This window comes from Epargyreus clarus, unplaced genomic scaffold (genome assembly GCF_041222505.1).
Source record: "Epargyreus clarus isolate Ecla_fem2 unplaced genomic scaffold, WU_Ecla_fem_2.2 ptg000009l, whole genome shotgun sequence".
NCBI classification, from domain to species: domain Eukaryota; kingdom Metazoa; phylum Arthropoda; class Insecta; order Lepidoptera; family Hesperiidae; genus Epargyreus; species Epargyreus clarus.
The window spans coordinates 6,133,457-6,205,545 of record NW_027332217.1 but is presented as its reverse complement, the minus strand read 5'-3'; the positions used below and the strand labels follow the sequence as shown (position 1 = coordinate 6,205,545).

Sequence of the window (72,089 nt, the reverse complement as noted above, 5' to 3'; positions counted from 1 at the left end):
AAAAGTTTTCGTTTTGAGGGGTGATTAGTGGCCATTAGGACAATAAATGTCCAATTCAAATTCAATTCAATTCAATTCCAATGGCTAGTCAAAGTTAATTACTTACTAAGTTTTAGTTTCATTTTTCCATCTCCATCAACAGGTAAAATCAGAATTTTTCCAGTTGCAGTATAATCTCCCTCCAACACGCAATCGAAGTGGAATTGTAAATCTATAGTCTTTTTCTTTAAATCCCATCTGGAAAATGAATTTATTTTAATTGTAATATAAAAATACGTGTGGCACTCGGAGACTGCCGCGGTAAAGCTATTGCATAGCATTTTTTATCAACTTATGCAATTACAATTTATATTTATTTTATTTATGCAGTATGCAAAAAGTCATTAACCCGTCAACTGGCGTGTGCGCCCCGGGGCGCACAGATCGCTACTAAAAAGTATCACCGCTGTGCCGGTCGGAGTGGGGGTGTTAGGTTTTTTTCGTTACGAAATTTCTGGATTCGGTCTCCACGCTCAAGGCCCGCGATAGAAGCTATGCAATGGCTTAATAAATGGCAAAGATAATATCGAAAAAAATAAAGAACTGATATAAAAAGACGGAGAGTAGTTCGATTGGCGTGGCAGCCGGCTAACTTTTATAATTATAAAATATGATCTGAAATCGGCTATTTTTTATAATATAGGAGTAGCAGACGAGTAGAGCGTGCAGTCTACATGATGGTAAGTGGCTGCGCCCATTGACATCTGTAATCAACCCCAGACAGTATTAGATATTCCTACCTGAGGTCGGGCACAGATGCGCCGCTACCCCTTAGGACTAAGCTGAAACGCCTCGGAAAAGTATGTCTCCTTTACCACAGCCTTCAAAACGAAACACAACAGCCCCTAACACTGTTGCTATTAGGCAGAAATAGGTGTGGTGGTGGTGCCGCTGGAGTCGAACCACAAAGGGTTCTACCATCTTCAAAACAAGTAAAACCGTTGTTTTATATGGAGTTAGCTACAGATATACATCGGAAGCAATAACCACTTACCATCAGATGGACGGCAGGCACTTTCCTAATTCAATCTCACGAAAACATACTTACTTAACTTTGTCCATGATGGTACTGTCCAGGCCTTTAACACTCGAATTTTTCAACTTAAATATAAGTCCCGAGATATCAAAACTAACGTCGTCTATCGAATCAAGTTTCTTCACGCCAAATTCAGGCATGCCCGCGAAAAACATTGGTACCATTTTCTGGTAAGCTGGCAACATGCACTTGGAGTCGTCCAGGTGACATTTTTCAACTGGTAACACTGAAACAAAATAGTGTACAAACTAAATGATTTTGTAAATTACCCGGAACTGGTACAATATTATTTAAAATATCAAACACAAACTCAATACGAAATAATAAATGTTTATACCAATAGTTGCTTAATATAATTGTATACAAAATATACAAACTTAATATAAACTTAATATACAAATATTTTAACTGAAATTGAAAAGGTATTCATTATTAGCTATTGCTACCCTTGGAGACTCGACATAGATGACTTATTAATAACTCAATAAAGTTGTGATGTTCATATCACCTCATGAGTCATCTTCATATTAATAATATTTATACAATATTCATAAATAGTCTTCATTAGTATTCATTAAAAAAATATCAGCTATGTATTGTACGGATCTAATAAAAGAGTTGATTTATACAATTTGTCAGCGTTTCGCTTGCAATTGGTCTGTAATTCAAAGACTCTTTCAGGTCATATGTACTCGTATATTTCAATCGTTTTATAGCCATATACAACCAAGCCTAATGAAATGAAATTTTTATTTTGTATGGGCCAACGGCGGCACTTACAATGTTTTTTAACTACTACCGGAACGCGACCTCTACTGAGAAGATCCGGTAAGAAACTCAGTGGGCTTGTCTTTTTTTTTTAATAATATTTAATTCTCTTTTTTTTTAATGCCATCATTTTTACATATAATTAATAAAGCATTAGCTCCAGTTTCTATCTTGCTTTACATTTATCTAAAAAGAAGTTAGTTCATCAAGATACGCAACACTTTGATATTTTCTTAAATAACTAATATTTTGTTTTATTATCAGAAATTTGATAATAAGCTTTACTAAGCATCCAAATGGAAACCTTTGTAACATAGATACAAGACGTAAAATAAGCAGTATATTATTTCATTTGTATCATGTATAAGAAAAACTTGAAGCAGTGATAGCCTAGTGGTTAAGAAACTCGGCCTCTCGATCGAGGGGTCCGAGGTTCAAATCCCAGGCACGCAACTCTGATTTTTCAAAGTTATGTGTATATTAGAAATTAATTATCACTTGCTAAACGGTGAAGGAAAACATCGTGAAGAAACCTACATACCTGAGAGATTCTCAAAGGTATGTGAAGTCTACCACTACGCACTTGGCCAGCGCAGTGGACTATGGCCTAATCCTTCTCAATATGAGAGGAGCCCCGTGCCCAGTAGTGGGACAGTAATAGGTTGTTGATGATGATAAGAAAAACTTATTATGACAGCATGTGTGAATTTCTGTAAAAATAAGTAAAAGGAATACCAACTACCTACATATTATTATAGTTTTTGCTACTTTGCAAAGTTGTAAACATATTTGCACATTTAGGTATGTACTTAAAAATAAAAATACTTTATTAAATATAGTTATCTAATGAAGAAGTCACAAAAAATCACCTAAGAACAAGTTTGTAAGGTCAATCAAGGCAAAGCGTCTAAAATCTTATATTGCCGAAACTAATATGCTCCGTCAATTATTTATCAATGACACGCCCAATTTAGATAAACGCGAAGATACTAGATAAACCTAGTCAGTATGAAAGAACTTGTTAGCCGACTCCAAAAAAGAGGTTCTACTTATGTATGCGTATATATATTTTTTTTTATTTTTACTATTTTCGAGTTGCTAGGCGCTTGCGTCATTAGAAGCGTGATATAGGAATATTTTACCGATTTCAAGGATCTTTTTTCTAAAACAAGCCACGTGTTTTAAATTAAAAATATCAATTAAAGTAAATCCGACAGAATGAATAATTTGCATGCTTCGCTAAAAGGAAATTAGAAGTGCCATTTCCATTTTTTTTTTAATTAATTTTAATGTACCCAATGTAACTCCTGCTACCAAGACATATCTGAGTATTAATATCAATCAAGCCGTTTAGACTACATCTCATGTTAAACATACAGACAGACCTTTCCAAGTAAATGACGCGACTGCTACAAAAGTCTTACAAAAAGTATATCAATATTACTTTACTATATAAGACTTTATAGGTATGCAATTCGGTAGTTTATGACTTTTAGAGATGGAGAAAAAAAATTACCAGTGCTAGCACAGTGATTACGTATTGTGATGAATACGCCATAAATTATATTCAAGTGATTGTAAAAAATCGCAAACATACTTGATCTCCAAGATACAACATTATGTTAATTTGAACTTGAACTTGACTTTGAACACTTCATGATGTCTAAGCTATGTAGGTAAAAGAGTTAAAATAGACACCAAAAAAAAATACCACTCAAAATCAATATTTTCACGGTACAGGATAAAATCGAAAATGTGAGAGTAAGTATTTCACAGTGTCATTTTCGACACTTAACAGCAAAAATAACATCGCCACGCCGACTTCAAGATCTGACGTTTGATTGAACTGTTTTTGTGATTTTCTATATTTGTATTTTGTCTACAAATAAGCCATTAGACTGACAAAACAAGATACAATATCGCTGTAAAAATAGAATTTGTGTGAAGGTATTCCTACGAATTTTATAATTCTCTTGTATTCGATGAAAATGGTAACACGCTTTGTACTTCTACTGTGGTATATAGTTCCTGTGGCATCTAGTTTTGCCTCATAACAACAATGTTATAATTAATGATTTCTTCTAGTATGAAAGGCGTAGTAAGAGTAGATACTTTTATAAGTCGTTTCAATTTAATTGTCAGTGGCTGTCCTCAGATAAGGCTAATTTTATCTGTGTTTGATTACAAGTGTCCATAGGCGGCTACGACAATAGAATACGATTACACCCGTATAGAAAGAGTTTTGGGTGGATGGGTTTTGGATTTGCTCTAAACGCAAATACCGTTATAAAACGCAAATAAAAACTACATTCGAAGTTTGCTGAATCGTGTTATAACACAATGTTTCCTCAATTTTAATAGACTATATTTTATCTATATATATAAAAGAAAGTCGTGTTAGTTACTCCACTTATAACTCAAGAACGGCTGAACCGATTTGGCTGAAAATTGGTGGAGAGGTAGCTTAGAACCAGGAGACGGACATAGGATACTTTTTATCCCGTTCGACCGCGTTTCCTTGAAGTCATTTTATAACTCAAGAACGGTTGAACCGATTTAGCTGAAAATTGGTAAAGAGGTAGATTAGACCCAGGAAACGGACATAGGATACTTTTTATCCCGTTCGACCGCGTTTCCGTGAAGTCATTCTATAACTCAAGAACGGCTGAACCAATTTGACTGAAAATTAATCGAGAGGTAGCTTAGAAGCAGGAAAAGGACATAGGATACTTTTTATCCCGTTCGACCGCGTTTTCGTGAAGCATTTTATAACTCAACAACGGCTGAACCAACTTGACTGAAAATTGGTGGAGAGGTAGCTTAGAACCAGGAGACGGACATAGGATACTTTTTATCCTGTTCGACCGCGTTTCCGTGAATAAATAAGAGTTGAAAGTTTGTATTAAAGTCCCCCAGTTTTGATGCAAATCTATATGAAAATTGGTATTTGATAGGATTTCGATAGAAAGTAATTAAATATCTATTTTACGATATTTGCAAAATCAACCCTTAAGTTGGTTAAGTAGGGGTTGGAATTTTATATTAAAATCCGTTAATTTGGAAGCAAAAACTGTAAAAATTTGCATTTGGCTTTAGAAGACACTTCGTTTAGAAATCGGCAGATTTTGAAGCAAAGTCTATGAAAATTGGAATTTAGCTTTTTGATTCAAAATAATAGAACACATTTTTCACCGTTTTTGGAAAATGAACCTTTAGGGTCGTTTAATCGGGTATGGAACTTTAATTTAATATCCGTTAATTTGGAGCACTAAGAAAATTATCATAAGACATAATGAAGCATCTGAGTCACTGTTTGTTTTTTTAGATCAACCCTTAAGACTGTTATAAATCGCCTTTCTATTTACACACCTGTTTCAGCATGTTTAGCTATTCAACAACCCGATTAGAGTACTATAAGTAAATAAACTTTCTTTAAAAAAAACCGTTATTGAAGTTATAGGTACTTCTTTTCGCGTGTTTGTAAAAAAAATAACAAAAAATACAACCGACTTCTATGTCACTACAAAGTAAAAAATAATTCGAACGTAAATATATTGAGCGCCGACTTCAGAAATATGTACTAAAGCAACATTTATTTGAATTATTTTTTACTATGTAGTGACATAGAAGTCGGTTGTATTTTTTGTTAAAATTTTTTTTACCCTTTTTAGTGATGACATAATAACATTTATATTAATACAATATAAAATTGTATAAACGTGATCATGAATTAAGGTACGGTCTGAATTTACATTGATTGGAACCGCCCGCTCGCAGGACGCTGCCGCGCGCTGCCCGCTTAGTTTTATATTGTCTTATGTGTTCCAACCTAACCTAACTAAATAGTCAATGATTTGCAATTTCATTAGAACCTCCTACACCAAATATCTTCAAACACGACTCAATTATTCCCATCGGTTGAGGAGTTACATATTTTGTCTCCGAGCCACATTATCAGACCCTTAAATAGTCAATGATGAACTGACTTTGCAATTTCGTTAGAACTTACACCAAATATCTTCAAACACAACTCAAATATCCCCATCGGTTGAGGAGTTACATATTTTGTCTCCGAGCCACATTATCAGACCCTTAAATAGTCAATGATGAACTGACTTTGTAATTTCATTAGAACCTACAATAAAAAATAACACAATAAAAAAATAATTATTAAAATCGGTTCATTAACGGCGGAGTAATTCGTGTACATACATAAAAAAAAGATACCGGCCGAATTGATAACCACCTCCTTTTTGAAGTCGGTAAAAAAATAACAGAGTGCAGAGAGGTAGAGTGAATTTTATTTAATTGTATTTTTTATTTTCCTGTTCTCCTGTGGCCATTTCCTAATATTTACCAGTAGTTTATGGACATAATACATAAATAACACGAGTGAAACCACGAGGTACAGATAGTCACTCATAATTAGGTGGTACGAAGTTCACCGGGTCATCTAGTTTTTTATAAAGAGCATAATATGACATTTACATTTTTATCTACTACACAGCTCATACAATATGTATTTCTCGTTTCTGCATTAATTTTCGAATGATTTAAATGGCTAAATATAGGATAATATTAGCAAAGTTGTTACCAACCTCAATTTCTTATTTCGGTCGGCCAATATTTTAATCTCAAACAAACACCTACGATGTTTCAAAGTAATGTAACAATGAATTAAATATCACTGCACTGCACCCGCACGCCTGAGACTTCTAAAAAACTAAAAAACACGCTTTTATGATAAAATCAACTAAAAGTAGAAAATAATTTTCAATCTAAGGATCAATTAAGGAACAGTAAACAGTTTAATTGTGGAAAAAGCGTAGGGTGCTCCATTTATCAGGTGAACTATAATAATGTATTAATTTTTAGTATTTGTTGTTATAACGACCACTATTATGCATCGTTTGTAAAAAAATCAAGCGTCTATCTATTACGATTTAAGAGATAAAGTCCAGTGACACACGAACAGACCGCAGAGGGTTTCGTTTTAACCTTTGAGTACGGAATCCTAAAAATCATTCTACAAGAGGGCATTATAGATATATTTCAGAACATTTGAGTTATAGGGAAATAACATTATTATTTTCTAAACTAAAAATTACGCTATAACAGTTATTAAAACTAAAAAGCAATAATTATTTGCAATCTCGTAACTTGCGATGAACTTTCTCTGAGGCGCTTGAACCATCTCACCTCGAAAATCGTTAATCCTGAGGATGTTGATAAGGACAATGGTACAAAATTATTAAAATCGTATAGGCATCGGTTTTTGATAATTCTTCAAAATTTTGAATTAAACTGAACGTTCAAAGTGGATAGAAATCGGGTTCAAAGATTCCGTTACTGTTACGTACATACATACATACATACAACCCAAGCTAATAAAAGCGTGTTAAAAAAAATCCAAAGATGTATGAAGTCCACCAATTTCCACTTGCCCAGCGCGGTGAACTATGGCCTAAACCCAATACCTAAGCCCTTCTCAGTTATTTTTAAAAGAAATCATAATTGCTAATCAATAAATTAATTCCTGACATTAGCAAAGTATTGAAAAGGGTTTTAAATAAGATTAGTACACTTTTCATTATATTTATTGGAATATTATAATGATAATTATTGTTTATTTAATTTTAAGTAAGTAATATCTACTACATAAGACACTATTAAGTAAAATGCTCTATGTAAGTGACAAAAAGCATTCACAAAAATAATCTAAAATATTCAAATAAAGTCATTGCTCACCGACCTGCAAATCATTTTCACTCGAGAAAATGGTTAAAATGTTAACTTTTTTATAAAATTATACACTGATTTATAATTATAATTCACTAAGTCACAATAATTCTCGAATCACTTAAAAGCACCTTGTTTTAATATATTGATGTTATCTATTGCGAAATCGACGATTGTGATGACAGTGTAAATTGGTTTTTAAATCAATTTATCCCAAAGCTGTATAGTATTTTTAAATAGACATTGTTATTCGTATATATAATTAATAGCATTAGTAATAATTTTAAATTCCTCTTTAAAACCTCAAAATTAAATTATTATTAATGTCCGATTTATTTTCATATTTTATTTATTAACATAAATTTTTTAAAACTTACCCGAAGATTTCGCCACCAAAATGAATACCCCCATATACAGTACTCTTAGCAGTAATTTCATTGTAATGTAAATATTGTTGTATGATTGTTGGAAAGACTGATTTAGGACTGTCAGTTAGGATCGGCGTTAGCGTTCATATAGGTACCAAAATGGCTGCCACGCCACTAATAAAAACAAAAAGCGTATCGATGTAATAAATATTATGTAAAAAATATCCTGTGCTGACTAAAATTATGATGCCATTTAATAGGACAATTAATATTGTCCTAACCAGTTGTTGACCATGATCTTCAACGTGATTTGGTTTGACGTCATAATAATATAACGGCACTTTTTATACAAATCTAAAAAAAGACATCATTTTGAAAATAGGTCGATATTGGTTTTGGAAATTTGTGAATCATTTTCGATTACATGCATCATAATAAATCGAATTATTTCATTTTATAATTGATAAATTTATAAATAAAATAAAAAAGAGAAAAAGTAAACTTCTGTTTTGTAGACAAATAAGAGATAATAATAGTTCTTTGTCGTCAACCCATGAGCGGCTTAGTGTTGTGTATGTGTGTGTGTTTTGTGTGATCTTCCTTCATTCTCCTCTCAGAATAAGTGGGATTTAGGCCTTAATCCACTGCCCTCAATGTGAATTGGTAGACTTTACATACATTTGACTTTTTTTAAGAACTCTTAGGCATGTAGGTTTCCTCACGATATTATCCTTCACTGTCATAGCAAATGGTAATGAATTTCTAATAATGACATGGCTGTAAAAATCAAACATGCCTGAACTCGAAGCGGTAACAGTTGCCTCTTTATTTTACTTTAGCTTAAGCATATTGGGCTCTCTCGCGTCCTAGTATTTGAGAACCATGATATGAGAAATATGGAAGTGATTCAGTTTTATCAATACTATGAAATAAAACTGACGGTTGTAGTAAAGATTTACTGTGAGTTCGTTTGCCATTTTTGGATTACTTACAGTGTAAAAACGGGACCCTATTACTAAGGCTCCACTGTCTCCGCTGTGTTTTTGTTTGACACTAACTCTATCTTTTGAATTGTTGTATATAAACACTCGAAATATTAATATAAATACTAAAAATAAAAAAGATAAATAGCAAGCAGAACTCCTCCCCTATATAATGAACTGGTATGTTTCGGTGTTCTTAGCTTTTACCGTTTATAGAAACTGCAACACATTATGTTTGTTACAAAAAAAATATTATGTTACCAAAAGAGAAGAAAATCTTAAGGTTGTATTTAATTTAAGAATATTCCTTATCTGTGCTAAACCATATAAAATGATTAAGATTAAAAATATTTGTTATATATTTGTCTGCCAAATGAATAATTCAAACTTCGCCAGATTATTTCAAAATCCACTTTACATAATGAATGGTATGAAATTAATATTCAAATACCTTTGAGATTTTTTTAACACGCTTTTATTAGCTTGGGTTGTATGTATGTATGTACGATATGTATGTAACTATGTAACGGAATTTTTGAACCCGATTTCTATCCACTTTGAACGTTAAGTTTAATTCAAAATTATGAAGAATTATCAAAAAACGATGACAATACACGATTTTAAATATATTATACCATTGTCCTTATCAAAATCCTCAGGATTAACGATTATCGAGGTGAGATTGTTCGAGTGCCTTAGAGAAAGCTCATCGCAAAGTTACTAGATTGCAACAATTATTGCTTTTTAGTTTCAATAACTGTTATAGCGTGATTATTAGTTTTGAAAATAATAATGTTATTCAAATGTCTCTTTTGTATATAGGTTTTCATTCACCATTAGAGTAAGTGACAATTAGTTTCTAATCTGCATAACTTAAAAATCCTGGGAATGTCTAGGATTCGAACACAATAAATATCAAATTGAAAGTAGGAATTTAAATATTTATCAGACCAGATTGTAGCTAACCAACCAACTTTGCATTTATTCGAAAATGGATTATCGAAGCAAACCAATCAGTAAATTTGATAGGAATATTTAAATTCCCCGGAATATTTCGGTTATTAGCCGTCGCTACGAGTACAAGTTAGTACGAATACAACAATTTAAGAGGTAAATTGAAAGATCAACACTGTAGATTAGTTCGTTAATGGCCCGTGAATTAATTATCATCATTTCCTTCGGTTCGGATTAAATTGATAAAATATATTCAGAATGCTAAATTTTCGACTTGTTTACGGTGGCGTCGTTTGTTGGTGTTATTTATAAAAGTTTAATAAATTTTCGATTGAATATTCTGTAAATATTTCGACCAAGAAGGGAACATTTCTTTTTTATATTCTTATAATTAATTCAAAAAGATTTTTATACTACTTAGTAGTAGTTTAAACAAGTACAAGCGTAATATATGTGGATACTGCTCGTACTAATACGAGTTGATACATCATAACATCGATACTGTAAAAGCTTACTAAGCCACTTCTTTATTTAATTCGCGAGTCTACTAGTATATCACTAGTAGGTACAAACTTAGGAAGTACTGACTAAACCACTCGCTTCGATAATCGATAATTAATCGATACTTCACTTCCATAGTCACACATGTCGCGAATTAGGCGTAAGATAAATGTTATCTCAGCAATAATCAGTAGCAGCTGTCCTCGGCACAGGCGTATTAATCAATGTCCATTACACGCCGAGATGCGGGCCTCTCAATAGTCTGTTGTGGAATGATCACAATATGGTTGGAATCAGTAAGTATAGGTCCATTTCGGCATCTGGGCATACTTCATGTATTAACTGAATGTATGTCGTTGTTTCATAAGCTATGTATCAGTAAAGAAAATTATAAATAAATCAACGGGTTGCACTCCGGGAATGAAACGAAACTGACACTTTTTTCTATGCTGACACAAGATGACATTTTGATTTTTGCTTTACCGTCTTACGAATTTTCGATCAAGCCACGTGTCCTGACGCGAGTTTAATATTTTTTACACATCACAAAATGTACACAACTGCGTTAAAGAAATTTTCACTTCAAATATAATTATACTATTAGTCGCTTCTACTCGTATACTACGGTATGAAGGCACCATACTTGTTTGTGCATTATAACAAGTGCCAGTCATGTTAAGGGCTGCTGTGTCTTAGTTTAAAGGATGCAATAAAGGACGTGCGTAAGCTTTTGTAGCATAAACCTCACGGAAGATATTTTGGGGGTGATTTTTGAAGTTGACAAACGCCCGCCGGTGGCAGTTAAGACTTACTGTCACTTGATTTTCACAACTGATTTATTTCACAACTGAACTAACCTAACCAAACTCAATGGGGTATCATATCCGAAACCATCTCATGAATATTTGGATAACAATAATTTCTGAAATATTCCCATCCGCATAACATTCATATTGGGCCTATTAAGTAAGCCTTTGACATAAATATTGAATCAATCTTCCCATACGCCAAACATCGTTCACAAAGGATTAAGAGTACCATTTCTATATAATCCAATTAGACCTGACATTGGTTACCTCGTAGACTCTTATCAAGGACAGGGGATTGTGATTTGCATAAAACAATTATCAATTATGGCCTTCGGGACATCCTGATTATCATATGCTACATACAATCCTGTAAATTATGAATATTGTTATGTAAATTAGTAGCCGATTCTAATTAACACGTGACTATACATCTTAATAGACGTACTGTCTTAGTAGTAATATGAATTTAGGAACTGTACGCATAAGGTGGTAATATACTGATATGCTTGTTCCTGGTTGAAAATAAATACATGTTTCAATATAAACTAGTCTAAAAATGTACATAATACACAAATTTACAAATAATATAATGAATACCCAAATATGTAAGCCTATTTATTGGTCTTTGTGTTAGAATTTGTTCATCTAAAATCTATCGTCGTCATTTATAATTAGTAATGATTAATGAATATAAGTAAGTATATCATTTACGTGTGTGTGAGGACACATTAATAATTACTTTCAAATAGATTTGGGAGACAAACTCTAAAATATCACAACAGACTCATATAACGATCAGCCGTAGGAAGTCCTAAGTAGACTTATGGTGGAATACCTTTCTTTGTAAATCTCAGACGTCTTCAAAAATTAAAAGTAGATTTTGTTTGAATTATTATGAGAATTAAATATTAAAAATTAGTTATCACTTGATTTTATATTACTTAAAAAACATAGTAATCTTTACGAGTAGAAAATCAATTTTCAAAATCAATTTGAAACACATTTTAAAGTTGTTTGCATTTAATCAAAATTGAGCCGAGTCAATAACTATACCTAGTGTTACATGACATATGTACTCACTTATCGCTACTGAATATTTGTCGAGCCTAAGTCATAAGTGCCTAATGAAACCACATATTCCTATCCATGTGCTTGTTTATTCAGCTTTAATCAGAAGCGGTAACAGTTGCCTCTTTAGTTTACTTAAGCTTAAGCATATTGGGCTCTCTCGCGTCCTAGTATTTGAGAACCATAATATGAGAAGCATGAAAGACATTGAGTTCTATCAACACTACGAAATAAAACTGACGTGTATAACTTAGATTTACTGTTTTTTTATAATATAGCAGACGAGCATGCACACCAGGGAAATCTGTAGTCAACCTCAGATATTATTAGATATTCCTACCTAAGGTCGGCCACAGATGATTTGGGTTACTTGCAATGTAAAAACGGGAAAAACGGTGTGTTTTCGTCTGCCACAAGCTCTATCTTTTGAATTGTCGTATATCAACACTCGAAATATTAATATAAGTACTAAAAATAAAAAAAGATAAATAGCAAGCAGAACTCATCCCCCTATATAAGGAACCGGTATGTTTCGGTGTTTTAGTGTGTGTGTTAGCTTTTACCGTTTATAGAAACTGCAACATATTGTTTGTTACAGAAAATGTTATGTTACCAAAAGAGAAAAAAATGTTAAGGTTGTATTTAATTCAAAAATATTGCTAATCTGTCCTAAACCGGAAAATATGGTTAAGATTAAAAATATTTATTTGTCTGCCCAAATGAATAATTCAAACTTCGCGAGATTATTTCAAAATCCACTTTACATAATGAATGGTATGAAATTAATATTCCTCCCGAAATACGGACAGTTCAATTTTAAACTCTTTCAACTTCGCCCATTATTCATAGCGGCACCATACTTCCAGCTCGGCTTGTCAGTTCCCATACAAAAAGTTGGGATATAGAATCTGATTTGTGGTAGTTTCCGAATATGTATACAATATCGCATTATACCATTCATAAAATGTGTAACTTAGTTACGGAGGCCAAAATATCGTTATGTCTATGTTATAACTCCCTACCGCCCATCTAAAGAATGGTGTTTCAATTTATATGAAGATAAAAGAGTCAATACATACACAGTCATATGTACGCATATCTGTAGTTATGTGTACCTTTACCACTTAGCTTACTTCCATATTTTAGTAGTCTATTTAATTTGTGTTTGTGGTTCGCTTGAACCTGATGTGATTGTAGTAGTATAGAAGAAAACCGGGTGATGAAGCTTATATACTTACCTAATTGATAGCTACATTCTCACCTCTCCAAACATCAATCTCAACCAAACCTCTCAATACGGTATGTGATCTTACTAACTGTATATATATATATATTCATAATATAGGAGTAGCAGATAAGCATGCAGTTCACCTGATGGTAAGTGGCTACTGCCGCCCATAGACATCTGTAATCAACCCCAGATAGCATTAGATATTCCTACTTGAAATCGGCCACATATGCGCCGCTACCCCTGAGGACTAAGCTGGAACGCCTCGGAAAAGTATGGCTCCCTTACCACGCCCTTCAAAACGGAACACAGCAGCGTCTAATACTGTTGTTTTTGGCAGAAATAGGTGTTCTACCACCTTCAAATATATTATTATAAATATACATTTAAAATGGGGCTTATGTCTAGTTATAACTTGATTATGACGATAACCAAATCATTATTTGTTACAGATTTTATTCCGAAAATAAAACATACATTCGAAGCTCAAGATTTTCTTTTTATTCAACATTTTCGGACACGTCTCGCGTTGTTGAGTGTTCTTTCATTAACGAGAGAGTCTCCTTGACTTTTCGTATTTTATGGCTTCTGTCCAAGGAGTCGAAATTGTCGTATCTTCAATTTATTACAATATACACACATTAAGGAACCATTTTATTTATACAGTAACAGATTGTTTAAATTTAATGGTTTTCTCTGTGATTCATACTAATTAAAATATTTTAAATACTGTTTATGTCCTTCTTCACATTAAAGAAAATACTTTTGGAATTTAAAATTAGAATATGTAAATAATAGTGATACCATCACTGTTTCGGCGTTGCGTTTCGGTATTGGTTCACAACGATGGTCGATTTTTCAATCTATTAATATGCATCACGTTCAATTCAGTTTTTTGAGAGATTCCTGTCAGAATTCGGACGTTAACTCACTGTAGGCACACGTAACGAGCTACGAGCTACGATGCTACGGTCGCTTATATTCGTCGTAGCATGTCAGCCCTTCGTAGCCACTAACAATTAGTGCTACGATTCCAGGGCAAAGCGGCTACGAAAATAAAATTACTTTTGCTGCCAAATACAAGAAACATTATTTTAAAAAAATGTTTCAGGTTTAAAGATTGGTAAGAAATACTCGTAGTAAATAAAGTTTTGTAGCTATGTTATTGCCCTAATTATTCAATGAAAAAAAATCGTGTGTTAACATTATATGCTTTTTGGTTTAATTATAAAATTAATAACGCAATATTCTTATTCATATCTGGTGCTAAAATTTCTACTTAGTGATCGGATCCAATCATTCGGGATTGTTTATCGTGTCGCAATAGCACTTAACATTTCCAAGCATGCGTTTCGTCCTTGTCCACGGAATGCGATTATCTCCAAGTAATGAAATATCAATAAACGCCCAACTTTGTGGGGACTAAGCGAAAGCTTAGCGCAAGAACTAGTGAATTTCATTCCACCACGATTCGCTCCGCAGGGAACGACTTTGGTAACTTAACGTCAGTCTTCATCCAGACACCGCGGTAGACGCGCGTGTGCAGGACGCTCTCCTACCCTTACGCACTTAGCACGAAAAATTAAATTATTATTTTTTAATAACCCAGCTACATCTACTACTAAGATGAGGCAAATGTTCAGTGAAAGACGATAAACACTATTTGGATTTTAACAACATTTTTTGTCATGTTTTCAGTGTTGATAAAGTGGTGTCTGATAAATGTTGACTGAGATAACTGATATGTTCGGTAAGTGACACGATACTTGATCTAATTGATTTTTATCTTCAGTGACAGTCACTTCAAGTTTAATGGAAATTGCAGAGTATGCTTGCTATCGGTATCATTTTTGTGTTTAATTAAAATAAACTTATATGTATATCATTTATCATTGAAAAAAAAGGACATAGATTTGGAATAAACAAAGAAGGCATTAAATTTCAACAGAAACATGGAAAACGCAATATAAGTTTATGCCTAAAAAAACGTTTTCGAAAATAGCTACGTAAGAAATTTCGGACCGCTTGCCATGTTTACGCGTAATTACATTTTTGAAAATGTTCTCAACTTCTTGTTGTGCATATTTTTGCTCCTGTCCCTTTTATAATTAAATTAACAACCCTCCGTTTACGTTCGGTACAATTATGTAAATTTCATGTAATTTCCAGTGTCCACGTTAATTTGATTTAAGCTTGTGAAATAGAAAAAAATATGTACTAAATATTTTGAATAAGTAGTGACAAAAGTATCTATCATTTATGTACTCCAGGGATTTTTTAATGATTAGTTGTATTTTTATTTTAACTTAATAATAAATAACTTACAGTTACGTATTTCATAAATATTGTATGATATTATTTCGTATTTTGCCTGTTTCAATGCAGAATAGGGCCTATGATTGGCTTTATTATCCTAAATCTAAAAGTTTTCTATTGATTAACCGAGTCACTTATGATGACGTCTACGAAGTTACGTCCTGAGGTTTTTGTGATTGGGTCAAAATGTTTGAGTCTTATTAATGTTTGGAACAAATAATTCTTAAAAAATAAACTATTCTTATAAAATGATTATGATTATGATCATACAAAAAAGAATTAACAGAAAAGGGAAGGTATAACCTAACAACATCTTGTATGTTAAAATCTGTAAGTTATGCGATAGATGACACATACAAACATATTTACATACATACGCTGAAGAAACATTACCAACACATACATAAAATAACATGGATAATGGATAACATAAAAATTATAATGAATACATTTTCACGAATTCTCCTTTGCTTTTGATAGTTTCAAGAGAGAGGTAGCACCTCGATTCGTTATCTGTACGAATTGTACATTTAATAATAAAAGATAGAAAGTACTCTTCAAATAATAGGCATAATTAGTAACAGATCTAATATTGCTAATATTGAATTATCAGTTACGTTTCATTGACAATTGAGTGTGATATTATTTTCCTTTTAGCCGTATAATTGGTTTAACTTTCCCTGCCTCTTGGCACTTTACTTGAAAGGGTCTCTATAAATGATTTCTGACCCGAAATGATGTAAAGGAACTTTGAAATATTACCTATCTAATACAAAATTACTAGAAGGTTCTTTTAAAAGGTTCAATTTAAATTTCAACGTCTAGTCGCTTACTTTTTTATTTTAACCTAAAAATAGTTAAAATAGTAATAGGTATACAGTATTGTAAGACAGATATTTTGAATTAATTTCAAATCTGAAAAAGTATTATATCTTAAGGTTGTTTCACTAATGAGTTCCAAAGGATTACTGAAATTATAATAAGTTGTAGATATTTTGATAAACATATAGGCTTCATAGATAAATTCAAACATATTTTGAACTTGTAATAATCGTACTGGAAATGATAAGGGATTAAAAGATTTCTCCGTGGTCCAATTAGCGATGGGTCCTGTTTGTTTAAACGTTCTCGTATATCTATAGGATGTGTTGGTCACTGGACCGTGATTTCTGGTAATATATGTTAAAGAAAAAAGATTGACGTTTTCGTCAACGAAAAAATGTGCTCAGCAATGGAATGTTTATATTATTTCATAATATTGATAATTGACATTAGATAGGACTAGATTCCTACCTGAGGTTACCACAAACTTTAAAGCGGAACACAGTAGCACTTAGTACTGATGTTACTAATAACATGTCATGTCTAAGACACATAGGTGTGACTGTAGTCGGAACAAAAATGTTTCTATCACCTTCAAATTGAATAGGTACGAACTGCTGCCTGTCTTAAACTCTAGATGGTCTGGATAACTAGACAATATGGAGGTAATTCGATGTGTGGTAAGGGAGACATGCATTTCCGAGGCATTCCAGCTTAGTCATCTGGGGTAGCGGCGCATCTGTACCATCAGGTGTATTGCATGCTCGTCTGCTACTCCTATATTATAAAAAAGCAACTATTATTTAGAGAGAGGTAAGTTAGGGCGTGTAAATATCCCGAAAAATACAACATGAGAGCTTTTCAGACGTTAATCAAATACACAGAGAATTTATGCGCGAAAGCTTTTGGTACGAGACATCCATTTAAATAAAATTATCCCGATGCGGGAAGGAAAAATTGAAACAATGACGATATTTATCAATTAAAACGTCGATCGGCGGAAATGACTACGGAAAAAGTTACCCTATTTCGGGGTTTGTCGTGGGGATGAGAAAAATAATATAAAAGGAGAGACAATAAAAATACTGGCCACAAATCATGGTAGCGGATGCATAAACATCGCGTAAAGTTTAACAGCAAAAGTAACTAAATAACAGTAACTATGATAGTTATAATGATTTATGTAATGCATACCTAACTTCCTTACAGTTATAAAATTGATAATGTAAGAGCTTAGTAATCTAGCAATTATGTCTTATGTATGCTAGTTATCATGCATATTGCCATGTTATTAGTTATGAATAGTATACTTATTTATTAGATGAAAATAATTTTAGTAAAATTTTGTGCTTGTGTTTTTCTTTCTTTATTTCTTTATATCTTCAGTATATGGAGCAGTCACTATAGCAATTCAAGGAATACCTAGTTGTCATAAATGCCGCTTCGCAGTTAGAAAGAAACGTCCAAAAGTAATATTGAATATTACTACAATTATACCTACATTTATAACACTTTTCATAACTTAAGATTCAAAATACTTACTTATACAATTCGCTTTTTTATATTTTTCTCCATTTTCTCTATCAAAAACTACCTGAATTTTATCCCTATTCCTGTATCAGAAGCTTTAAATGAGCATCATCCAATTGTAAAGTGATCACTGCATTCCATTGACTACCTATGGACGTCTAAACCCGATCTCAATTTGAAATTAAGTGAGTGTGGTTGCAGGTGCATTTCTGCTAGAAATGGCTTGAATTTCAATCGCTCTAACCATACAGTTCAGAACATCAGTGCAAGTTCGGTTTTGAGTGGCGTAACATACGTTGATTGTTTTAAGGTACCTATCGTGTTTAGATATTTTTTACTCGACTGGAATGTAATGTTATTTGAATGCTTGTATGCACGCCTCTTTGCAGCTGACTAAACTGTCCGAGTGATATAAGCTATATAAGTATTTTCAAGCAGTCGGTTTTTTTATAATATTCACTTGTAAACCCAAAGATGAGTTTTATTAATATTTCAAACGTATTATTTTTAGGTATATTTCAACAAAAGAGAGATCTCTGTTAGACAATAATTCATTTTGCAAGTGTAAAAATATATTTTGTACTTAAATTCAACGCTTTGTATTAAATAAACACGATAAATAGCTCGATATTTAATACCTAGATATTTTATTAATGTGTCTATGACAGGCCATCACTGGCGCCAGTATACTAAGCTATTATTATGTGCTTCTTTGTGACACAGATAACACTAATGGCGGGAAAAGCAATAAAGAATCTTATATTTTTACGCTTTTTCCTAGACCAGTGATCACTACTATACCCCTTACCAATAAAAACCAGTACGAGTTCCTATATTATTATCGACTTTTTTCCTTTAATTTTAGTAGCTGCTTCTTATATATTGCTAACTAAGTAATTAACCAAAAAGATCACTGACTGAAATGTAACTGATCTGCTGTTAATTACATGTAGTATACTATAATTATGGCTAAATATTATTTACTACTAGCTGACCCGGCAAACGTTGTGTTCCCATATAAATAAAAAAATGTTAAGGGTGAACAACCCTCATCACTTAGGGGTATGAAAAATAGATAGTAGCCGATTCCCAGACCTACTGAATATACGTATAAAATTTGGTGAAAATCGGTAAAGCCGTTTCGGAGGAGTACGGTAACTAACATTGTGACACGAGAATTGTATATAAGATTTATTATTCTTTAAGTACTCACAAAATGGTAATTTTTTTGACAATGCCCCTTTAAATATATTTTTAAACAAAGTTACTAAGCTTGAAGTGCACCTGATGGTATTGTACTTACTCCATCACTTATTACCATCTCAAGTAATACTAATCACAAACTACAAAATAGAACCTCTAATCACGATAACCACCTCTACATTCGATTATCGGACAAAGAGAGTTTTGTTCCGAAAACTAAACTAATAAAATGTTGTCTTTATGAAAAAAAAACATTCACATATTTTATCTGCAATGATATTCCTCTTTTTTTTACATATGTGACATCATTGGTTTTCTGTCATTGTGCTTTCGAGTCGATTTAGGTCATCTCTGTTTTTGAAATTGACACTGCGATACATTTCGATGTTTTTTGAAATTCACATCTGTCCATACAAAAATATTTTAGAATTATTCGTGCGCAAAGATGAAATTTAGTACGGCTATAGAATTGACGTGTCAAAATTATCGTAGAGCATGTTTCAACCCGTTCGTACATAGTGAGAAATCTAAAAAGGAAAAGAAATATATGTTGCCAAACAAATTGTTGTGCAAATGTGTATGTATGTGTCGAAATAACGAAGATTACTCGTCTTGCAAAACAAAGATAGAGTCGCAACACATTATGTAGAACAATATTTTCTTTGGATTCTCAAGAGCCTTATCTGTTCTATACTTTATCAAACGTACTAGGAATTCTAAGAAACTGGTATGAATATTTTATTTCCTACAAGCGATGCTATGAGATGTTTCAGCAAACAGCAAAATGGAGCTCACATGATTTGATTTTCCTCTCTCGCTGAAATATGCCTCAGGCTAAAGTAAATATTACCTGCGTCTTATTTTATTGCTAGGCTTGTCATTTCGAATCTAAGGAGCGAATGTTTTATCTACTCTTTGTGAAAATCTTTATCTGATTCCTATTCTTCCTCAAGATTTTGTTTGAAATATTTTAACGATTTTCTAAGAACAACCATAAAAATATGTAAATATTTTGCTAACGAACTTGTTGATTTTTATTTACAAAATTTAAGATGTTCGTCAAGTTAGAAAACTTTGGAAGAATCTTTCGAGTTTACGAATATTTAGAAATTGTGTACAAGCCATGATTAAGTGTACGAGTTTTAGGTCAGTTGCTTTCACGAGTGAATTATTAATTTGGCGTAATGTTAATCAGGATTTTTAAGGATATGAACCTTGTGAACCTATGATTTAATTTTTGTGTCATCTTTGTGAATTTTGATGAATATTTCAACTGGAATCATTAAAATGCTTTTGATTTGAATCTGACAGAAAAAGTTCAAACATGTCGTTAAACAAACGCTTTGTAAAAAAGCGTACTATAAACTAAGTGATTAATTGACGGTGTAGTCTGAAGTAGTTCCAGCTCCACATGTACCATTAGGTTTAGTTTAACACTGTAAAAATCATTTTTTTAAAAGATGTGTGATATGGAGTTTCTTAAATCTTAAATTTAAAACCGTATCACTGCTGGGCACGGGTCTCCACTCAGAATGAGAAGGATCAGGCCATAGTCCACCGCGCTAGCCATAATAGGTGAATAGGTAGACTTCACATACCTTGGAAAACTTTATTTAAGATCTCTTTAAGCATTCTAGATAATTAATTTCCAATACGCACATAACTTTAACCAATTAAAGCTTTAGATTGAATGTAAATCTCTGATCTCTCCATTGAAAGACCGCATTAAGAACCTTATCAAAAAGTCTCAAGCGTACTCAACAGATCATGAAAATGTTTATATAGAGGATGTTTAAGTAAGTGAAAAGTGACAAGAAGAGTTAAACGGTACAACAAAGTTTGTGGAATATAACTTGTTCTTGTATTCTCAGTCTGAATTGAGTTATATCCTTGTTGAATTCTTTTTCAAATACTATTTTAGTACAAGATAACATAGAAATTTTATTAGTAATATTTACACTCATCATCAACCTATTTTTTGTCCCACTGCTGGACGTTGGTCATTCACGACTTGTCATATAGAACTTTAATTTATTTTGATTTTATTACAGCTGTCTTTATGGATAGCATTTACTACTTACTATCAGGTGAATATGTGCGTTTGCTACTTAACTTTTAAGGTGGTAGAACCCTTTATGGTTCGACTCCGGCGGCACAACCGCCACACTTATTTCTACCTAATAACAGCAGTTTTAGGCGCTGCTGTGTTCCGGTTTGAAGGGTATGGTAAGGGAGACAGACCTTTCATAGGCGTTCCAGCTTAGTCCTCAGGGGTAGCGGCGCATCTGTGGCCGACCTCAGGTAGGAATATCTAATGCTATCTGGGGTTGATTGCTGATGTCCATGGGCGGCAGTACCCACTTACCATCAAGTGGACTGCATGCCCGGTTGCTAGTCTTGTATTGTAAAAAAAACAACTTAAATAAAACGGTCACTTATTTCAAATAAACTTTATTGCCTAGTTGGCAACGCCTTTTCGATTTGTAGCTACAACTGTATACGACTTTTACTACGCAACATCTAAGCAACATACTTATTTGACGTAAAGATTACTTAAGTATACAATATACTTCGTATTGAAATCACACAAATCGTATTAGAGGACCTTGCGAAAGATTTCGTACGTCAATACAATACTTACCAAAGCAATCTTTGTTGTGAGAAATATGTACAACTTTATCCGACTATATTACCATGCTGAATACATACAGGCAATTGAATTTATGGCCGACGTCTCTGAATAAAAATCAGTTATTCGAATATCAGTCCATGAATCTTTGTCAAATATAAGAAATTTATTTCCGTAAAGAATAAGAATTTCAATAAAATACAATACGATTTGCATTTTATTGAGGAAACTCGGTTCTGGTTGTAAAAAAGTTATACGCTTGTATAATCTACGCGTACCTTGCTTTCAAACGTTATTTTCTGTACCTACTTACCTACATGCCTATTTGGTATCTATATCTATAGTTTCTGTATATTATAGGACTAATAAAGATGGTATTTAAAGGTGGTAGAACCCTGTATGGTTGAAATCCGGCGGCACATTTATTTCTGCCTAATAACAAGAGTGTTAAGCTCTGTTTGAAGGATGTGGTAAGCGAGTCATACTTTTCCGGGGCATTCTAGCTTATACCAGACGGATAGTGGCGCATCTGTGCCATGTTCAGGTTCTAATATTATTATATGCAGTTGATTACAGATGTCCATCGGCGGCAATAGTCACTTACCATTAGGTGGATTGCATGCTCGTCTGCTACTCCTATATTATAAAAAAAATATACGTGTATGTGGTCTACTATAAAAGGTCTACGTGACACGTCGTGGTATTCGTGGTTGAGTTATGACTCCCGCCATAATATGGATATGCTCGTAATAAAATTTGTAAACACTGGGTAACTAAATTAAGTAATTGTATACGTTATTTACATAACAAAGGCATCGAAACATCCTGTTCCGTATTTCTAAGAGTAATGGTCCGTAACAGAGTTATGCCGCGAATTGAAAACTTTCTGACGAAAATTTAGTTAACATTCGTTTAACATTTCCCTAGAGACTTAAACAGGAAAATGCACCGTGTAAAATGTTAATAAGCGGAAGGTGTCTACTCACTTTTTTATTGTCCAAATCTGAGTATTCACCGAGTGAAATTTCCTTTGTTTTTACGTTGTTGAACCTTTTTACCTTTGATCCTACCTTTACGGTGGATTAATTTTCATGGGATTCCTCTCGTAATGAATACAATATGCTCCCATTCTCCACAAGATATACAATTGCATGTAAATTAGAGTTATATTTTCTCTTTTTGATAATGTTGTTTTGTTTTCGTATTTTGTATTGTTGAAGTGAATTTGTAAGGGTATGTTTCATTTCATACGGGCCCTGATAACATTAAAAGTGAGATTAAAATAATGAATAAATCTAGGTTACGTTTAATTTGCTTAGATAAATAAAAAATAAACCAAACAGCAGTATATTAATAATATTCCAGATGTAGTAAAATTGCGGATATTAAAAGTTTACTTCCTGAAATATTACTACACAAAAAAGTTCAAGTAATACCTACTTTACTATACTACCTTGAACGGTAGGTTTATTTTATTATAATAATGAGGCATAAAATTAATAAAATAACGTTTGTTACTGTAATTTCAGTGCGCAACTATAAAAACATATATCTCAATCAAATAGATAATTACAATAAAGTAATAGTCTATTACCCGTAATTCTACACTCACATAAAACATTTCTGCCCTCATAAAAAGAAGACTTAGATTCATGTTTATATGTACATAACATCACTTATTTATATGTATACGACAGACAATATAATGGCGTCTTTCGCACTGTCGCAGCCTCTTTGAATGAGCTTAGACCAGCGATATTCAACCTTGAATCAAAAGCTTTACACTTATATGTCTCACAGTAGGTATATATGCAGTCAACATAGTTTAAAGTTGTTATAAAAACATAAAAGTAGATTAATGACTTCTGCTAGGTGTTGTATTTTTAAGTGTTCATAAATAAAAACAAATTTCAATTTAAGTTAATTATACGGATCTAATTGTCGATTACGTTTTGGATAAATAATTTCGAACTTTCTTTTATTTTGACATTATCTTTATTTGGCAAATTATTTTCTAAGTCCTATAACGCGTTCGGCGAATGTAACGATACTATATTCAGTTTAAGTGTAACATATAAGTTATAACTTTAATAAGAATCCGTAATTTAAATAACTGACCAAAATAGCTAACATAGTTAATTAACCTCATCATAGACTTTTACTGAAATATATTTGATATCAACCCAAGATTTATTTGGTAAATTTGTATCTGTCTTCCCCAACTTGTACCTCCCATCCCTTTCTTCCATTGCCATCCCAATATTAACCAATACAATCTGTAAAAAGCCTTTTAACGGATTATCATTAATATTAGAATCAATAATTTTTCTTGTTACAAAAACATCATATTACCATCATAACATATAAACATCCTCTTGTAAATATGATATTGGGGACTGTGCTCAGTCTGACTGCTGGTCGGCAAAACAATTATTGATGGTTGTTTAATTACGTGAGAATTTGAGCAACCTTATCAATCATAAACAATTTTTGTCTACTACAATTAATAACAAAATATGTAAAAAAGTCTAACATCGTTGGACAAAAAATGGTAATTATTGATTATTTATAAATAAATGTGCGTAAGCGGAAAATGAAATTTTAATGGTTGATTTTGCTTCGTCCAAATCTCACAATAAAGTATTGGTTAAATGATCAAGAATTATTAAACTTCATAAGGCTAATATCGAATGAAGAGGAGCCAAAAAAAAGCAGTCGATGAATGAGGGTCAAGAGAAAAAAGGTTGAGGACGTGTGGCTTAGACCTTCAGAGCTTTTTCCCTACTTCTATTTTTAGCAACTCTTGCTAAGCTCGATTGACCCAAATGCTTTGTGGCTGCAAAGTCAATTACTAAGAGTGTCTTTATAAAGTACTTTTGGAAGTTTTGTTGGCTATTGTGTAAATTGGAAGTCTTTTTGGAGATAACTTGTAATTTTTGTTGTTTTTCTGTCCGTCGTAATCTGCAGATGTCGCTTTAACTTAGCTTTTTGTTCGAGAAATATTTTCCGTTTTGTCATGTTGTAACAATAAGGACTTTGCAAACTTTCTTACATCTTTTGGTATACTTTTATTAATGACATAAATTTTGAGACAACTTTTAGTGTATTAGAACTAAATAAAATGTTCATTAAAAAGTAAATGATACATTTTAATTAAATACTAAAGATCAGAATCAACCGACCTTAAAGGTGCAAATAGGTCTGTGAGTACAAACAACAAAACAAGACAAAGAAATACAGCTACAATCAAGGAGGTACAGTGCAAAGACAGTTTGCAGCGGAAACCCACAAATAAAATAAAAGAACAATCGATTTACTTGTGTCGTTCGTTGTATTCTTCGCAGAACATTAGATAAACAGGATGATCTCTACATTATTTGTTTGTTTACAGCACGCACGGTTAATGTTTTGTGGATAAATGTTTTTTAAACATAACCTTAACAATCTTTTTAGTAACATTTTTCAGCATTTTTTCCAAATATAGCCCAAATTCATAATAAATTGAAGTTGAAGATAAAATAATACTTTGTGGGTCGAATCTGGATGTGCCACCGCCACACCTATTTATGTCTAACAACAGTTAGTTAAGCGCTGCTATGTTCTGATTTGAAGGGTTTGCTAAGAGAGACATGATTATCAGAAGCGTTCTAACTTGGTCCTCATGGATAGCGACGCATTTGTTGGCGGCGCCAGACTTGACTCTAACCCTATCTGAGGTTGATTTCAGATGTTTATGGATAGCATTGCAGTGGCTTACTAAATGGACTGCAAACTCATGGCTACTTCCGCACGAAAGAAACTACTAGAATTTTCCAGACTCCAGACAGTCATTAAGCTATCTGGCAGCCGGGCAGCGCCATAAATGCTTACATGATATAGATAACGATGTGCTACGTCTAGTCAGTTACTTCTAGTATTTCTGATTCTTTTATCAGAAGTACGTAACTAATGTATGTTACTGATATGTTTCTATACTATCACTCATATATTTCACCAGCCTTTCAGCTATTACTTAGCTCCTGAAATATTACGACATAATATGAAATGTTTAATATTAATGAGAGGAATTATGCCATCGCTTCGGGTAAGGGTGGCCTATAGATCATTAGTTCGTCGGTAGTTAATGGACCGCAACATCTTGCTTATACACTCATTTACGATGAAATAATTGTTAGTGGTAAGCTTTTGTGTTCTGACTTGAAGAGCGGGGGCTAACGGCTACTTATTGGTAACCGAGGCGTTCAACATTAAGTCAAATATAAGTTTCAATTTTGTTTCGAATTTAGAGGAAGTTAACATTCTAGATCAGACAGGAGGTTCAGGAGACCAGTTTTATTTTTGTCTAAGAGATTTCAGAAGGTGCAGTTAACTGTAATCAATTTATTAGTACGAGAGGTCTACCTGAGATCGGCCACTGATGCTACTACTTAGAAGAACTAAGTTAGTTTACGACAATTATACTTTTTACATAACTGTTGTAATTAATTACTACAACAATTATATTACTGTTGTAATGAATTGGTAAAAAATGCGTGGTGTTAGTTGCCACAATCGACTCACCACATATTTTGCCTTTCTTCACCTATTGAAGCATTATTGAGTTACTCCTAGCCAAAAATGGGATTTGGGATCAAATAAATTTGTTCGGTTCTAAACTGCTCCCTCTTTCTCTAACTATAATGTGTAGCAACCCTAAAGTAACCATGTTTATTAATGTCAAAGGTACGATTTTAATTATTGCGGAAAGTTCGTACAATTTGACTCAAAGGACCTTACAAATCAATATTACAGATTGAAAATGTTGGACTCAATTTATATTTGACAAAAGTTTGGCAATCAAGATGGCTTTAAGTAAATTATATTTGCTTTGCCTTATACCTTGTTTTTAATAAAGGATCAGAAAATCGTATTTGTGTATTAAGAAAGGTGTATAATGGTGGATGAAAATTATTTATTGTCAGACCGATTTTATACAAAACATTCCTCAATTCAACACTATTTCTAAGTCTTATTATACAAGTTATTTACCCGTAAAATCTATCTAACTTTGAAAGAGGTATTGGACTGACCGAAAAGAACGTTAAGAAAATAGATGATGATGATCTAGTTTTAATGAGAATGAGTTTATTGAACCAAATCTCAATGGTATAATGAAGGAATACTAAAGAGATAATGAGGTCACTGCTATTTAATTACGAGTGATTGTATTTTAAAACATTGAGTTGGAGAACGGTTAAGTAGACGACTATAGTCTACGCAAAACTGCTAGTCCGCTCTGAATATAGAAATGAATCGTGTCGCCATAGCAAAATGTATGCTCGCAACAACTTCAGAGCGGACTAGCACTTTGGTGTGAACTATACTTGTTTTCTTTAATATCAAATAAATCTGCATCTGCATCGGCATACAGCTCCAGTCAATCATCAAATCATCTTAAAATATTTTAAAATTTTTACGACCCCCGTGACAGAGCGGTCACCATACCAGTCTGAAGTGCAGAGTGTCCCGGGTTCGATTCCCGTCAGACAGATATCTAAATAATGAATTTAGGTTTCTGTTTCTGGGTCCGGGTGTCTGTGTATTTGTCTTTCTGTATCCATAGCACCCATGGTACAGGGAATCCTAGTCGGATTGGATAAGAGTCGAGCCTGACATGGGGCTGCGAGTGTAGAAAGCGTTTTTTAAATTTTATTTTCTTTAATGTTTTGTTTTTTGTCAGCAACTAAATACCACATCTTCGCAAAATGTTTTGTTATTGCAAAGAAACGACGAAAGACAGACCACCACCTTACTAATGGATTATGAGAAGCTGGACCTACTTTAGACAACTTTTAAAATTACAACAATAACGTTACTAGTTGCTCTAACAAAATTTTTGCTTCTACGTTCGGAATTTTATCCTATCGATGCACTCACCAAGTTTACGTTCAGTTGGAGCACGTATTTTCGTTTCACACTGCAATGATATTTCTGTGCATAGGCTTTACGTGACCTGTTTGACAGAGTATGTCGAACAGTTAGATTATGAAGGTATATTTTGTTAAATTTGTAATACTATTTTATTCAACATAAATAAAAATCATTTATAGAACTAACGTTCAATGTAATAATTGTGAAATGTGTTTGGTGTTAGCACCTCTTTTTATGAACTGTTTGTAGTTTGACTCTGAAGGCACTACCGCGATTACTTTTTCTCGTTTGTGTACCTACTCGTTTGTAGATTAGAGATACGTACTTACCATCGGGGCAGTGCATCGGCACTGCTACTTAGATGACTTCAACTTAAGGCCGACCTAGGTAGGAATCTAATCTTATCTGCGGTTAATGATAGATTTTCATGAGCAACAAATAGCACATATAATGTAGAGTGAATGCACGTGGTGCTACTTTTATGGGTGTTACTTTTCCACCGTAGTAAAGCGGTACAGCGAGCTACTGTGCAAAATTTATCACTAATCAATTTCAGACTGATATTATTCTAATCGTTGTTAGTTTCATATGTGACGTGTCCCTTATTCTACAACAACACTGGCGTGTCAACAGCTTGTCGTTTCATGTCAACAGCGTTTAACCATGAAGTGAAGTGTATGTATTTTGTTACGCTATTTCAGTACTGTTCCAAACTTTATTACATTTCCACAAGAATTTTTCTTTCTCTAACCGAGTTATTGGAGAATTTGGGAGAAATATAAAACATTGGGTATTTTTTGAGCTATCGATTCGAATCGTGTACTCAAGTTGCTTTCGCTTTGAGTTTTTAACAACCGTTTCAAAATCAAATATTACACGTAGATACTTGTTCGATGCCCTTTCATCTGAATACCTAAATCATTATTTTAGATTTTTATTCTGGTTCTGTCTGTTTGTTTATCGTATTTAATCGTATATGTGTCTATAGGGCTCCTTCAAACTGGCGTTTCCTCAGAGTAGACGTTCGTTGAAGGGGCCTAAGTGTAGATCAAATCTCTTTATATGAATGAGGTAAAATAAACAAAGTTAAGTAGGCCGACGACCTGTCCCAAGAAATAATCCTTAGCTAAATGTTTATACAAATTTCATTTACTAGTTCATCATAGTATTGAGGTTATGAAAGGGAAATGAAATCCTTCATGTTTATTTACAGCTAACTGGTTAGTTTAATATGAATAGAACATTTAATATTATACGATCTAGCAAAAGGGTAGACAAAATTTAGGCAATAATTTGAACAAAGGCCAGAATTAAATGAAATAGCGTACGTGAGTAAATTGTCAGACATAAATTTTGACACCCAATAAATAAAATTAGACGCTTATTAAAATTCTAAACAAGCGTTTGGCATCATATTGAAGGAGATTAAAGAGAAATTGGTGATGTAACTTGACTTAATTAAATACAAAATATGTTATTAAATTTTCCACTCTCATAAATTTTGGGAAATTTTAATCAGAGGAACCTTACAAATTTCATGAACTACTTATATGTTTATAAAGTTAATAGTTCGTTCTCAGATTCTCAATCAGGGTTTGAAGGTTTGAATCCCAGGCATGAACCTCTTTTTATACTTTAATTGTGTAATAAACTTATCTGTCTCAAAAAAAGGGAATGCAAAGAATGAAAGGGTCTATTTCATTAAGTAATCAATTTTCCTCTTAAGTTTGTAGGTAAATATGATGATTTTAGACATTATTCTTCACTAATATAGTTATTAGTTCCAGGTTTCTAATATAGGTTTCCAGGTTTATAATATTCTTATTAATTAGTATTAATAAGAATATTTTTTACTGGAAACCCTATGCAAACTTTTTCGTCGACATGGTTAGTTCAAGTTTTGCAACTCCAAACAACTGAACGTTGAAAAAAGCTAATGCGCAATAAAAATGTTTATATACGTAACCGTGACGAGAGACTTAAGAGTTCTTAAGCCCGCTACACATTCTCGCGAGAATCTCGTGAGAACGCGAGAAAAGTACGAGAGACGAGAATGTGGAGCCTATACGAATCAGGTTTTCTCGCGTTCCTGCGAGATTCTCGCGAGAATGTTTAAAAAAATCTCAAATACACTAATCCAGCGCATTAGACTACGACTATGTCCTAAACTTCTCACTATGAGACCCGTGCCCAGCAGTGTGAAATGGATTGACGACCCATAACATAACGTTTATGTAACAATCGAATCACAAGTGATTACTATCAGCATACATAACGGGATAGAGCAGTGTAGATCTAATGGGCGTTGGGCGGCCAGGCGTGTTAATGTGCGGTTTAACCTCCTGCCTGATGCATTACCACACATTACCTTTATTTCACTCTCGTTTACAGAATGGGCTGCGAATTGGCGATTCTTGCTTTCACTTGTACTACTCGTAAGTGAAGATTTCTCTTAGGCCTTAAAAAGGCAAGGATTTTTGTATTTATTACAAGAAAATAAGAAACGTAAGGTTAAAAGGTATCCATTCGTTCATCTTTCGTAAATCATTTTAATTACTTTCTTATTAGGTTAGTCGTCGAGGTTAAGCGTTGATGTGTTCGATTGTAGTTTAAGGCGTACAAACGTATTTTACACGGATTTTAACTTAGTCGTCAGGGGTAGTACATCCAAGAACGACTCGAAGTAGAACTCGAATTCTATAGGTACGTTTTTTTTTCGATTTGTGTAGTTACTGTTGGTCCTAGCGACCTACACAGTTTCACCGGGTTTTAGGAGGCGAGCCTAAGGCTCAGCCGGGACAAGAAGACTATGGGCTGGAAGGGAGGGATAGCTTTGGTCACCGTTGCCGGTTCCCTAAGCCGTTCCACCTTTGCTGGAGGGAGAGACGGTTGCGGACCCACCTACTGCCGGAGTCCTGACCATCCACCTCTTGTCATATGGGGATTGCGGCTGACCCAAGGGCACCTCCTGTTAGTATGCCCTTACGTTGCTACGGAATATATGTACATCAATAGGAACGTGCCCGTAATCGATTACGGACAAGATGGGAATATGGGACCTTGATCCTACGTATCCTTTAGGGACCACTGACTTCATTATGTACCTATGTTCATATAATATGAAGATTGAAGGTTGTTGAAACCATAAATTTTAGTAAGTATTTTTTACTTATATTATACGTCGCTTATAATTATGGAGAAGCTCCTACAAAAATATTAAGGCTATATTGCACGACCTCATTATTAAAATTTTGAAGTGTTGCCAAAATATAAATTCTCATTCTCATTTCTTTTGTTTATAAATATCCAGAAATTCGTGGTAGGAAGCCTGGAAACATTTTACAATAATCGTTAAATATATTGACCTCAATGGCATTTTTATCCAAAAAAATGCCTGTTAAAACTAGCAATTTATAAAGAACATTTTATTGTTACGAAATTTGTTGCCGGAAAGTAACAAATCTTTTCAGGTTTGTCAAATTGGAATAAATTTCCCTTTTGAAATTGTGACAATTTAATCTTTGTAAAAGCCCTTAGAATCGTCGAGCTGTAAATAACAAAGGACAAGCCTCAAAAGTTACAAAATACAAGAAAAAGGGTACTAGAAAAAGGACTTTTGTATTACCATAACTTGAGGTTCGTCAAGAAGGTCTGATGAGATTGTTTTCTGGTTTACTTTGAAAACATTTTTGCCACTGTTTACTTAAATGTTTAAAAATAGCATAATGAGGATATAAAAGTTAAAGACCGCACGGTTCAGTGGTCACTATTTTTAACCGACTTCCCAAAGAAATAGAGGTTATCTATTCGTCGCATATATATACGAGTATATGCCAAATCCGAATCTATGAGGATTAGCGAAAAATGCTGTATATATTTTTATGTATTGACCACCGATTTTTTCGCAATGCCGCGACCGATCGACATGATTCAAACACCTTTGTACGCGGCTAGTTTCACAGGGAGTCCCATTTTGAGATCCTCATACTTGACAAGCTGTTTACGTTGTTATCCAACGAAATAATATATTCAGCGCCGACTTCAGAACTATGTAGTAAACAAACATTTATTTGAATTATTTTTTACTTTTTAGTGACATAGAAGTCAGCTTTATTTTTTTGTTAATTTTTTTTTGTTCTGACAAAGGTTTCCGGGTTCGATTCACGGTCAACATTTTTAATTTCATTTATGTTCGGGGTCTGGGTATTAATGTAGTCTTTTTTGTGTGTGTCTATGCTATCCCCGATATGGAATCTTTAAGTGTAGATATGTGTATAAAAAGGGTTCATACAAAAATTTCGAAATTATTACTTTCTATTTGGTACTATTCATACCGTTGTGATATTTGAGTTTGGGAAACTCAATTACATACGTCCCTGACAATATTTGTACGATATTTCTTCAACCCAAGAGACCATTTTCCAACAGTACTTTTTTACCTTTATATTCGCATATATGCTGTAAAGAAAACCTAAGAGTGACCTGTAGATTAAATATTCAAGAGAAACTAGACTATAGGCGGTGCATTTCAGAATTGAAAGGCTGACGTACTTACTTATGTATACTTAAGTCTGGTAAAACTTGTACTACACTAGTTTTGAAGCCTTCAATAACTTTTAAATATGACATTAAACAAACATAAGGAATAATAGAAAAGTTCATTAATGACATATAGTATTTTCGACTGCGGAAAGTAATTTTTACAAGCGTAGGTTAGGTATGTTTCTTCCTCTTTGTGTCGATATTCCTAATGCTGAGGGTCATGACTCCCTCCGAATCACATTATTCCGAACCTATAGGTGTTGCGCCAATTACTACTACGATTTTGGCATATCACGAATCCGCTGATGATGACGATGATGATCCTTTTAAAATGCCTCAGGTTTCAAACCATATTCCATCGTACTGCCCAAGACTAAGTAATAGTATTTTGCTATCAACCCGCTTACAACTTTTTTCTTCCTACATTCGCTTCGAAAATTAAGGACAAGATATTTAACTTGCTCAGCATTTTTCTTGCCTCAATATTAAAACTAAATTGTGGACTTTCTTCATTACTTAATATGATATTAAGAGAATTCCAAAATCTGGGAGAATTCTTAAATTAAATTCAGCGGAACAAAATTATTTACGACATTGTGATGTAAACTCTTCTATTTATTAAGAATTCCACAAATATAGTCCATTGAGGGTCTTTGCGACCCGAAATTCAGGCAGGTACGCCCTTTAAAGTACGGGGTCTATTGAATATCTCAAATATAGGACTGTGAACGACGAAAGACAGGGTTACTACGTGCCCACTCGTTTTTAACCCTTGACAAGTACATTGACACTATACTTAGGGCTAGTTTGTATTGTGCAATTGAATCGTCAAGAATATCGGTATTTTTTAATGCATATCGGATTCAAGTCTTATTTATTTTACTTTCTTATAAGAAGGTGAAAATCTATAAAATTGTAGGTACCTTTTGAACATGCTGCTTTTTATCAGACCTAATTTATATATACTTCGAAATATGTATTACTATAAATATAATCGCTCAGCATCTGTAGCTAATCTAAGGTTACAATTTATTTAAGATTCTTAAATTGTTCTTTGGCTGATAATTTATTAAAAAACTCACTTCGACAAGCATATACTTGGTTCACCTGCAGAGATATATTTAGGTTAGGTTAGGTTACGATTGTTAGGACATGCTAATAAAGTGTCCGCCACGTATGTTAATAGACTGTGTAACTTGGATGGGATGCAAGCAGCGTTGGCAGGATTCCAAAGATGTTGGTACCTCATAAATGTAAAGCAGTATCTATTAGGACATGGGGAGATTAATATTTTACAATATTATCCACTGGTACGCGCCAGCAAGTTTATTATTGTACATTCAAGGAAATATTTCTTGCAACTGCTACCGTCTCTTAAAATAAAACTTTTTCAGTAAGTTTATATAGTACGTGACTTAAAAATCAATAGCACAGCCGTTATGTGCTAATATTTTCTCTTTGAGACATGTGCTTTTCCCATATCTTCCCCATTGAATAGGTCAATTAATTTTATAATGCTTTGTGAAGTAAGTCATATAAATGCGTCCTCCGATCGACGGGTGGACTGAACGCATCGACCCGACGGTAAACTTGTCGTAATTTCTCGAAGGGGCAACTAATCTGATGCGTGTCATTGACGTTATATTGATTGCTGGATGCACTGTCGGTCATGACCACGTACTGGCAAAATAGTAAGTAGTAGTTCGTTACAAAAAATAATCAATTGCAAATGGCCAAACGTTGGCAAACCAATTGCTGTGGTGGATGCGCTATCGAACCACAAACTAATTTGATTTACCTACGTTTGCTACGTCCTTAAAAAAGGATTGCAAACATTACTCTATCAAACATAATTACATAGTCGTTTGATTTCAAAAGACAAACATAAAGAGTTACGCCTAATAAACGTATAAATAAGTAAAATAACCCAACTATTTTCTAATTAGCAAAATTATCTCATCCAATTTTCTCCAAGAGCCAAGTTTTCAACTTATCGCCCTTTTGAAAGCTCAAAATTCTTTAACGAATACCGAAAACATTTTTGATCACAAACGACATTGAGGAATCCGCTTTTCATGTCGTCAACTTTTGATGTCTGTGAAAAGTAAAGGTGAAAAAGTTTAAAAACAGAATCATCTTGATTAAGTATCTATATAAATTCACGAACTGACTCAATTTATTTTTCTGAAAAGTTTGTTCAAAGTGAAAATTGACTTATCGTAGTTACTGATTCTCTGAGTGACTGTATTTCAAGTTAATAAATGTTTGGTATATTTCTGTATTACAAAAGAAAAGAAGATTTTTCTTAATTTTTCATTTAACTACATAAATAATTGTTTGAGATATATTAACCAGCCCTTAAGATAGGCTTAGTATATTCATAGAATTTTTAAAATAAAAATGAAATTGAATAGGACCGATGTTTTGCTACCTTTCGTGGTATATATTCTTTGAATACGTTTTTGGGTTATCTTTATATTTTTGTGACTAAGATAAAGTTAAATATTATATAAATACTAAATTACTAATTCATTAAACATTTTCGAGCCAATCACACATCAGTTATAAGTTATGACTTATATATATAATTATAATTATAAATATTGCTCATTTAATGTTGCAAAACACTAACCTACAAAGGAAAAGTAACCTAACCTTTTTTTTTTCTTTTTTTTTTGTTTACGAGGGGGAAACCTTCAAAAGGTACCCGACGACGTGGGAGCGACGCCGGGTTATGTGGGATTTTTACTGCACTAAAACCCCCCCGATGGTCGTCCTCAACGCTTGTTGGAGAACTCCGGGATCTCCGAGGGAACACAACCGGAGTCCTCCAAGCGCAATGCCCCGATCGGGCTCTACCCTGGGGGAGCACTTTTGGCTCCTCCTACACCATCTGGTGTTTACGACGGTATGCGACCACACCCCGGAAGCCCCCTTTTAGTCGCCTCTTACGACAGGCAGGGGATACCGTAGACCTATTCTATTCCCGAGACTACAGGGACAAAAGTAACCTAACCTAACCTCACCCATTAAACCTAAATTTGTGAAGGACAATCCCGCTATTATGTAAAATTATGTGATGAGCAGCCACCACATTTGATCCACAAGGACATCTATTTTCAGATCTTGATTAATATGAACCATCTTTGTTTGGTATCATTGTTACGGTAATTAGTCATCAAAATCAGTTATGTCAGAGGTTTGCTCTCGACGTTAAGATTGATGAAATTTTCGCTGATTAATTGTATAAAGTTCACTGTAAAAAAGTAATGAATTATGGTAAAAGTACTTGTATAAAAATATATTCATGTGTATACATATATTTAATGTAAAGATATTTATTATACACAAAAGAAAAATACTAAAGGTGTAGATACCTTTAGTATTTTTCTTTCCGTTTCAGTATATATTTCCGTTTACTCTATTTTTTCCTTTTGTTTTGAATAAAAATAATTTTACACATAATTAATACACATACTATGTTTAATTATCTTGAATTCGTATCAAAAAACTTTAAACTACTTAGGTATATCTTATTTCAAAAGAAATAGTTTGGTGCTGTTTGATAATCAACTTTACACTCAAGAAGAGTCGTTCGCTGAAGATGTTAAAATTAAATAATTAGTTAGCAATTAACCCGAGCGTCGGTTGTACAAAAAAATCTGACCCCAAAATCGGAAATGAATAACGGGTGTGACATAAAGAAGTCATCATTAATGTTAATGACGATGACTGCCGTAGCAAAAATGTAACACTTCTTAAATAAAACAACCTGCATTTTCGAATTAAAATCTTTTTAATCATTTCAAAGGCAGAGGTTTTCAATGTTTATGTTGCTTTGTACGAAACTACTACTCAGGTCGAGATGAGAACAGCAAAATAAATACCATCACGGATTTTCATTAACTTTTTAGTGCACCTTAGTAACAGATTGTAAAACTGTAAACCTATTGAGGCATGATTAAAATGTAGTCTTGTCTGCTAGATTAATTGCTAAGCCAGTCTTAACAGTTCAATTAGTCTACCGTTTAATGCTTTATCTCATTTTGTCTATATATAAATGCAAGAATTCTTTAAACAAAAATAGTAATACGTTGCTTTACATGTCATGTATGTTACTAGATAGTAAGTGGTAACTACAACTTATTGACATTTGTAATCAAATCCGAATCATATGGGAACATCCTTACTAATATTATAAATCCGAAAGTAACTCTGTCTGTCTGTCTGTCAATCTGTTTGTCTTTTTTTCACGCCTAAACCACTGAACCGTTTATAATAAAATTTGGTGCAAAGATAATCTAAAATTCGAGAAAGGACATAGGATGATTTTTATCCCGGAAATCCCACGGGAATTAGGGATGGCGATCTAAGATCGATTAATCGGAGAATCTTTTGGACAAAAAGTCGATTATTTTAATCGATATTAGTAAGGATTGAATCTTAAACTGTGCATTTCATCAAGTGATGATCTTTAGCATAGTTGTTGTCCATGAGCCCATGAAGGTTTCAGAGTTGGTACGACTAATTTTCGCCAGATGGCGCCACTGTCATTCCAATGAATGTAGGAATTTTCAGTTTTATGTATGTTAGTATGTCATATTATTTTCTTTTAGACGCGGGCGAAGCCGCGGGCAAAATCTAGTTAAGAATTTTACTAAATTTCAATGACTATATTATAATTTACGTGTCTTGTATTTGTAAACTCTGTCTTATTTCACAGTTGAAACCAGAACATAGAAACCAGTTGGTGAAATTTTACTTATTACCTTCTCGTAGAATACTAACAAAAAAAGTAATTATACCAACCAAACAATAAATTTTCTAGCCTTATAACGGCTATAAGCATGACTTTAGTTTTGACAGCTAATCGTTGTAGTCCTTCGCCCGATTATTTCAATATTAATATTCAGTACTTCAAGGGCCACGACAACGTCTTACATAATTTTGTGTGAGGTATGTGAAATTGTTAATACGTGTCTATTAATTATGCAAAGGTCACGCGCCTAACGATTCCCGTCATAATTGTCTGAGTAAACCCTCGTCAAGGTAGTGTTTTAGGGTGAAGTATCCAGTTTTCACATTACCGTTACACAATACAATTATACATAGATGTTTAGTGCTTAAAAGAAAATAAATAAATTATGTAGAGCATAACAAATATATTTTTAAATGATGTAAGATTTTTCTATATTATAAGTATATATACATAATAATAAACTATTTAACATATTTAATGAAAATCTATAATGGACACTTTAATATTTTTGTAGCATAAAACTCCTTCTGTTTTATAAAGCGCAAGTGAGGCCCCACTTGGAGTACTGATCGCATCTCTGGCCAGGGGCCCAAGAATACCAGCTTAACCCACTTGACTCTGTACAGAAACGCGCGGTGCGAATCGTCGACGACCCAGCGATCTCTGTTCGGTTAGAACCCTTAAGCCTGCGTAGGGACATAGGTTCCCTCTGCGTGTTCTACCGGCTTTACAATGGTGAGTGTTCTGAGGAACTGTTTGATCTGGTGCTTACGTCACCCTTCCTTCATCGCACCACTCGCCAAAGGATGAAGTTCCATCCACATCAACTGGATCCGTGGGGGCCTCCACGGTTCGGTTTGAGCGTTCATTTTTGCCTCGTACGTGCAAAACGTTGAATGAACTTCCTAATGAGATATTCCCTCAGGACTATGACATGGGGTTCTTCAAGAGGTGGGTAAAAAGAGCTTTCCTTCAAAGCCGGCGATGCATTGGTGACTCCTCTGGTGTTGCAAATGTCCATAGGTGACGGTGACTGCTTTCCATCAGGTAGCCCGTCTGCCTTATCGTTAGGTTACAACTTCTAATACTTACTGTATTCGGTTATGTTTACTTTGCTTTGACTCCTTTTGTTCTTACAAATATAATCACTTAATGACTATTACAAGTTAGTAATAACACACACCCCAATTAGGCTTTCCACTGAATTGAATTTCAATTTCTTGAAATTCCAATGGCTTAACAATTAGGCACATTGTTTAACGGGAACACATTAGGCCATGAATTGTCTTCCAGAGCCCTTGTTCTAATTACCCGGTACTATCCGACCAATCTATTTGAATATGTCCCCACTGCTAATATCTCAGTGGGCTTACAGCTAAGGAGAAGTAAGGGGTTTGTGTTGATTTTGGGTAGTAGGTCACTAATAACCAATAAATAGGATTATTATATAATAGAAAGCCATTAAAAAAGTAAGTGTAAGTATATGAGTTATAGCTGATCGCTTCCATCAGAACTGAATGGAGTCTACAATAGATAGTTAGATATAGATAGAGTCTGAATAGATGCTATAGGTTGGAACATATGTAGACTGTCGGTGTTTTCACTAAAGTAAAAGTAAAAACATCAGCGTTCTTTAACTTCACAATTACTGTGTAATGGCCCTATTTTCTTTGGTATTCATGATTGTTAGATGTATAGAAGGTTCAGTGGTATGAAATGTACGATCCCAAATTGGATACGCACACTATAACGCACGTATCAAGTTGCAATCGTAAATAGGGTCTCTCCTCATAATTACGGACACCTGAAGTACCTAACTTCCTATACTCTGCCGTGAATTGGTGACTCTGATGTGAATTGGTGGAACTGTGACCACGTTAAACTCGAAAGCATAAAATTATTTCTAAGCAAATAAAAATATCTGTTTTCTAAATGAGTATTTTGATAGCCGTTTTATTTTCCCTTGTCTGTGCACGTCTTTATTTAACATCGATTTCTCAGTTCCTTCAATGAGTAAGTGGGTAATTTTCCGGGACTGCTCAATATATCTACCACCAATTCATTAACCGGGATAATGGGCTGATCCGATATCCCCTAGCTTCGAACAGATTTCCATGGATTAATGGTACCAAATATACATCTTGGCGTTCATTTAATAAATGGGGTGTTTTATTTTACAAAAATAGGTACATTATGAAAACAAACACAATTAGAGAGGTTGTTTCTTTTTTCAAAATAATTGCGCCTTTTCTTTAAAAGCTGGGAGGGGATATTTTTTTGGAGCGTATGTAAAATTACTTTGCATATTGTTTATCCCAAACCTCTTGACTCTATTGTGGGAGTGAAATAATATTATAATTGAAAATCAAAATAATAAAACATTAATGAGGCAAAATACATAAAGTCATATATTTAATTTTGTATGTTTATTCAAAATAGATTTATTGATGAAAGAAAATTAATGAGAACCACAGTATTTTGATGGCTCAATCAACAAAGAAAGTTGTTGTTTACAAAAAGATCGCATTTCATAAGATATTGAGGGACATAATCATCTTGACTCACCTCTTATTTTTTTAGGTGTAAAATTTTAAAAGTTGAGATTTCTGAGATAAGGGTGTCAAAGAGCGTTTCGTAGCAGAAAAAAGGTGTAATTATTGAGTTTAAGGAAAACGCGCAAAGTTTTTCCGTAAATTTTAAAGTTAGACGGCATTTTAGTTAAGTTTTAGCAGAACTTGGGAACTATTCCCCACTTTATCAGCGTTCGTTTAAGCTTTGGCTCTCATTATCTGTGATTTGTTTTGATCTCGTAAAATAGTAATCTTGTTTTTTATTCAAATGAAACGATGTTCATTTGTTAGTACACTATTAGAACATGTTGGACAATTCTACGAAGAAAATGTACAGCAGTTTACAATGAACGCTTAATGCCGCTAATTTTTTTTGACTCGACTTGGCGTGGCACTGCCGTGTCCCCAGACGTTGCCAAAAAATGCCAAAAATGAAATGCCAAAGATGTCGTATTGTATTTACAGGTACACATTTTAAATTTTCATCGAAACCATAAATGTTAATAACACATTGTTACTCTATAGATAAATCCTCATTCTGTTAAATAGATTTTCGCAAAGTTACACCCGATAATATTAACAACTAATACACGTCAGGTTATCAGCATCGATAAAGGCGATCATTAATCTTTCAACTTTGTTGTTTCTTTGTTCCGTTGTTCAATAGTTTAGAACTTCTGACAGAAGCGTTGGTCACTTAGACTTAGGTCGCTTAGGTTACCAGACTAATGGACACCCAATGTCTTTTGTTTGAGGTAGTTTAAATTCTTATTACATTTGAAAAATCTACTAATAATCCCAATTAGTATCTCAAGCTCCTGTGATGTATCGGTAATGAACGTTGACATATCATAAAATTAAGTGCTGATAACTAACTAGAAAATGCTTGCAGTCGATCTGATGTAAACTATCATTCATCATTGATGCTTTTTACCAAAATTCAGAAGCGCTACGTTACTACGAGTAAGTAACCCCAAGAATGGAGGTACAATGAATATGTAATTTTTTCTTCAAACAAAAATAGAGCGTCTCAATAGTGATATAAGACAGAAATATGAATAAGACAGAAATAACAGCGACGGCGGTATCTTCACACTCAAATAACAAAGAGGTTTTGAATTTTCTAAATATGTTTTTTTTACTTTACCTTTCATACTGGATCATAATAGTGCAAGTAAGTGTGGAAAGGTGTTAGAACCCTTTGTGGTTCGACTCCGGCGACACCAACGCCACACCTATTTCTACCTCCTAAAAGTAGTGTAACGCTGCTATGTTCTGATTTAAAGGGTGTGGTAAGGGAGACATACTTTACCGAGGCGTTCCAGCTTAGACCTCACTGGTAGCGGCGCATCTGTGGAATCCTCAGGTAGGAATATCTAATCCTATCTGGGGTTGATTAAGGATGTCCATGTGCGGCAGTAGTTACTTACCATGAGGTGGACTGCATGCTCGTCTGCTACTCCTATAAAATAAAAAAGGGTATTCTGCCCTGTTGAAACATACCTCCAATAGATATAGAACAACAATGTAATGGACAAAGATCTTTAACGCGATTTCCGTTCGCAATTGGGTCGCAAATGCGATTATCGTGATTTACGACGAGGTGGGAACCTGACTGAATCACGTACACGTTATAGGGCACAGAAAGTAAATGGCACGTATACTGGTACGATGTATCCAAATTTCCTTAAGAAAGGAATCACAGTTCAAAAGATAGTTTAACAATTCACGAAATAAAATAAAAAAAAATATTAACTTAAAGTTTAATAAGGACTAATTACATACCTACGTCATAAATCAAAAAGGGAATTGTAACTATTAATTCCCTTAAATTACAAGTTTTAGATTCTCTTACACTACATACACATATTAAAAAATTCTGAAATGAAAACTGTATATATCGAAAGCAACTATTAATTATATTAACGGAAACATATAAAGATGATTCCTTTATTGTTTTTTGATAGCTGCAACATTACTTTCACTTAATGCTGAAATAATGTGAATTGTTTTAACTCAAGGGCGATTATTATAAACAGGAAATCCGTAGTTACGGACGAAGTTTCGGGCATTTCCTACCCTGGTTTACTTACTATTGTATTTGGGATGGGCTACAGGGTAAAAACTCAGTGCGACCACACATACCGTCGTCCTTCCCGGGGTTGCTTGCTGGACGGTTCGAGCTCCCACTCTTGCCGCCCGCAACCCCGGAAGCCCCCTTTTAGTCGCCTCTTACGACAGGCAGGGGATACCGTAGCCCTATTCTATTCCCGAGACTACAGGAACAATGCTACGCACTACCTACAGTCTTAAGTACCAAACCCCACAAAACGTAACAGCATTTTTAAAAAGAAGATATTACGAAAACAGCAGTGTAGATATGCCAAAACTTGGGAAAACCGTTGTACCGTGATAAAGGAGCAAAACAGGACAGTTTTATCTTATCTGTTTAAATAAAATGTCTGTCTTTCTGAAAAATGTATGCAAAGTTTAAAAGAAAACTGTTTACCCACGTGTCCGTATATTAAACAAGTTACACTGAATGACAGTTATTTTGCACCACCTTTTAGTTGTGAATAAAGTTTGCGGTTGGAACTAGAAGTTGCTTTTGCGGCCAGCCGTCTGGATTATACGGGACAGTGAAGGAAATTTACACTTCTATTCACGCGATCTACGTCATTTATTCATACAGAGAAGTATATTTTATAATTCAACTTAAGTAGTGTTAAATAACATATATAAAGTACCATCAGAAAATATTTCTGCATTGGTAGTCAGATTTTTTATAACATTAAAATAAGAAATGAAAATTGATTCTACCACATGGTAATTGGTCACTGCCGCCAAAGGACATCTGTAACCAGCTTTAGAGAAAATGGGTCCTATTTGAAGGCAATCACAGACGCGTTGCTGCTTCTGAGGACTTATATGGTCGCCTCATATATGTTAGTATGTCAGTCGGCATCCACACCTTTCCCCTGAAATACAAATATTACCTCACGAGTAACACGTATGGTCGTAGTATCTCCTTGAACAATGAATGAGGTATTTTTTTTGTCAAACACAAACACATTGAATTACTACGTTAAAACAACTGTGGATCGATTTACTTTATCCCGATATATTTGTTGCAAATGTTGGACCCCTTACGTTTGGGAGACAGAAATTCTCAAATGTTCTTTGAAAGTCACGAAGGTCACGTCTTCAGAGCTGAATGGGGTATTCATAAGATTCAAACATACATATATATGTGTATCGTATGTATATGCCTATGTACATACTACACATATACGTTTCTAAGACGCTACGTAGACAGACTATTTCATCATCATCATCATCAACCCATTACTGTCCCACTGCTGGGCACGGGTCTCCTCTCAGAATGAGAAGGATTAGGCCATAGTCCACCGCGCTGGCCAAGTGCGTATTGGTAGACTTCACATACCTTAAGTTTTTTTTTTTTTATAAATCTCTCAGGTATGCAGGTTTCCTCACGATGTTTTCCTTCACCGTTTAAGCAAGTGATAATTAATTTATAATACGCACATAAATTTGAAGATCAGAGGTGCGTGCCTGGGATTTGAACCTCGGACCCCTCGATCGAGACTCCGCGTTTCTTAACCACTAGGCTATCACTGCTTTTGACTATTTCAATTAGAACTCAAATACAAATTGATTCATCAGAATCCTATTACTAGAAAGTTTCTACAGTTAATGGTTTAGTCCATGTTGCCGGAATATATGTACCAAAAATTCATTGTTGCCGCTCAATGACTACACATTAATATCACTCAGAAACGTATAATATCAGATAAATACTGCGAAATGGAACATGTAGTTCCATGACAGCTATCATTAATCACTTATTAATTTATCGGCGTGTAGACTACAACTACGTACCAAATATTGCCCATAAAACTTTGTTCGAGGACCGGACCGAAAGTCGCGTCTATTTCCGCGCCGTAATCGTGTCATTTTTCACCAAGTTTCACAAAAGCAGCGTAGTTGGAAGACAGGCGACTAATGGCCCGGTTCATGCTTAAATCGATGTCACTTGCTCTTACACGAGTGGGTAATATTGCAATCATATCGTGCGGTGCGGAAATTCAGAGAAAATTCGGTTTATGACCAGCGCGGCGCTGATATTCTTCAAAATGTTCGCTTGAACTTTTGATTATGTTCTATTGTATTTATTGTTCCAGTTCAAGTGAAAGAAAATGTTTGTAATATAAATTTGATTATAACATTATTTTCGAATAATTTTCATCCTCCCATTTTTTATCTCCACGTTAAGTCACATTATAAAGTGCGGTAAGATTAAACAATATAATAATTCACTTTTAATATTTACATTTATTTTATAGTTTTTAAAGTTAAACATAGACGAAGAAATTTAAGTGGCAATGTATGAAAAATTGAACAAGTCTGTAATAAGCAGTTGTGAAGAGACTATTACAACATACATAATATATAATTCTAAAATGTGATGGGATTTAGTGCATTAACTTAAAAAAATAACGCCACAGATCATATTTCACTGGATCAAATTAAATTAAATGGAGGTAAAACATGAATTCTATAAAATAAAGCGAGTGACATATTTAAGACATATTATGACGTAATACTAAAGAAAAGAATATGAAACCTGGATTTCAATAAAAGTTTGGAAGAGACAGGAGTAATCTCTTTAATCAATGTCATGTTGACGTCACTTTGAGGCACCCACTTCACATTAAAATTCCTCATTTTTGTCTTCAGAAAGATTCAAATTTGTCATGCGGAATTTATTCGTATCTTTGATATTACGCATTACGTATCTTTATTACAATACGTTAAAACATGCCTATGCCAGACTGAAAGCAATATTACTCCAACAGAATTTGTAATAAGAAACCTTTATCTCGTATTGAAGTATGCAAATGCTGTCATTGATTTTCGATTAGATCAGATGAGTACTTCAACTCACGTTCTGATGTGATGCTGCTTCTATCTATAAATTTATTTAAGTACAAATACGTTTTGATGATTGGAATAAAATGCCATGCAAATAAAGAATGTCGAATATGATTGAATTAGCCAAAATCAACCTAAAATAATACATTAATAAAATGTATGTAATTTACATTTCAGAACATCTTTTTTCATATTAGATCTAAGTAAAAATATTTTTCTTCTTCTAATATTGAAATTCACAAAATAAACCTACAATTCGCATTTGAAATAAGTATTATTGCGGTGAAACTTTAAAATTTCTCACTAAAAATGTAGATTTTCGGTTGGAAAGCTACTTTCCAAAATTGCCGTACTCAAATGTGTAGCAACATTTTCCCATCTCATTTCTCAACAAAGACGGGAACTAAAATACATTTTACAAGACATCACGGAAGAGCATAATGCAATAAATCACAACGACAGTCATATATCAGCGGTACAAAAACGGCACTATGTGGTTCACTTTGTTACATACAAAAAGGGGAAATTTTATTTACATTTGTTTTACGTAACCCGAGAAATTTCGTGGATTTTCATAAAGTATATTTCGAAATACTGTTAAGCATATAAATAGTAACATATTTTAAGAAAATACTAGCTGACCAGGCAAATGTTGTGTTGCCATATAATTAAAAAAAATGTTTATCAATTAGGAGTCTGAAATAGATAGTAGCCGATTCTCAGACCTACTGAATATGCATATAAAATCTGGTGAATATTGGTAAAACCGTTTCGGAGGAGTACGGCAACTAACACTGTGACACGAGAATTTTATATATTTTAAATACAAACATTATAATATTGTAAAATGGAAAATTGACTAATAAGCTTTCGTCTCTTATATAGGCTCCTCGAGGGAAGAATTTACTAAAATCCTTTAAAAAGTTAAAGAAATGTATTATCTCATAGTAAATCGTTGTTTTTATTGAGTAGCTGTTATTTTCTATGTACTACTATATTATATCACGAGTCACGACTGCTTATACTATTTTCGATCAATTCTTATATCAAAACGAAAATGGGATTTGCTTTATGTGTCCCCACAGGCCAATATCTTTTTTTGATTGTGTCAGTAATCTGACACAATTCTCAGGAGTGTAAGAAATCATATGGTAGGAACCTAATGGTTTATTTTATCATTAGAAAAATGTTGGCTACTTGTTAGAAAGTAAGTTAAATATTCGTTTATATGTCATGTAAATATTACCTTGCTTTTTATTTCTATAAATTCTAACTATAATAACTAAATACTATAATACTAAATAACTAATTATGTTAAAAGTGCAGTGAAGTCTACCGTATTATCATAGATTAGTAAAGATTACTCACTCCTAATACATGAAAATGTAGTAATGTAGTTTTGAGAATTGAAATAGTTGCGTAAAAAAGTTTTGCCACGTCTCCGTGCTAAAATGTCCCTAAAATATTTGAAATAATTATTTATTTATTACGTAAATTACGCAGTATTAGTTATTTATTCATAAATTTCCTCTAAAAATGTTTTTATTTGTCAAAAATTCAAAAAAAGTACTTACTATAAGCCGTTTGTGGCTTCATTCAATTTCAAGGCGTCGAAGTTTCTTTACTAATCTATGCGTATTATATAAACTTTGCTTATTCATTATTTTGTAATCGATATGTAATTATTGATTTTTAGGGTTCCGTGCTCAAAAGGTAAAAAACGGAACCTTATTACTAAGACTTCGCTCTCTGTCCGTCTGTCACAGGGTTCTATCTCTGGAGCCATAATAGACAGACACTCAAAATTTTGCTAGGGTCGTTTTCCCTATACAATAATAAGTTTTTGTTTTTATTCTTTGGGTACGGAACCCTAAAAATGTTTCTGTAGCAGTGCTAACGATCTATTCACTATAAAACACGTATTATTTTCCATTCCATTCATTTTACTTTCGCGTGACTTTATAAAGAGGTCTAATAATGCGGAAAATTCGCAAAATTTATATTGACACGTCTTTATCTACGGGCGTGGAATACAAAATCATATGGGATGAAATGCTTGGGTGAAATATATTTCTAACACAATCCCTTAAACATATTTATGAATTTGGCAATATAATAACAAAATTGTGACCTGAATCCAATATTCATGCTGCTCAAAGTACCTAAAACTGTTTGTCTCTACAAAAGGTTTACTTATCATTTATCCAAGTGTAAGTTAAACGTGGAGGTTTCTGTATCTCGATTATATATTTACTATATGTTTTAAAAATAGTTGTAGCGTTGTTACTATAATGGAAATCGTCAAAGTTTATCAAATATGATTGAAGTTTGCTAGTCCAAACTTGACTAGTGTAATGGCCTAAATCTTTCTCATTCTGGAAGAAATTCCGTGCCCCAAAGAGGGATATCAAAAAATTTAAGATGATGAATGTAGAGCTAAAAGGATAAGAATATTTTATACGAATTAATTCTATAAATAGATCTGAAGTAATAATATTTTTTGTCCATAAATATAACCATAATATTATATTCCCTTGTTTTAGTTTTGCCTCTAATATTGAAACAGATTTAAAGGACTTTACGATTGATCTTCCCTAATGGTTGTAAGATCACATCTGAAGGTAATGTATAATCCCTGAATCTATTCTATAACTTAAACCAATATGGTACTAAAATAGATGTACTATGTATAAATTAAGTACCTGGATAACGGTGTTGTAATAATAAAACAAAAATACCAATTATTTGAAATAAAAAGTCACGAATGCAAAACAAAAAGAAGGAACTCGAAAAAAAGAGAAAAAATTAAAGAAACAATCGGACCGAAATTTGAACCCCGGCTTCCTGCGTATTAAGGCGCCCGATTTCCCGACCGAGCAATTCCAACTTGGTAAATGGTGACGAAATTTAGCTTCGTATTCTAATGATATTGTAGGAGGTTTTTATTCAATGACTAGCTTACCCGGCGAAGTTCGTTCCGCCTGACATTGAATGTGCAGTTCATTTGTTTATTAAATTATAGAAAACAAAAACTTAAAAGTCAATTTTAACTTTAATACCATATCACAAAGTTTAAGTATTAGTGGAGGGTTTCCGGAAAGGCAAAACAATTGACAGACCCGTCAAGTGCGACAGTCGGCTAATAATGGTGCAAGTTTAAATCGAGTTGTCTTATGTTACGATATGTCAATTTATTACAGTGCCTACAACTGTGTTGCCACTGGACCTATGAACTCAAACAATGAACAACGAGACTTAAATCCGTAGTAGCAAACGAACTATGTATAAGAATATAAATAAAGCAAAGTTGAGCGAAACAGTTTTCATACAAAGTCGTTGACGCACCAATTCTCATAATCTGAGTAAAAATGTATTTTTGGTAGCAAAGAAAAATCGTTTGACCAAGATATCGTAAAACATGTTCTCCTACATGTTAACCAGACCAAATCAAATGTTGTTTTTCGTTCGGCGGGATACAACAAATGTGTATACTTACGAGTATGTTCAGTTCGAAAAATAAGCTGAGGAAGAAACTTTGTAGCAACTTGTGAAGTTTCTTTTTATTACCTTGTTATGTAGATACGCCAATGAATTGTAATGTTATACCAAAATCGACTGTTATCTGTTGTTTCTTCTGCTATTCTTTTGAAAGTATTTTTAAGTATTAATTGTAAAATTTGTTTTTAACTTCGTTTTCTGTGAATCATGTCACATGAAGTCTTCTATACGATCTCAGTTAAAATGATTAAAGTCCCAAATTGAACTTTTATAAGTTTCATATTAAAATAATAAACCTATTCTCACAGCTTTTTTAAATGTCCAATACTGTATCTAATGATGTATACAGTGATATATCCAGATAGAGTCTTCTAAAATAGTTATGACACAAAAGTAGCACCATGTTAGTAGTTAGTTGATGTATGTGTGGTTATTTTCATGCATGCTATACCTTTTCTTTAGTCTTACACGGACATAAAAAGCAAACAGAATTACTAAATAGTTGCAAAATAATTCAAACGAGATAAGATTCGAGCTCAACAATGGGTCCGACAATTTGTTAGCAACTTTCAGTAAGTGCGCTTTTCGGCACATTAAATTCATCCCACGCACTTCCGAGAGCTGTTAATAATGCATTGCCAATCCGTGGGCGTGGGATAGGGTTGCTACAAACGATAAACGGAAGATTTGTGTGGAGTAGTCGAATTAGAAAATTATTATGTAAGATTGTAGACAGATTATAACGCAGTTATTTTTTTGCATGGGTTGAAAGATCAAGCATGTATATGACGCGCAGAGGTTCCTGGGTTCGATCACCGGACAGACAGATATCTAAATGATGATTTTGGATTCCTCTTTCTGGGTCTGGGTGTTTGTCTATTTGTGTGTCCATGGCACCTGGCAGGTGGGGCTGTGAGTGTGGAAAGCGTTTATTATACCGGTAATCTGGACCATTTGTATCTGGCTAGCCATTCTTCCCAATCCAAACAATGCTTGCTCAGAGGTTTCCAGGTCTTGTTAATAATTTTCACGTAGATCTAGAGAGATATTCAGCTTCTCCATTCCTTTACTGCTTTAAGAAGTGTATAGAATCATCCATCTTGAGGCCTTTTCCAACAAATCCCCCGTACTCATTGCTACAGCCTGGGAAAAAGTCGGCAAAAAACCCTTTGTTTACTTAATATGAATATTCTTGTCCCTCCGGGGATATCCTTAAGGATTATATAATGTCCCATAGCTAAAAAGATGGGTACCGGAAGTGGATTTTCCTTGAAACTTAACTAGAGAAAGCATAAATGTTAAGGAAATTGAGTCGAGCCTTAAAGATTTAACGACATTTACTTAGTTTAAATTCAAGCGAGAATAACTATTTACTGCCACATTTATGCAAGGACACGATTGGATAAAGCTGAAGACCGGCTGCTTCAAGGATTGGAGGAGTTTAATCTCCTCCTAATTATAAGTAAAGAATAACGCATCTCTGGTGGGATCATAGAGGTGTCATCTAGACGCACGGTTGTCGTGCACCAAATTCATAAACCATACAGAAAGAAAACAATTAATTAAAAATAACAACTCCATTTGCATAATTAATGGAAATGTATTAAAAGTATAAAAGTGTGAATTATTATTTACTTTTATACTCGACTGTGAAGGGTCAAGTTTTTCGGCCGTATGTCTGACTCGTTCTTTGGTATGCTCTACAACCGAAACGGCTAGACGGATTTTAACACATAGTGTCGCTGGATTCGTCTAAATTGACGAAGTGACGACAGGCTCCTAAAATAAACAAGACCCCTGAAGGTGGTAGAACCCTTTGTGGTTCGCCTCCGGCGGCACCACCGCCACACATATTTCTGCCTAACAACAGTAGTGTTAGACGCTGTTGTGTTCCGATTTGAAGCGTGTGTTCAGGGAGACATACATTTTCGAGGCGTTCCAGCTTAGTCCTCAGGATTAGCGGCGCATCTGTGGCCGAACTTAGGTAAGAATATCTAATCCTATCTGGGATTGATTACAGATGTCCATGGGCGGCAGTAGCCACTTACCATCAGGTCGACTGCATGCTCGTCTGCTACTCCTATATTATAAAAAAAAATAAACAATAATTAAAAATAGCAGCAACCCTGGATATAACTATGACCTTTCAGGCAATATTATGTATCCCCATAGTCGTCCCACGCTGGCAACACTCCAATATTGTGCGCATTTATCGCCAATGACCCAATAACATACGAACAATGAACGCATTGCATTCGTTATTTGAAAATTCTATCCAATTTCGGGAAGTTTTTGGGAGATTGGGTAGTACTGATACGGAAATGTGGACTTATGGGTAATTATGCGTGGTTCGCTGTCAGTGCTTAAAATTATTTTTTCTAATTATTTGCTGCCATAAAATACTCGTAATTGTCGAAATGTCGTACTCTAAGTTTACACTGTTTAATTTTTTAAATTAGATCTATAATCTAAATAAGTTAACGTGCCTACAAAAATCGTTAGCAAATTAATAATACCAATTAATACCCGCCTTTGAGATTATCAAAGTATTTTAGAGAGAACCATGATGACAATAATAGGCTATAGTTCTCTTATACTTTCATACTCTACGAGATGTCCTATTGGACAGTAACAAGTCCATGATGACATGATGACGTCTACAGTTTGACTACGTTTTTAAAGCAAGTGGATAGATATAAGAAGATGGGTATGTCTAATTGTCAAGATTACCTGTTAGTCCAACAACAATTAATTTCGATTAGTTGTGTACAAACAAGCAATTACTTCGCTTTTGGTAAACCAATAAATTCTTCTTATTTACGCGGAACAAAACCAAAGCTATCGCCTCTAATTTCGGTAAATTCCCGAAGCTCTTGAACTTGTTCCTAACTTTTTTAGGGAACCATTTGTGGTTTGACCTATTTCTATGTCTATTTCTTCTCATATAAAGGCATTGAGCAGTATTTCGTTGTGTAGTGCGGAAAGATTCTTTACTATCCAAAAGTCCTGAATGGTGGTAACCTATTTGTGTCGGAAGATCAAAGAGTGTTTTTTTTTATGTAATCTTGGTAACAGTTGTATATGGAAGTAGTAGCGTTTAAATAATAATAAAATATACTAATTTTCAACCGAATAAAATTGGGAGAATTATATAAACTTAAAGCGTGTGTCCTACTTTTTTACTTTAAATAATGTTTATATTACTTCGATTGTCTTAAGATGAGTGAACAGATTCGTAATACTGAATAATGGTACAATTAATTATACCTGCTTCTTAACTCATGAAACTTCAAATAAAACACAATTCGCTCTATACAAATAACAAAGCTTACCAAATAAATGTAACTCAAATACCATCTCATACACATACACTCATAAAAGTTATTTAATCCGAGCGTATGATGAGTATTTCTGTTAACAACTGGTTCACACATCTGGTGCCTGGTAATGAAAAGACGAGAAAGGTATAAAACGCGGAGAGCGTTCTAAAAAATAATTACTCATGTTTCACGTTGTAAACCCTCATTCTCGGTTTATGAGGTTGATGTTTCAGCCAAGTTCACAACGCCAAGTAGAACATATCCGTGACCTATATGTGAGGGGCAGCTTTTGAGCAGTGATAGGCTTATGGTTAAATAAGGCCTTTCATTAAGAGAATCTGGTGGTTCGAATACTTTGTCTTTTGAAGTTATGTGCGAATTACACATCAATGAACATGTTTTAACGGTAAAGAAACCTAAATGTGAAGCCTATGTGGTTCACGGCATGACGGTTTGGCAATTTAGAAAAATAAAATCGATAAACAAAAAATATTTACACAAATAAAAATAAGTACAATAATTATATGGGTAGTTGGATAATTGTATAATATCAACGACAATAAGCTTGAAAATTACTTCCGCTGTACAGGTAATTTTTGCGTTAAAATTATATTTTTTTTTTAATCAGCAAATCATGTGGTGAGCCATCAACGTGACAAAGAGTTCTAAATCAATGGTATATAAATAAATGCGATTTGAACTACATTTAAAAGTAAATTTTGAGCACATATCGTCTAAATTTAGTTCGTACATGAAAATTGCGTTTGTGCTAAACATTACGAGAATTTAGCGTTGTGTAAATGAGAGGAGCGTAATGTCTTACTGCAAGGACAATTCCTCGTTTTAATTTTCCGCGAGACTTTCTTTGTTTCCGTGTCATTTTTAAATGGGACAAAGGTTCCGCTTGAACTCATTCTACATGCAACAATAAAAGAGCGATTTGAAACTAACACAACGTACTACAATAAGGCCGGCAAACTTCAGCTTAACTAAGGACATTTTCGGAGATATGTCTTGTATCTATTTTGCATCAGTAAACATAATGAGTGGATACTGGATACATTTCATATCAATAATTGCTTCTGGGTCTATTTATATTTGTTTATTGTTCAGGGCAATGAAGTTGAGTAGCTAAAAACTTCACTATTTTATTTAAGAGCCGCGAAATATAATTTATATACGACAGTTTTTCTCGCGTGGTGTCGCTAAGTTATGCATGAAGTTTATTCAATCATTTATTAACAAAATAGTCTTATATATATTCGGAGTAAATCATCATACTTTATTGAATTCATAGTCAAAATAATTTTAATAGTTTATGTTTAGATTAATACCATAAAAAAGTTTTTACATATTTGATTGTGTGAAAATTAACATCTTAAAAAGGTTTGAACAATCCCATGTAGTTAAGAGTGTAAAAATATTATTTGTTTAATTATATATTTACAAAGCTGTCATATCACCTACAATGTAATACCTAATAGTATTAGGAAATCACTGGTAGCAAACAAAAAGACAGCGAGATTCGTAACAATTTCTTTACGGGTTCCCACTACTTTGTTTCCGGGCAGTTCATTTGTCTAACTTCGGTCTTCTATCAGCATAATAAATCAATGATACGAACAACTTGACTAACAAGGGTAATGTAGGGTTGCTATCTGGCAGGCATTTTGATGTGAGGGCTTGCTTATCTTACCATTTGAAGTATATCGCTCTGTCAGACTCTTGGTAAATCTATTCCTACAGGTAACACACATGTCAACAATAAAAATGTATATTACTAGCTGACCCGGCAAACGTTGTATTGCCATATATATAAAAAAATGCTAAGGGTGAACAACCCTTATCACTTAGGGGTATGAAAAATAGATAGTAGCAGATTCTTAGACCTACTGAATATGCATATAAAATTTGGTGAAAATCGGTAAAGCCGTTTCGGAGGAGTACTGTAACTAACATTGTGACACGAGAATTTTATATACAGTAAGTGATAGCAAAAAATATTTATTTTACGTATTTATTTATTTTCAACTAGTCATTTTGAAAATAATATAATTGCGTAAAATTACTAAGTACATTAAATTACTACTGATAAAGTACTTAAGATTTTACAAAGAAAACTTACATAATGGTTTATTTAGTTTAAACTGTTATTAAATATAGGAATATTAAATGTGCCCATAACTAAACTTGTATCAAATTTACGGTTAAAAAGGTAGCTAGTTTATGTGATCATAACGTTTTATATAAAGCTATTTTTAAGAATTTCAAGTCTTTAGCAGTCTCAATCTATGAAAGAATAATCAACTTTTTTAGATATAATTTCTTTTAATTTAACTTTCGTTCCTTATGTACCTGGTCGCTGAGGAACTAAACTTACAACTGTTCAATCGCCGCACACCTGGCCATAATGTGGTTTCTATTCAATTATTTCCTGTACCTGCATCAACCCTGTCAGAAACAATAACAACTATAATTTATTTTGTGGTATATACCTACGCGAGCGTTAGCACAACCCTTCTATGAACCGCATTTACGCCGTTCAACCTTCCTACAAGTGGTACTTTATGCGTAAAATATGTATACCCGTCAGAATTATTTTTAGCTTGTTTTTAGAAAATAATAGGTTATTAGTATTAACTTACGTATTTCAGGTTAAAGCATGAACACAAATGAAAAAAAGGTTTTTTCAAAACCACCTCTTAGACTATTTGGGTCAATCACTTGTTAAAAAAGAAGTTTTAAATTAAATTTAGAGTCTAAGTGATTGGATTAATAAATAAATTGCTTTTACTTACAACTTTTTTGTTGTCAAAATTTTGGGATGCCAGATATCATAATGAAATGATGTAAAAATATAGCTTCATTATAATGTACGAATAATTATATAGTATTCAAAAGATAATTAGTTTTACATATTAATAAAGGCCTTATCCACTTATATTGAACATGACAGCAAAATGGGTGTGAGCAAACTAACAATAACTGTGGTTATTGTCATAACATAACAATGGTAAATATTAAAGGTTTGTACAAAGGAAAATCCTTTGCTCAGAAGAAAATCCGCATGGTGTTATAACTTCAAGCTCGGCTACGCACAAAGCAAAGAAAATAAGAAAATAATACCTCAAAGAATTGCATTATTCCGGCGTGAAGGGCAAACGCCTGTTTAATTCTAGCTTGAAAGGGTCGCTGCCTGCGTCTAGACTAGGTTTTGAAAATTAGGAAAAACAAAAATCACAACACATTTTTTTCGAAACGGTTGAGGTGTAATAAATAACATTTAGGGTGATAAAGCTATAAAAGTATTGCTATGTTATTTATGATTCAATTTTTATTCCTTAAATAAGTACAATCATTAAAATGGTCTTATCTTAGATTAGTAATAAGAGTATTTATTTATTCATATTGTAGTGATCTAAATAATATTCATGTGTAGCTGTGTCTACATCAGGTGAGATACATATTGGAAAGTAGAGTTTCTCATGCTTTAAGCTTTGACTGCGGCGGCATCACATATTTATATAATACAGTCGTTTACATTAATATTTTATATATATAAAAGAGTATAATCACTTAATCATCAGAGGCGAAAATGTATTTATGATTAGCCTCTGAAAGGATGTGTTTCGTTTTCACCCTATTTTGATTATTATTTTTGTAATTATTGTCAGGTAGACTATTTCCCACTTTTCCACTCGTAACATAATAAAAGTAGTAACTGATTTATTTTACAAAATATGATGACTAGGCAATTCAATAGTGCGCGAAAGTTCTGATTGTATTGTTACAATGGAGTTGGCCTTTACAAAAAGCCTGTAAGAAATGGAACCTTACTAAAAGCCAACTGAACGATCGAGTCGTATTATGCCAGCTGCATTATATAAAAGCAATTGCAGCGTCGTGGCTTGTTTAGAAACAAATAAAGCTGAGTAGAAATGACAAACTGTGTTAGAGAAATGTAGTGCTCGGTACTCTTAGTATGAGTTTTTATGTTTTTACACAAATGACTGTTTTTGTATTCGTTTGCGTATTTCCGATACATTTCCAATCAGTTCTGATACAATCCGATAGGGGCGCTTATTGGAAATGTATGGGCAAATACGTAAACAAACAGTCATTTACGTAAAAACGTTATAACTCATACTAAGGGTACAGTCGGTTTTATGATAAAGTATAGAGACTGTTGTTTACAGCGAAACTGATAGGATTTCCTTTGAGACTTGTGTTTGTTATCCAGTCGTAAAATATAAAGATACGAGGATTACGCCAAGTTTCTAGTGTATATTTTTTCATATTATTTCTACACGTTGTCAGAACTAATCTAGTCAGATCAATAGGGTTGTGGTATATTCTTCTAATAGAGACGGCGATAGAATGGTTACCACTCAAAGTCTCCACGAATTTCCTATTACCCCAAATCATTAAATTCATAAAAATAAACGTACGTACCTTACTTATTTATGTTATGTATATGGCGTAATTTTAAATTCAAACTAAAATACCCATATTTAGCTGATGTACGCAATATGTGAAAAATTAAAGCTTCTATATTTTTGTGTTTACTGAAAGCTAGCTAAAAAGACGAAAATAGATATAATATGAAATGGTGTTTTTCGCATAAACTCATACCTACTATTTACAACAATGTTAACAGCCAAGAATCGTAAAGAAACGATTTCACGAATCAAAGGCAAAGGTTATAAGTAACAACACATAATAACAAAACATTTCCAGTAACAAGTGAAGTTGCTCTTCGCAAAGTCGACCATACTTCTTGGGTATAGTTGAAGAAGCACGTTTTGGTCTTTATTCCTCGAGAATAAGGCCGGGTATTGTGGATTTATTGAATAGGATCCGTGCTCACACACTCGGTACTTTGCGGGGATGAAAGAAAATATAATTTGTCGAGTCGTTAAATGAAACGTGACTTGCGAGTCGAGATCATAACTTTCTCACTGGGTGGTACGTTTTCGGCCAAATGTTGAGAGGGTGTGTAAGAATTAGTGTTCCGGGGTGGCGCCCGATAGACGCATTATAAGTACTTCATAATTATCTCGACCTACATCAAGAGGACTGCCCGCGGCGCTCCTTATGACATTTGCAGTACAATACGAGCCTAAAGATTTGTGGAGATTGGAGTAAAACAATATTATGGACCATTTTCCTTACATTCATATTTTCTTGTACTTATTACCGTATAACAACAAAGAAAACCACTAAAATATGTTTTAATATTTAATATATATAATTCTCGTATCTCGTAATAAAAGGGAAGGTTCGAAGTATATGTGAATACGTATGACCATTTCTTTGATACACTATACACATACATAAGGTGCATTCGTCTCGGTAGCGCAAGTGGCACTGGTCATATAAATTTTTTTGAAACATAAAATGGCGCTTTTATATCGCTTTGTCTGGACATATGGGACTCATCTACGTCGGGTTTCTCGTTTTTGAAAACATGTAACTTGTTTACCTAATATTTTAGTAAAACATAATTATATGTACGAGGCTCTATTCGTAGTCTGCTGTACATGTATTGTATTATTACTAAACATTTTTAGGGTTCCGTACCCAAAGGGTAAAAACGGAACCCTATTACTAAGACTTCGCTGTCTGTCCGTCTGTCCGTCTGTCCGTCTGTCCGTCTGTCACAGGGTTCTACCGCTTAAACCGTAATAGATAGACACATGAAATTTTGACAGAGGAGGCATAACGGTGGCATCTATAACAACAAATACTAAAAATTAAATAAAGTTTCCTCCATACAACAAACCCGATTTTTTCGGCATTTTTCGATCTAACTGTTAAACTGTACTAGGAAGACGGTTGAATTTTTTACAGTACGTTTACTACTATAAATGGTATTTTAATAAGTACAAATAAGAACCATAAAACATATTTTAATATACTTATTTTAATTTTATTATATTTTGATTACGTATAATCGTCGTCCCATCGTCACCCCAACGCCATCTATTTATGTGTTATATAATTAAGTATTGTTGAAAATCATAAAATGAATTAAAATAATGAACATTTGGTAGTACGGAAGCCGCCATGTACGAGTTCGACTCGTACTTGGCGAATTATTTAATTCATATTTAGTGCATGTTTAATGAAAATATTATAGATAATTAAAATAACCCAATTATGAAAATACTTGAGCCCGTAATTTAATTTCCAAGAACGCCGCATTTAAAATTTTCACTTTACATTCTTGGTCCACTTACGTGATATTTGTGGTGACATTATTATGTCAAGTACATTGATTGAACGATGCACTTATGATCACAAACGAACTACTAGAGTTTCTACATAGTTCTTAAGTATACATACGACTTACGTATACGAGTATAACCGATTGTACATATTGGTATAGTATCCTCCTTAACACAATTTCATCAATTTCATGGTTTTCGAGTTTTTGTATTTTTCTTAAATTGCACACAATGGATTAATGGAGTAATTTAATAACAGAGTGTTGTTATACTTTAAGTTGGGACAATCGCTAATTGTGTGTTTTTACAGTTGTTTTTTATTTAATTTAAATTCATGTACTATCAGGAATCAGGAACATATTATTATCATGATTGTTTATTATTTATTATAGCCAAACCTTTTATTTATCCTAAGGATTACATTTTCACTAAGTCAAATGACAAAGTTCACGATCCTCACAATATTTAAAAAAATCCTTATTTTATTTGCTTCCCGAAACAGAATAACAAATGTCATTTGATTATTTAAAAAAAATGTAATTAAAACGAAATGATTTCGTTATACCTCAATTTAATTATGTTAGTTTTTGGGAGCTCACTGCTCTAAAATTTATTTTATAACTAGGTCGCATAACATGAGTTCAAACAGATGTTCAAAATTTCTTCTTTGTGCAGAAATGGACAATTGGACACGCTCCCGATTGGTTAAGATTACTACCAAAATGTTTCATTATAATAATTGTAGTTTGTTATATTTTTTAGTTCCCTATTACTTATTTTACAAAACAACAATAGCTAACTTTAAATTTATACAGTTTTCGTTTTTGTAGTCTTTAAAAACCCTCCCTCGTAATTTAAAAAGTCGTAAAATTGATTATTCTTGATAAATATTTCTATAATTTGGATGAAAAATAATAAATCATTGATATTTCAGAGAAATATTAGCTTTAATATTTTTTATCAACTTATTTGCTTTATATGTTCTACTTGCCTCCGTTGAAGTTGGATTCCGTTTAAAATCCTAAACACTTTAATACGGGTCATCGAAAAACCACTTCCCTTTCCATTTCATTTAATTATTCGGACGTTATCTGAAGCTCTGAAAAAGGTATTTCAAAGATCAACTTCTCCCAAACGAAACATTTAGATTTAAAAGGCAGGACAGAGAGGCTGAGGATTTTACGGCGGATTTTATTACTTTCAAGGCTTACTTGGTAAATTCCAATCTTCTAACTGTGCAAATGGAATACATATTACCCTCACTAAAGTCTTCAGATTAATTTGATGTAAATTAATGGAATACTTTTAAATACCTGCATAAATTGGATTTTAAATTCCAAAACAATAGAAACGAGTCACTTTGAACAAAAAGACAAGCACCTTTAGAATAACATTGAGGTGCAAATACTATGCACTCTGGAAAAATGCATTTGAATAAAACGAGTAGCCTACAATTCCTTTTCAATCCGAAACTGAAACTACTGAAACTACCTTAGTGGCATTTACGGTAATACAAGATATTAAGGTAAAACTTGCTGGCATTGGTTGGAAATAGCTTGGCACTTTTTAAAGTGTTTTTTTCTAAATAAGTTTGGCCATATTTTTCATTAAAATTTTAAATTTTCGGAGTAACTAGGATACATACAGCAGTTTGTTTTTTATTTGAAATGGTACATGGAATAAATCACTACTTGCTATTACATTAAATATTAATCAACTATTAACGTCACATGTGCTACAAGCGCTGCGATATTTCATGTCATAAATAAAGACAAATATGGAATTCAATAACAAAATGATTGATTAACATCCATATAGGTATGGTGTGTAAGAATAGTGTAAAAATGGAGCTTATCTAATACCAATTTCCTTGTCATTTTCTTTTTTTCTTAAGAGCATGTTTGTAGACATTCCGGCGCCTGCTTGGGGCGACTCGGCTATCGATATTTTTATAGTTGAGTCTAGTGTTATTGCTATAAGGCGAGCCATGCATTCAAATGTTCGTTTATTCAAATCTTGTGCTCAGCTTTTTATTTAAAAGTAAACGTTGGCGAAAATACAAAATGAAATCTAAGGTGTAATAGTAATTGTCGAATTTACTACGGATAACTATTAACAATTTTCGTTTTTATTTCATTTATAAGTGTAGATACAGTTACTTACAGATAATTATAACAAATAGATTGAGGTATTTTAAAAGTAAACATTTTGCATGCATTTAATTTTCGAATTTTCATTTCGTAACCTTAAACTTTTAAGTTTCAAAATAATGATCATGCAATCTACCTGATGGTAATTGGTTCTAAACATTTAATCAAATTCAAAAATGATTGAATTCTCAACTTATTTAGGAGTAGATTGGTCCTTTGTGACCAAATTATACTAATAAGAATTACTGAGGCTTCGTTAGCAATACTTTGCCTCAGACTAACTGTCTCCACCTTAACACGTTTTTAAAAACTCAACACGTCAGCGCATAACTGTTGAAGTAAATTTGGTGATAAATATTAAACTGCTCGCCAACTTTATTATTATTGTACTTTGACCAAATTTTATACGAAATTCGTGCATTACAACAACAATTTAGATAATAACTTCTGGTAGTAGACTTTAAATTTCCCGGGGCTATACCTAAATTATTTTGAGGGTACATTCAAAATTTAAATAAGGTAATTTAGTACTTTCAGTGATGTTAAATTCGATGAAAATGTGCTAAGATAAATATGTATGTTGCAAGTTTAAATGTATTTTTAAATATTTAACGGAAACAGCAAACGACTATATGGGCCGTCTGCTTTGAAGTGGTCACTGCCGATCATGTACTACGTAATCTATCCCCAAATGCAATCAATAAGTAAGAATAGGACTGCTACTTATGTTTATTGATCATGAGGACCCATATTTTATTAAGGGCCTATTTGAAACTTAGACGTCCTAATTCCTAGTCTGGTTGACATCCTTGTACTAGTATGCATCAAAGAAATCTAGTAGAAGGATAGTTATTAACCTTCAAAAATGGTATTCATTCACAATAAAATCAATAAACACTAGCGTACACAACAACGTTGAATCGTCAAATGTCATTTCGGATTGATTTGATGCCGCGATTTGATGTAACCACTTGAAATGCCGCTGTCGGCAGTCATAGTTCATGGTTTGGTTTTTGACGTGTTGACAAATTTATAGCTTTGACCCCGTGCGTCTATCTGTAAACTATAAATTATTGACCAATGTTGCTTTAAAATATCTCCCTTTTAAATATTTTATGGCTTAGTGAATAGGTCTTCACAAATGTGGAAGTATGACGAAGGTGGTAGAAACTTTATGGTTCGACTCCGGAAGCACTACTGTCTCACCTACTTCTGCCAATAACAATAAAGTTATGCGCTGCCCTATTTGGCTTTGAAGTGTGTGGTAAGGGAGACATACTTGTATGACACGTTCCAACTTCGTACGCAGGGGTATTAACGCATCTGTGGCCAACTTAAGGTAGGAATAAAATCTTATCTAGGGTTGATAACAGATGCTTATGGGGCATTAGCTACTCTTTTAGGTTGAATGCATGCTAGTTTTCTACTTCTTCTTTTAAGAAAAGTTAACTTTTAGTGCAATCTTAAAATGTCAAATATGCAAACATTACTTACATAAACATTAGTTTCGTAAAATTTCAAAAGTGGTACCAAACGATTTGAATATCATTGAAATAAAATTGTGAATGTAAATTCCTTTTTCATAGTGAGCAGTGTCAAAAGTCTCTTTCGTATTCATAACTACTATAATTCTTTTAACTCAACGTTAAGTCCTCCAATTTATGTTGTGAAGTAAATTTATAATAATGTGACAATATTTTAGCATCATTGGTGATAATCATTAAACCTTGTTAAAACATTATTTCAGTCAAACAACAAAAAAACCACTCATACTGATCTGTGCTTTCTTTTTTTGCCAATTATTATTGTTGCTTTTTATTAATTTATCGTAAAGATGTAAAATATGATGCAAAAATATAGATCAGAAAAAAGAGGCTTTCGCGCATCAACAAGGATATAACCATAGCAGTCCAGTATAAACTAGTTGGTAACAAAATCACATTTCGTATTGATTACTTAACGATGCAGTCGCTTGAATTCGGTATGAATTCGAGTTGAATTCGCAGGCTCAGTTTTTGACACACTGTTGAATTTACCGTTCATTGTAAGTGTACTCTGCGACATGATAGGTTATAGAGCAATGTTTGAATACTGTTGGGTAATGCTTGTGTTTGTCGAGCCTCGTTATTGAGAGAAATTTATTGTAGTTATCAACGTTTGAGGATTTTGATATACGATTACTCTTTAATGCGACTTTAATCTATGTGTCATCTATACTAATATTATAAAGAGGAAAACTTTGTTTGTTTGTTTGATTGTAATGAATAGGCTCAAAAACTACTGGACCGATTTTAAAAATTCTTTCACCATTCGAAAGCTACATTATCCACGAGTAACATAAGCTATATTTTATATGAAATATATTTGATAAATAGATTTTGAGGCGATACAAAGTTTGCCGGGTTAGCTAGTACCAAATAGACGATTAACGAGACCCACGTTAAGTTAGGCAGTCATGGTTACTTAATTTGTAATAATTTCCATTAGAACAGGAGTTTTACCTGAAATTATTTACTGTATCATTGTTAGTCTTCAAAAGAAAAAAATATTGAAAAAGCGAATTGGCTGAATACAAATCCTACACATAAGAACACAGCAGTACAACTATAAGGCAGAAATAGGTGTGGTAGTGGTGAATATATGTAGTTAAAAAAATATTCACATGTGTGTAGCCGAAATGATATTTACATTTCTCCTCGTCATAAGACAACGATTCTGAAAACGGTAATTTTCTTTACCATCAACAAGGATAAACGCAACATACTTATTATGGAGTTCATCGAGCAACAAACTCAATTTCGAAGGTACATACACATAGATATTATTGAGTTTGTCAGGAGTGCTGAACAAAAAATATCCGTAGAAAACACGACGGCACTTAGCGTCTTAGCGAAGTTATTTCCTTTAGGAAATCGACAGTTACTTCGCCAATCTAAGAAATGTTCTTACGAGAAACGCTAGTTCCAGATTGGTGGCCAGATTCCTAGGATACGTGTCACAACCCCAGTCACATATCTCCGGTACATTTCTCTTTTCGTTTTTGCGGTGAAAAATATTCTACGAGGTGAAGAGTTTCTCTTGACATAATGAGGTTGGTTTTATTCCGAAGTCAAGTTCTCCAGGCACGGATTTGCCGATAATTTCGATTTTATTGCTGGTACGTTCCTATGATCTAAAGATAATACTATATTCGGTAGTCGGTATATGTATGAAGAAAATAAAAATCTGTGCTTACAAGAGATTTATTTTCACGGTTACATAACCTTGAAAAAGCCTTTATAATCCGTTGTGAATCGTTTTCTGGGTGCCTGAAGGAGGATTATCACGATGTGCGATTGTAAAGTATTCAGTTGGTTGGTACTAGGTACTTACCAAAACAATGTATGTATTTCGGAATATTTATTTTTTAAATCAGTACGTTAAGATACCTCACAGGAATGGTGCTTATTGTTTACGTTATAAGTTTTAAAGTGACTTTTGTAGCATTATAATAAACAACTGTCATTTAATTTATTCGTGGATGGATGTTTTGTGTTCAAGTAAATTGTAAAATATTGAGTAATTTGGTTCTTATTAGTGATCGAAGGTAATTTCTAAATAATTTGATATGTAAAGAACTGACTTTTAATTGATTTAAATTTTCAATACTATTTAATTTAAAGTATTTTAAAACGAAAACGTTTATGTATTCAGCTTAATAGACGTTAATAATTCATAAATCGTAATAATACTCCATTACTATATCTCGATGTTAGGAGTATAGCTATATCTACGCTAGTTCTGGAAACGTCATTAAAATAGAGACGCCTAAATACTCGTGGACCTAGTTTTTGTGTTAATAGTTTTTGGACTCAGTACGCATATTACCTAGTATATCTCACCTCTAGTCTATGTAACGATTTAACCTTCGTTCATCGAAATCTAATTACTATATGCACAGACGATGAAATAGAGGTCAATACGATTAGTGGATAGACGCACTTTATTGGATTCCAGATTACGGTGCAGTATTAAACGCTAAGCCAATAATTTTAGTTGACGCAATATAAGTTGAATAAATGTCAGAACCTTGATACTTGCACTAGTTTTATAACAACAAACCTTGTTGGATTTGTATGTTATTCAAAAACTTGGCATATACATGTAGTAGATATGTGCCGAGTTATTATGTTATTTAGTTAGTTATATATTTTTTTCACAACATAAGGGTAGTATGTATATGCCTAGTTAGTATGTTACTTGGTTATTAGTTATGTATATTTTTTCAATAATACAATACAATATAAGTGGTTCAAAGTGCATTTAATGTTTTTAAATTACAATTACTGATGATGGAACTTAAATATATTGTAGGTATATATTATTGAAGTTAAATAGAATAAATCTAAATTCCTTTGTAAAGGTATAATTTCATAACGACGTTTTTCCTACCTAATAAACATAAAATGTATTAATATGAAAAATTTAATCAAATATTTTTTCAAGCAACTTTTCAATTAGAATTCATGATTCTAGAAAAAAGGAAAGAATCTGAGAATTTCTGTAATAATTATTAATTATGAATGTAAATTTGTTTTTTGTTGTTACTCTAAAATAAAAGTATTTTTGGTTTAATTTCAAATCCTTCAAAAACATAATTACACCAAAGCGTTTACGTAACGTTGAATGGTTTTTAAACTTTGATTAGAACTGAAATAATTTTTCTCGCTAATCCCGGTTACGACAAAAGTAAAATTGATTCAGTCTCCGAGGCTTAGGAGACATTGCCGTCCCTTCTTTTCTTTGGAACGCAACAGGAATATTTTATGAGACGTCCCAAAGATCGTATTTTGAATTTTACGTGAGCGCATTTGGAGTTCTCCCGATTTCGAAGGGAAATTTTTCGTCACGTCAACAGGTTCAATGAAAGTCAAATTTGTTCTGTTAAAGGATAAATTGAAATGTTTTGTAGCATAAAATGTATTATTCGATTTCGGATTCAAAATGGAAAATGACCAATTTCCATGTAATTTTCTACTACGAGAGAAGCAGTTTAAGCGATATAGTGATTTCGCTTATAAATATATCCATCAACAATGAATAGTTACAAAGTGTTTTACTCACGAAATTGTGTTTTATACCAAATTTTAATTGCTGTCTTTGTTTCAGGGGATGATGACAAAAAGTTTTCGAAGTATCAGAGAAGTGGTCGTTCATCCCGCATGTCAAAATGAAGCTTAAGAGGCAGCTGTGATCGATGAAAATAACAAAATATAGCTAAGAAAAACTGACGCAACTAAAACTACGCTGTGTTGCATGCGATCTAAATGCCTTATTCAAATGAAGAGTGCGCTGCTGTTCGCAGGCGCCGACTATGTTCGACTCGACCAAAGGCGCATTGCTCGTAGCGCCATCCCTTTCTAATAACTCGTGTTGGCTCCACAACAAAGGTTGGCCTTCCACCTTTCCTGCTCCAGGGGACATTTTGAAAGCCTTCTTTATATTTGCTCTGTCTATGGGAATCGTTTTCGGAAACCTTGTGCTCATCTGTGTTTTGAATAATCGGAGGTATATTAAGTATATCGACAATCAGGTACGTTTGCAAATACCATACTTTCTTGCTTTACTAATAGTATTTTAAGCTTTTCACGAAGACCTATATATGCATTACGTATACAATTTATAGTGCTTCCACCAAGTGATTGTCAATTACATCCTGATTTGTTAGGTTTATACTAAGCGGATTATCAGATTTCTGAGTTGCACCACTGGTCTAACATAAAGTCTTTATCTATTAATAGTTATATTTTGCAGCCAAGATACCTTTTGACTTCTTTGGCGTTGAATGATTTGTTTACGGGTATCCTCATTGCACCCGTAGCTCTTCTGCCAGCTTTATACAAGTGTTGGCCGTACGGCGAGATATTTTGCCAAATTCAGGTAAGAATAGTAATTCTAATATTCCATTCATTTACTTCCTAAAACCGAAATATTTATATTTATTATCACCAGGCGATGAAAGATTAACAAAATAATTGATAACTTTTACTTATAATTTACTACGTATAATATGTGTTTTATTTATTTTTATTATATGTGCTAATTTTGTTTCTGTGAAGTTAATATTTAATTTGGTAGCCTTTTACATTACTAAAGTTAAGCCGAAATACGTCACGTCAATCAAGCGAAATTAATATTTTATCGAATTTGAAGATTGTTGCTTAATCTAGTTAGAGCTAGACGAAGCTACAAAGTCCTTGTAAAACTTTATTTAAACACGAGATGAAGAGAAAATGAGTAAAGTTGGCCCTCGGAAAAAAGTTCTCAATTGAGTAGGCGAAGTTGAAAGGTAATCGGATGCTAGGGATAAGAGTGTTTGTTACAGCTACCAATTTATTTTATTTTACTGAAGTCCTTGAATTTACATTTGATGTTGTTTTTGCTTTGCCTTCAAAGTTGATTGTAATGAAATTCGTTTGGGACCTCGACGAAATTCCTAATGTGCTGTAATGTGGCAAAAGACGTGCAATATCGGATCACCATTGTGGTATCTCTTTTGATGATATGCTTAAACTTCTGCAGTTTAAAAGACTTATTGTTGGTAAAATGCTGACTGCGCATCATTAGCGGACAATGAAATCGTTCAAACTCCATGGTTACAGCGCTTAATTCTTTATCGTTAATGGCTTATTTAGTGACTGTGCACAAAGTTTTCGGCAAAGCGAGTTTAAACTTTTGCAAGTTACCGAACCTTAAACATTGTTAACAATTGTTTAAGGGAAATTTTGTTTTACAGGCCCTTTTGAGGGGAGCCGTGAGTCAACAAAGTGCCGTAATTTTAGTCTGTATGGCGATAGATAGATACCTTTACTTGTTGCATCCCAACACTTACCATAAGCATTCCAGTAAAAAGGTAAGACAGTGGCAAATATTTATTGTAACTATTAAATGATATTATAGTTAAACTTTTACATAAGTTAAAACTATTTAAAAAAATCAATAATAATAATATAAATAATCGTTCTGTTTTACATTATCTTCTTTATAAAATAGCACGCTTTGATAAGCTTTAACCATCTCGTCTACTATTTTCGTGTTACTAATTTGAGTTTACGAACTTGCGGTGGTGTGCTTCACAATAAAGTGAAGTTAAGTGCTGAATAATTTAAAATTCAGGTTTATACTCAAAGTCGGCTTTGCTTGATAACACCTTCCAGAGATTTTAAAGTATTCAGTCTTTCCTTTGAGCCGCTTAAGAAGTTCTGACAGCCAGGATTGAAACGTAACTTAGATACGAGTATTAGGAATGAAGATCCTTAAAGTAAAGTATTAATTCGGAGAAGATTTGAAGTTTATTGAGATACAAACAATGATAAAGATAACAAAGTGGGTTTAGAAGTTATAAGCTGAATAGATACAGCCCAACGAAGAACATCATAATTGATTATTTTCATCAAATTGAATTTTTTAACAAATATAACGCTTTTATTTGTATTTCCACAACCACCTATGGTAGCGCAAAATTCTATAAATGTGTGAATATCCTAAGAGGCTTCCGAGGGATCTAGGATATAGTCAGTAGCGGATGATAATTTGCTTAGTTAAATTATAAATATGCGCATAGACGAACATGGCAAAACCTAAAATAGCCGAATCTGATGGTTGCAATATTTACCTTTTAGAAGAGTGTTTACTTAGTATCTATTACTTAGTACTTATGTTCATAGAATCTTCGATTTTTTGCAATTTGTACATTGTTAACATTTTCGTTTTTAAACAGGGTTGCGTTTTGGTCATAAGTATTACTTGGATTCTATCAGTATCGCTATTCGCTATAATGGTGCTCCCTCGATCTGGTTACTATTTCAATGCGACGGGATTAATGGCTTGTGATGTTTTCCATAGCAGAGTTGCTTTTAGGTAAGTATTAGCGATAATTGCATTTATAAGTATTCCTATGAATAAAATTGTCTGTTTTTATTCATTATGTAGGTTAATCTCTTTGTGTGAATAAATGTATCTAGCAAAACTTTTTTTGCTTTTTATAAATTTAAAAATCAAAAAAATTGTTCTTCCCTTCGAAATAATATTGCGTTTCTTTTCTAAATTTCATAAAATTACTTGATTATTAAAGTTTTGCAAAATTTTCAGAATTCTGTCATGTTGCGCATATTACTTTCCAACGACGATGGCTTTAATGTACTGCTATGGTTCCGGGTTTCACATCAGCAAGACCAGAAACAAATGCGATGATGGTCAAAGGACAAACGGAGTACAAGCGCCTTGTACTAAAACATCCCACTCTGAAATTGAAACCGTGGTAAGATATACACAAACAGGAAAGATGAATATTTAAATTCTAATAGAACACATAATTGACAAATTTTATTTAAAATTATTTTATTTATACTGGACGGGTTTGTTACTAACACTTTTACATATTAACATAAACGAAGACTTTTAATCTATTCATCATCATCATCATCAACCCATTATTGTCCCATTGCTGGGTATGGGTCTCCTCTCAGAATGAGAAGGTTTAGGCCATAGTCCACCGCGCTGGCCAAGTGCGTATTGTTAGACTTCGCATACCTTTGAGATTTTTTTTTATAAATCTCTCAGGTATGCAGGTTTCCTCACGATGTTTTCCTTCACCGTTTAAGCAAGTGATAATTAATTACTCCCATAATTTTGAAAAATCAGAGGTGCGTGATTGGGATTTGAACCTCGGACCCCTCGATCGAGAGGCCAATTTTGTTAACCACTAGGCTATCGCTGCTTTTTAATCTATTGTGATTGTTCAAAGTTTTAACCTGCATACAGTGTTAATGCATCAAATAGAAACTTTCTATCATTCTTAAATTTTCTTTAATAGGGACAATGGAATAGCACGGTGATATATCCATAGTATTTGACTGAATAAAAAAATAACAAGGAAATGTTTAAAATTAAATATTAATTAAAACAGTTAGTTTTTCCTAGATATTGCTGATTTCGATCTGTGACTTAATTTAAATAGGGGCAATAGCTCGCTCGATATTTTTTCTTTCAGTGAGCAAATTGAATTTATAATACTAAGTACTTTTCCTCCGTTGCAAAACTCAATTTTGCGATGTCTACGTTAGAGGTTTATAGCAGCATTTATGGTTGTGGCTATTTTTCATTCGTGCAATAGATACTATAAATGTAAAATTTTATTATCAGAACATTAGATTCAGAGCCACTTTCGAATATTAAAAAAATGTTATAATACTCTTTAGAACGACTTTAATTAATATTAATTTCTGCACGTAATGTAATAAAGGTATTAATCATATTTTTGGACTGAATGGTAAAATACGTTCTTTTTTTTCAGCAAGTTCAGGCACCAGTGAGACCACATAGTGTAAGCACATCGCGTACAATGGCCGCTATGTCGTTAGGATTCATTGTGATGGTAACGCCAGCGACTATTCAAGAAGTAGTTGCTGCTTGCACGGGGTGCAAGGTATTCTTATTACGTTCGTTGTACATGTTAAATGTCTGATATTCTTTATAAATAACAATGTTGTTCTTTTCAGGTCCCACCAACTTTAGATTTCATTGTAACATGGTTGGCGTTAAGCAACAGTTTTTGGAATCCATTCTTATATTGGCTCCTCAACAGTCACTTCAGAAGAATTAGTAATGAACTACTTCAGTTTTATGTAAGACTAAATAGTGTTTTAAGTTTTACTTACAATTGTTGGTATTTTTTTCTTTGAAGGAACAAAGGCAAGGGTACATCAACAACACAAATATAATATTTACATATATAATATCTTTATTTCAGATTTGCTGTCGAAGGTCTAAATCATATCCTGGATATGAAAGACCCACTGGCTGCTGTGGCTCGCCTATTGCATCTGATTTGCACTCAAAAGGCGAGTTCGAAGGACTCGGGGAAAAATATTGGGGAGAAATTTTAGAACGAACGGTTTCTTCCACTTCTCTCCATGCAATTCAAAAAGCTTGTCATAGAGATCCTCTCCGCTGTAGCGGATCATTTAAAGGATGCCCGAGTGGTACTTGCAAACATAGTGCTAGATTTTTCGATGGATATGGTCCGACAGACTATAGACAATTAGACAGAACTGCATTTCAAATAGAATCGTGTTCAAGACAATGCAGGATGAAAAATTCGGACTTCTGTCTATTTCGACCTGGTCTTGAATGTGGACGATCTCGCTCTAATCTTAGCTTGGATGAGGGCACTTACAACAAAACCTGTAATGGGAGGCACCCAGAATTGTGAGAGTTCCAGAACTGTCCGGTCTTCGGGCATAGAAGTAATAGTATAGGGATGTATCCAGGAGTTGAACATTTTAATTCTAGTATAAAGTGGAAATTCAATGACTCCTCTTGTATAGACGATGATAACATGCCTAATTTAGAGCATAATCTCGATAGGATACGAAGCCTTAGCCATGAGAGAAGTTTTAGTGTATACGGTGTAAAAGAAAACGATAATTTATTGGAAGTTGAAGTGAACGATACCGCGGAAGACGATTCGGATGAAACCAAAGATTATGATGTTGGTTGTAGTGGTGTACGTGAAATTTGTGAAGATAAAAGTGATTATGGTGTAACTCATAAGTTTTCTCGACATTCTTCATTATCAAATAGGGAACTCGATGTGATCAAAGAAAGTTCTAGGAGCTCGAGTGATACAGAAGTAACTTTAACACGATGACTTCCAAGAGTTACGTTCGACAGAACAGTAAATATTACATACTTAGGTACATCTTCAGATAAAATACAATGTAAAAAGAAGTGTATAATGTAAAAATATATAGTTGTGTCATAGTAGAATTGTCGTAGATTTTAATGTAAGTATGTGGACCAGTATCTATCAGGTCAAACTTTTGTAAATTATTGTCTTATAATATTGTGTATTACAAGTTACTAAATAGATGCATGAGAAAGGTGTGATTATATATAAGAGTAATATTGATGAATATGTTCAGATTTTTTATTGTGAAGAATATAGTTGAGTTCTTATTTCATTATAAGAATCTAACTAATGTTGTAGTGAACATTTTGTATTTTTTGTATAAGTATAAATAATTAGTACCTATTATGACTGAGCCTGTGACTCATCTATTAATTTGCAATATCACTGTGATTGAAAAAAAATAGTCAATATTGTATAGATTCGGATCAGTTGTAACATAATTTATTTCTGCCCATATTAGGTTTCGTAGTGTATTTTACTTTTAGTGTAAATATGTTTAGTTATATTAAAAGACAGATCAATATGAATATTGCTTAATAAGGGTTCGGTAAACTTTTATTATCAGAAATTATGTTTGTAAAACGCGTTGAGTTTCGTTTGACAACAGGCTTATTACAAGGCTCAGGTGGCAAATTGGAAATTTTATTCTTTTTAATTACTCTAGTCTGTGTTTGTTGCCTGTAAATTTACAATTTGAATCATAAACTCTTTGAGTAATTTGTAAAAGGAAAAGCTGACTGTCCGTAAACTTTTTTAAGTACCGTATAATTTGATGAAAGTTTAGAAAATAGTAGAATCAATTTAACATCTTTTAAGTCGCAAATGTTTTTAATTGACTTGAATTCATAACCAGCGTTGCTACCCAACTTTAGTGATGAAGAATAAGCTTTACAATTAAACTAACCCTTTAGAATTATGAACAAACAATACACAAACCGAAATTGATTAGTATCAACATCGTGTGAAATTATACCCACTTTGAAAGTTAACGCTTTACCTCGAATGTGATGTTATCAATATATCGGTAAGGATCGTATTTTGATTCTATTTCTAAAGTGCTATTCCAACTAATGACGACACTTAATAATATTATGTTGAAACAAAGACGAAGGTAACCTTTAATTTTTAACACGCTTTTATTAGCTTCAGACGTATGTATGTTGGTATGTTGGTATGTTAGTATGTAACGGAATCTTTGAACATGATTTTAACCCCCTTCAAAACGTCGGATTAACTCGAAATTTGGCATACTTATTAAGGACCGATGACAATTCAATATTTTAAACATTAATAGTTTTGTACCATTGTCCTTATCAACATCCTCTGGATTAACGATTTTCGAGGCGAGATTTTTCAAACACCTTCAGCACAGTTCATCGCAACTTTAGATTGCAAATAATAATTATTGCTATTTAGTTTCAATAGGCGTAACTTT

The 72,089-nt window shown here is 33.3% G+C and overlaps 2 protein-coding genes across 2 annotated transcripts in view; one reads left to right on the top strand and one right to left on the bottom strand.

The window, feature by feature from the left end:
* LOC140744646 (circadian clock-controlled protein daywake-like) overlaps window positions 1-8,090 on the bottom strand; it is a 10,045-nt gene extending 1,955 nt beyond the window's left edge. The window contains exons 1-3 of the mRNA XM_073076264.1: window positions 7,960-8,090; window positions 1,088-1,301; window positions 107-237 (exon numbers count right to left, since the gene is read on the bottom strand). Coding sequence (XP_072932365.1) covers window positions 107-237; window positions 1,088-1,301; window positions 7,960-8,020 — 406 coding nt within the window. The 5' untranslated portion in view covers window positions 8,021-8,090. The remainder of the gene's footprint in view (window positions 1-106; window positions 238-1,087; window positions 1,302-7,959) is intronic.
* A 6,925-nt stretch (window positions 8,091-15,015) lies between these two features.
* Window positions 15,016-70,324, top strand: LOC140744841 (trace amine-associated receptor 1). Its single transcript, XM_073076532.1, has 9 exons — window positions 15,016-15,243; window positions 65,071-65,494; window positions 65,716-65,841; window positions 66,698-66,814; window positions 67,682-67,821; window positions 68,053-68,221; window positions 69,257-69,388; window positions 69,462-69,587; window positions 69,713-70,324. The coding sequence occupies exons 2-9, from the start codon at window positions 65,276-65,278 to the stop codon at window positions 70,172-70,174; spliced, it is 1,491 nt and encodes a 496-aa protein (XP_072932633.1). The 5' UTR covers window positions 15,016-15,243; window positions 65,071-65,275; the 3' UTR covers window positions 70,175-70,324.
* Window positions 70,325-72,089: the final 1,765 nt, after the last annotated feature.

What these genes read in the sequence shown, in the direction of transcription:
- LOC140744841 (XM_073076532.1), top strand. Translation starts at nt 65,276, where the DNA reads ATGTTCGACTCGACCAAAGGCGCATTGCTCGTAGCGCCATCCCTTTCT. An exon ending in AGATATTTTGCCAAATTCAG is followed by an intron (nt 65,842 to 66,697) that starts GTAAGAATAGTA and finishes TTTGTTTTACAG; the next exon opens with GCCCTTTTGAGGGGAGCCGT. An exon ending in CTGCTTGCACGGGGTGCAAG is followed by an intron (nt 69,389 to 69,461) that starts GTATTCTTATTA and finishes TGTTCTTTTCAG; the next exon opens with GTCCCACCAACTTTAGATTT.